Raw genomic sequence first — 72,089 nt, 5'->3', positions numbered from 1 at the left:
AAAGGCAGAATATCAAGGTCCAAAAATAGATCATGCCCAATGCATTTATGTGGTTGGAACTGCGAAAAAAACAGCAGAAGAACCGTAAAACCCATCAAGCATGTATCACAAGCATCTAATGTTCAAATACCTACGCTCTACTATATATATATATATAATGCTACAGTGCTACGGGAGTACCTATGAATCATGTTTTTTGATATTAAAATATGATTTTTTAAGTCATGATTTTTTTGTACATTATGAGTCCTTGATTTTTGAGGATCATAAAAAACCTGCAAGTATATCATCACCAAATGATTCAAAACCTATTTTCCACTAAATAATAATTGTAGATCATATCTGCAGGGTTTAATCAACAAAAAATACTCAGAATTGTTGTAAATTTCTATTTCTTATAAACCAAACATGTTGATCACAACTGTATGGTTAAATTCAAGAGAAAAGAATAAAAAACCTATGAAAGTCGCAGCTCACATGGTAGTTCTTATATATATAGATAGATAGAGTGAGAGAGAGAGAGATTGCTAAATGAGTTTCTCTACTAAACTTGCTAAATCAACCATAGCCATTGGTTGAACCCTTTAAGCCCTTTTTTCCCCGCGTTGCTACCCTAAACTGATCCCCCCTGTCGAGCCCCCTCTCTCTCGCTTGACCCCTCGATGATCTCCCTAGTGCTTGCTGAAACCTTTGGTGCTTGCCATCGTTGGATCTTGCAGTGCTCGCAGATCACCGTGTGAAGCAGCGAGGGAAGAGGGAGAGAGGAAGCAGAGAAGAGGGGAGGTTGGGTACGACATGTCTCTAGAAGGGAAAAATGGGATGCGTCACTCGAGGCCCAGTTTGTCGTCGTCAGAGGTTTGGGTGGCTATCATCAGAGAGGGAGAGAGTAGAAAGGGGAGGTATCTGACTAGGGATGGCAGTGGATCGGGGCAAAATAGGTCCCTGCCTCACCCCGTTTAGACAAGGAATGGAGGACATAAAATAGAAAATGGATCAGGGACGGAGGACATGAAACATAGAATGGATCAGGGATAGAGGTTAAAATCAAAACCCGTGCGGGGATGGACTTACTTTTGCCTTTACCCTGTCTCACCTCGCCCCACCCTGTCCCTGATCCCCATTAAGAAAATTACTATTATATCTTTATACATATTATAAAATCCTATATATATATATTCCTAACCCTAACATAAAACCCTTTCTCAAATCTCTTATCTCCCTTTCCTTTAATGAGCCGCACGAACTTCCATTTCTCTCCTCCTCTTCCTCTAACGATGAAAGATGGCAGTGGCAGATGGATCGGGAAAACAGGACCTTGCCCTACCTCACTCTGTTTGGACCTAGGATGGAGACATAAAACTGAGGATGGATCAAAGATGAAGGTCAAAATCAAAACCCATGCAGGGATGGAGGGCAAAATTTTAAGACAGAGCGAGGGTGGAGATCTTGCCCTTCGCCCTCGCCTTAATTGACTGCCATCCCCATATCGGACTAGGGGAAGGCGGCAATGTGAGGGAGAGAAAAGAGGGAGAAAGGGGTGTGGGAGGGGGAGAGGGTTTATAGTCATTTAGCAGGTTTCAATCTCTCTCTCCCTATATATATATATATATATATATATATATATATATATTTATATATATTTGAGAATGAACATATTCGGCCCTCTTTTCTTGTTTTGCCCCATTAGGCCCCATAGTTTGAATTATTTTTATGATATATTTGAACCGTTAGATATTTTTAACATGCTCAATTTAGTGGGAGTCAGACTATTGGATCATGTTATTTTGATGAAAAAAATGTATTTTTATGAGCCGAAAAAAAATGATGCCTTCATAGACATTGATTTTGGATCACCGAAAAAAACTGTATATAGGCCAGATTTTGGTGATCCAAAAGTCTGTTCTCACTAAGAAAAACCTATAGATCTCATATATGGTGTTAGATGTGAGAAAAAATACAAAAAACTATTATTTTTAAGGGGTCTAATGGGGCAAAACTAGAAAATAAGGCAGAATGAGCGCATTATTCTCTCTCTCTCTATATATATATATATATATCAACCTGCTTTGTTTTTCTTCTAATTCACGTGCAAGCTTGGGAAATTACTAATAGAACGAAAAAAAGTAGAGGAATGAAACCAGGATTGAAAAAAACTAGAGAGGTAGAACCTACTGGTTCCTAAAATTCATGTGCAAAAGCTTCAAAAAATATTAAGAGTATAGCAACAAAGAAGATGGCTATGGAAACTCCCTTCATTGCCATATCAAATGGTAGAGGAAGGATGGACCAATGTAGAATAGAACCCAATGTTTATCTATTTATAAGAGTGGTTAGGATACGAGTGAGAGCTAGTTGCATTATTGATAGTAGTTAAGAAGGGAAGCAGATCAGGTCATGCTGAACATGAGCATTTTTGCTCATGCCAACATCGTGGTCGTCCGATTTGTATTTTGAAAAGCTAAAAAGTCAACAAACTATGTGGCATTCATCCAAAATTCAAATAGACGACCACAATGTTAGCATGAGCAAAAACACTCATGTTCAACATGACCTAATCTGCTTCCGTTAAGAAGATGTTTGTTGAAGTTAATAAGATGTTGGGTGTTAGCCCCAAGGGGTTTGGTGTAGTGGGAGGGGCCTTGGATGCTTGACGGGTGGTCAGGGTTCTATTTCTATGGGTGCTAGCCCCTTGTATATAAGAAAGTGCAAGGGCATTAAGACTTTTGCTCTTGCTGAAACAATGTGCCTCTTTGGGGGCAAGGGGTGGGACACAAGTTTACACCATTGGGAAAATGACCATAAGTACAACAGACGTAACCAGCATGACTATGTCTCTGTTCCTTAGGGATTGCTTCCTCGTTCCTCATGGAAAAGAAAAGAAAATGTTGGGCATTCAATCTTATCACATTTTAGACCAGTACTTAGCAACCATTAAGAGCCTGAGGTAAGTCTTATGTGGTTGGCCCTTTGGATGTTGCTAAAATTTCTTACTTGTTTTTTCTTATGCTTCACATATTTATCAAACATTGACTTGATGTTTCATATTTTTACACATCACTTTCTGATACCCACTTCACTTCTCGTGTCTTGGTTTTTTTTTCTTGGATAATCCAAGGGAAAATCCCTATCACTGACAGAACATTGGCTGGCCTCCGGTTGGCTGTTGGTAAAACCCTTGAGGTCCCCCTACCTACTGGGGAATACACCAGCTTCGACCCTGCGACAAGGGACGCCACCCATGGGTTTCAAACTTGTGACATCCCACCAACTTGGTGATGTTCACAAGTCACCCTTACCCTATGAGCGGAGCCCTCGCAGGCTTCTCATGTCTTGGTTCTTATATGGTTCTCACAACCACTTCTAAATCTCGTAACTATTGTGCAGCAAGACAATGGAAAGAAAACAAATTAAACAAAGTGGGGGATCAAGCAAGTCCTCTTGAATGAGCTCATGATCTATCGAGAGAAAGAGTTTTTGAATCAAATGTCATCAAGCCTGTGGACTTGCACATGATAGAGACTAGTGATCCAATTGTCGATCGACGTCAAAGGGTTGCTTGTCATGCGAAGTTGAATCAAAGCAAGAGGAAGACAAAGGAATAATTAATGAGAGATTGAATGTACTGTTGTGCATTGACCTAGATGCATGGAGTCATACTTACTTTATCATAATTCAATACCATAATTAATTCAAAAGATAAGCATATTTGATATGAATACGAAAAATAATGTAGTCAACTACTATAATAATCACAATTAGTTTATTCAGATCTGTTGTGTTTAAATAAAGCACCATGAACCACTTGAAAGTGTTCGTTGTGTTCTTTTTGTTCTCTTGGTTCTGTTGCCTTATTAAGATCCAACCATATTTGTTACCAGATTTTGACCCAGATCCCGAGCCCAGCCATATTTGTGGTTAAACATGGATTCAGATACATGGTATCTGGATCTAATGATATGGACCAGATCTGGTTAAGCCTACGCCAGACTCCTATACACACTTGGCATCCCTGATTCCCAAATGCAAACCTGAACATGTTTGATATCAATTCAAGTTTGGCTATAATTTTAGACATCATGACATGAAAAAATTGTCTATAAACCTTAATCCATTTAATCTGATGATCTGATATATGATATTTTAAATCAAAATCATATCATATTGGAGACATAATCAATTGATACTGGTCAAAGTAGAGTCTAGTTTTTAGGCTTGATGTTAGATCCAGGTCTGATGAGACCCTACTGAACCTAACCAAGTTAACTTTGATGGCAGATCAGGTGCAATCACGCACACGTTAGTGTGCCACTAAAGTTGATATGCCCTTCATCTTCTGCTGTCCCCACAGCTGTACCACAGAGATTGAGGGCAGTCAGCCTGTGTCAAAGATGGGCCATGGTAAAAATGTTTAATAGAAAAATGGTGGTGGCAGAAAAAGAAAGGAAGATAGTGATTAATAGAAGATCACGATAGAGGATAGGAAAATGAAATAAACATGAAATGCGGTAGAAAAACAATAGGCGATGGTGGCAGCAGTAGCAAAAAGAAGTAATGGTGGTTACAAGCAGTAATGAAAGTATAGGAGTAAATAGCGGTAATAATTGGAACGAAGGGAAATGAGAGAGAGAGAGATTATTTTCTTGGTTTTTCTGTTTCAAGGGTAAAATTATCAACATCACATAAATTTGATAGTTAGTCGAACGGTTTTAGGGGTGGGCATTGGGCCGGGCCGGCCATTTTACTAACGGGTTGGGTTTTGACCCAGTTCTTAACGGTCTTAGGTTTGAAGAGAAGCGCATGGCCCGGCCCATTGGCCCACTAGCCAATGTGAAGCGGGCTGGGTCCGGCTTGGCCTATCCCAAACCTAAAATGCATAAATGTTTGTCTGAGATTATGGGTTAATGAGAGAATAACAAGTTTCCATGCAACTAATTCTTAATTAGTGCAACTAATTAGGTAAATAATAATAATTAACAAATATCATGTTCTCGTGTAACATATTTGGTAAATAATAATAGTTATTCAAGTTACTATGTAATAGTTAAATTTTAAAATTTTATATTATTAAAAAATTAATAAATAACTTAGGCCCATCGGACTGCAGGCTGGCCCATGTATATAAGAGACTAGATTTTCCCCCGGTACCTAATGGGCCCAGGCCTAAAATCATGGCCAAAACCCTACACAAAGAGGGCTGGGTCGGCTTGGCCCATCGTGCCACCAGGCCGACTCCCTGTTAGATCTAGGATCGGGGTGTGCACAGGGAAGGCTAGGGAAGAAGAGAAGAATGGTTGATATTAATGAATATCGAGTTCTCTGTCTATTCTGCAGAGGTAGGGGCTGTGATATTTAACTTTCCTTGGGTAGCTGTTATCCAGCTCTAATTGACTCAGTGGATTCCCAAACATGATAGGAATCCAATGTTTAAGGGTTCCACCAGTATTCTAGTGGTGCATATATCAATGACCCACTACTCAAGTGGGTCATTGGATTTCATGTGAGACCCATTTGGCCATACTGGATCAGTACCAGGATCCAACATCTCCCACTTGGGCATATAGGGCGAACATCCACATTTTATGATAATCAGTGCATTATGTATTGCACTCACGACATTATAAGGTTTTACATACTGTAATTGGATTTCTCCTTCGTGATATATCCCTATCATGAGGTTATTAACAATTTAGGTTATTTTTCTGTCATGTCATAGATTTCAAGTATTCACCATTCACTGCATACTAAGTCATGTAGTCCATGAATAGATCGTAATGTGGGTCTTACATAGTCATGGGGTTCTTATGGCTCCTCCATGACCATACCACGGGCATGCACACTAGTGGAGTATTATGAAATTTATTAATTCATAAATCCATGATTTGCCAACATAGCAAATACTCTTACTTTTCAAAATTTCTTCAGAGTTTATACTCTCACTTTCCATGTGCATTATTATATGTTAATCACCACCTAATCATTTCATATCAGTATATCTAGATCCAATAGTCATAAATGTGTCTGGCTAACACCATTTAGCATTTTAAATGAAAGTTGCAACTGCAGTCATTTGCATTTTGGGGAAATGTGAGGAGAGTGGGTGGGTAGAAGTTTTCACTGATTGTAGGGGTAACTTTGTCATTTTCCTTTCACTAACCCAGTTTGAACCAGAGTTAACCTCACAGTGGTAATGTGGAGCGATTGTTTGTGAATTACTAGAAACATTGAGCATGTTAAATGTAATTTCTAAAACATCAGGTATTAGTTTATAAATACATCAGAAGTTAGGTACCTTTGTGTAAATTGTTCTTTATTGTAACATGGGGTAAACAGTCCTGGGCTGGGCGTCAATTTATCATGGTTATCAAATGCCTTACTTAAAGAAAAACCGCATTTTGGTCGAGACGAATATTTAAAGAGAAACCATTTATTTGAAAGTAAAAGTTGACAATCTTTGCTTGAAAGGCAAGCTAGGGTTAGGCAGACCACTACTAGTTATACAACTATACCATTGGGTTTTAAACCTGCAACGTCCCAACACAAGGTGACGTGCACTAACTGTACCTACCACACAACACCCCCATACATGCATATATGGGCTATGAGGAAGCAAAGAAGCTTCAGTTCTGAGATCGGTTTTGCTTTCAATACTTGGATAGTGACTATACACTTGTTTTCATTGTTTGTTTTTTATGACAAGGAACCTTCGCTGAAGCGAGAAAAGCCCCGGATAGGACCCCATGACCACTCTGCCTTATGTGGCCCACCTCAAAAAGCTATGAACACACCCGTGTACCAACAAAGTTTGATATGGTGACTTCATCTCAGCACCCTCGTAACCACCCTACTAGCCAAGTGGGCACCCTTGTTTTCATTGTAAAACTACAAAATAGGGTTGATCACATGACATATCCTATCCATCGTACTAAATGCATCTCGACCCCAACCTCTATCTCTCTCTTGTCAACGGGTCAGGTTTGGTTCAGACCTAGGTGGAACCAGACCTGATCTTGATTTTCAGGTATGGTATCAGGTTTGGACCCGGCTCTAATCAGAACAACCATAAGAGAAATCATACTTAGACTTGATAAAAACTACACGAACTAGACCCGGGCCATACCTAGACCCAGGACATACCCTGTAAAATAATATTTTTTACAATTTATATATTGAAAAATTATGGATCTTAATTGAAACTCGGGTCCGGCACGGGTCTGGTATAACATTTCACAAACTATACCCAGTTCCATGTATTAATTGGACCTTTGAATCTGGACCCGGGTCTTAGTCAGATCTTCTTATTTATTACCATACCCGGACCCTATAAGGGCTGGTATGGGTTGGGTCTGGCTAAACCCTACCCGTCTCTGTCTCTCTCTCTCTCTCTCTCTCCGAAACGCCAGGATCACTACTTGGTTCTTCAAATGAATGTTTTATTTCTGTGTTTTTTCTTCAATCAATATTATGTGTTATTCTACATGCTTAATTTTAATTAGAAACTTATAATTTTAGGGTTTTTTTCAATTAACATATATAAATTTATGAATGAAGTTTGTTAGGACTTAGGTTTTTGATTTATTTTATTTTTAATTAGCATGAATGATTAATTAGGTTTTAGGGTATTATGTATTTTTTTCAATTAGCATTAAACATGAAATTATGAATAATGAATACTTGATTTTGGTTAGAACTTAAAATATTAGGGGTTTTATTTGTATTTTATCAATTAGCATAGATAAGACATCTATGCTTTTTTTGGAGGATTCAAGTTTCTTATTTGCATCATTTTAAATGACATTAAATTTTAATTAAGCCTGAGAGGGTTTTCCATGATTTTCTTTTTTCTTTCTAATTAGCATTTCAATTATTAACAATGTTTTTGGTTAATTGAGAAAGGGTTACACTACAAGAAAAATGCTAATTAGCGATGAAAATTTGTGACGAATTTTTTTTCGTCACAAATTTGCGACGGATTAGCGAGAGAAAACTATTCGTCGCTAAAATTTCAATTATTTGCAAAATTAGAGATGGAAAATATTCTGTTGGAAATCTGTCACTAATTAGCGACGGATTCATGATAGATTAACGATATCTCAAACTCCGTCGCAAGTTAGCAACAAAAAAAATCTGTCTCTAATTCTGTCGCTACTTTTCAATTTAAACCACGCAATTTTTTTTCACCCCCTTCACACTTTTCCCCCTTTCACTATGCGCAGCCCCCCCCCCCCCCTCTGAGCCTTCTCTTCTTCTCCTTTCTTTTTCTCATCCGCAGACTGGTTGGAGCCACATCGTCGTCGACCAACTCTTGTCTTCCCCTCCTTCCTCTCTCCTTTCCTTTCCCTTCTTCTTTTCCCCACTTCCTTTCTTTCTCCTGTGTTTCCCCTTTTGTCTGAAAGATCCTCTACTGTACCGTCAATGGAAAAAACCCTAGGGGAGGAGGAATCCCTTCCCGATCTCTTCCTTGATGCCTCTGATGATCCCCTCCCCTCCAATCCGAGCGAAGGAGCCGGCGATCATGATAGTGCAGCTCAGCTAAATAGAAAATGTAATTATTGGATATTTTTTTTGTTGTTCAGTACATGAGAGTCGAGAAGCTGTGACCAGCAAGCTCTCTGAGTATTTCAGATGGTTTTTTTTTATTGACATTGATTTTATGTTATTACCTTTTAACAATTTCTTCTTGATCATCTGATATCTATACATAAGTTATTTCATCTGACAAGGCTTTAAGGTTTTGTTATTTGTTTTAAGTTGTTAATTGTTCCTCTTCTGGTGAAAGTTTCCTTTTCATAAAAAGGGTCTATAGAGTCATTTTTTGTCTTTGAGTGTGGTTCAATTAGTAATGTGACTCCCATTATGAGCCCTTACTGAATCTTCTTCGTTGTTTATAACATTCTAGTTTTGTTCCTTCAAGTTTTTGGTAAGATCTTACATGCTTGCAACAGAAGAGGGGCAAAGAGGGATTTTAGCACTGCAATTCTAGACCGTAAAAAGGCTCCCAATCAGCTTGTTGTTGATGAAGTTGTGAATGATGACAATTCTGTTGTTTCAATGAACTCTGTGACAACGGATAAACTTCAATTTTTCAGGGGAGATACCATCTTGATTAAGGTATTAAGTTTGAGCTTTCTATTGCTGTAAAATTGGTCACTTTGCTCTTTACATATAATCGCTTTTGCAGGGTAAAAAGAGGAGAGACACAGTGCACATTGTTCTTGTTGATGACACTTTGTTCTTTCATCTGTTTTTCAGAAAATACCAAAAAAATCTAGAGTTTCAGTTCGATCAGGACTCCGTCCAAGAGTCCTAATCCAGTCAGGAGTCTGTTTTTACTTCCATTTTTACTCTTTTTCATTTTTTTTTCAAAAATTAGGTCATTTTGTAGAGTCTCAGTTGATTCAAAACTCTATTTCAGAGTTTCGGTTGAGTTAGGACTCTAACCCTGACTGCATTTTCTGCCTTATTTTACCATTTTTGATAAAATCTTTCAAAAAACTCCTTCATTTGGTTTTTAAAATCCAAAATCTTAGAGTCCTAATTGGTTCAGGACTCTGGTCGAGAGTTTCAGTTAGCTTAGAACTCTATTTTCAAAACTTTGAATTTCCACTGTGATTTTAACCCCTTTTCAAAATCATTTTCAGTATTTGTTTCAAGTTTTTCAAAACTTCAATGTGGGGCCCACTCAGTTGGCACCATATCCAGAGGAGTTCTGACTCAGTCAAGACTGTGTACCATTTCAAAACTTTCAATCTCAAAGTCTACTTTTGAATATCTTTTGAAAAAACTCTCAATTTCAAGTTTTAAAATCATTTTTTGAAAATTCAAGTGGGGCCCACTCTAGGTGGCACCACATTTGTAAAAGTCAGAGTTAGACTAGGATTAGTCATGTCCTACCTAAGTTAGATGTCTAGGTGAGTCAAAATTTAATTTTAAAAACCCGTATTTTCACTCTAGTTTTTAACTTTGATTTTAAAGTTTTAAAAATTAAGTTTTTCTGAAAAACCCAAATGGAGTCACATTTGGGATCTTTAGGTCAACTAGAGGTCTAATTAGGAGTCTTAGGTTAGTTAGGGACTTAATTAGGAAGGTCAAGAGTCAAATCCAATTAGGAAAAATCGCCCTCCACTAATTGTTTGAGATAGACTTTTAAAAAGGACAAAATTAGAATTAATTAGCCATCTTTTTTTAACCTAATTTTTTCTATTTAAAGAGGCTAGAGGGGAGGTCGACCCCTATTCCTTTTTTTGATGTTTCTTGAAGCTTCTCTCTCCTCCCATCTGCCTCCTCCGTTGCTGCACCATCCAAGGTAGGATTCCTTAGTGATTTTTGATAGTTTTTATTTTTTTTTATGATTTTTCATGAGATTTCACCATGGAAACCATTGCGTTCATGGATTCAACCATGATTTTTGATCAAGAACCCTCAAGCTCAATCCAAGAAGATGATCTAACCTTATTCCATGTTGTTTTTCATGATTTTAATCCATTAGAATCATTTACGATATTGTTTTTCATGTTCTTAACCAAGAAAACATAAGATTTATCTCTTAAATGGATTAAATCCATGATTTCAAAGGTAAAAATTAATTCCAGCGATAAATTCCCTGTTTTATTTTTATTTTTTAGCATATTAATGTTTATTACACATGTTTCAGCATTGAAATCAATTTCGTTTTACTGTTTAGATATTTTTATGGTCTTTTATTGATTAAATCATATTTTTTTTAGGGTTTCTTAGATTTCTGTATATTTTCATCTTGGATCCATAGAAAGCATGTTAGTTCTTATTGAAATATTTGTTAGAAATTGCTGATTTTTTTATATGTGAAGCATAGATATGTTATTGAGACTCTGTAAAAAAATCAGACGTTTTGAGATTCGAGAACCCTGTCAAAAAAATAAAAGATCGAACCATGATTTTCAATCGTTAAAATCGCTATTGAAGTTCATAGGTAACTTGCAGTTGCGTTATTTCTTTCATCTCATATACGATTCAAGATCCATAAAGTGCAGTGGATTTGTGTTGATGTAGGCTATTTACTATATAATTTTCATAATTTTTTGTCTCTGTTTGATATTTTTCCTCTGTCAGAAAGTTGGATCCATGTTTTGAAACTCGTTATGATTTACTAAAACCCTAATTCAACTTGTGTTGATCATAAATCCTTAACCGCAGATCTGATTCATAATCTATAAAAAAGGAAGTTGATTATTTTTTGTATACTATTCATTTCTGAAATCTCAATTTTTTTTTATAAAGTCTGCTATTTTTCTCTGTATTTGCAACCAGAAGGTCCAATTTTGATCAATTTTGTATTCATTAAATTTAAGTTCAGATTGTCGGAATGATATCTCCCTAACCGAAGATGATTTTTCTGATTTGTAAAAAGGCGTTTCTGTACTTTTTTGTCTAGTTTGTCTCTGTAAAACTTCAAAAATTTCCATGGTGAATTGACCCCTGATTCGGGTCTGGCACTGAAACGGGTATGTGATCGTGGGTAAAAATAGCATATTTTAGGGGTTTAATGCAATTTTTGAATTGGAATAATGTCAAAAATATATTTTTATTATTCCAATCTGATTTTAGAGTGATAACAAGTGCAGGTGCCAATTTTTATGAATTTTAGAATCCATTTAATGCTTGAATGGATTAAATTGCAAAACAGGGTGCCCGTAGGATCCTGAAACACTGCCAAAATCATGATTTTTGTGATATTTTTAGTTTTTTATGCATAAGTTCATGTTTTTAGGGTTTTTTCATGTTTAGAATCATGTTAGGATACTTCATGATCGATTTGCTTGTTATTTGATTTTATTTAAATCCTAAACCCAAACTTTTTACCAAAATATTTTCTGAAAACCCTCATTTCAAGGCCATAGTCTTGCTATCAGGGGCATTTTTTTTGTATACTATTCACTTCTGAAATCCCTAACCTAGATTTTCTTATTTTTGATCATATGACATCACTTTATGTTTGATTTATCTTCATTTAAATCCCAAAACCTCATTTTTACAAAATATCTTTATGAAAACCCTGATTTCAAGGCCATAGCCTTCCTATCAGGGGTATTTTGGTCATTTTGACTCCAATTTTGAAAATTTTAAATCCCATTTTCATATTTCTTCAATTTTATTTCTTATTTCATTATGTTTATCTCTGAAAATCATGAAAAGGGCTTATATCTAACAAAATCCAGTAATTTCTTGATATTACTAGATAAATCTAGAAAAGCTAACATATCTTCACTAACAAATTTTTTAGTTTTCCAGGGATATTGAAAACCTTACTTTCCTTTAATTTTCTTTATTTAAATTCAATTAGTGATGTAAATTAAATGTAAACTTTGGAATGAGAATTTCAATTTCTGCTTAGATTAGGATTTGCATTGCATATAGTTTGAACTTTGATATATAATTGTTATGCTTGTCATTCATGTGCATATTTTTACAAATTCACCATGGTCTACACGAATGGCATGTTCACTAGCTCTTAGGGAGTTGACAAACTCGGTGGAATTCGTATTTATGGCCATAGTCATATACAAATGAGACTCAGATTTGTGATATTCGTATTAGCCACATTCAACCTACACTCTTAGGCTAACTTCAAAATGCACTGTATTTCTCAAAAATACAAAAGGATTTTCTCAATTCCTCAAAATCATGTCTTTCAAATCCATATTCATTCATTTCATTCAATTTGCAAATTCCAATTCCAATCCAAAGAAATCGATTTTCTTAAAATTTTTTAAGTCTTACTCAGAAATTGATTTTCTCAAAACTCTGAACTTTCAAATGATATTTCAACTATTTTTCAAAGTTCAAAATTCGATTTTCCAAGTTATATCTTCAATTTCAAAGTTTGAATTCAGGGAAATCAAATTTTCCAAAGTTACTTAAAATTCCTCAGAAATCGATTTTCCTAAAACACTTGAATTCTTCATAAATCGATTTTCATTTTTTTCAAAAATATTCTCTCACCATGATTCACGATTTTCCAAATGACATCTTTTCTAAGAATTTTCCAATATTTCAGTTATTTTAAGCAAACATCATGTTTTCAAATCTGCATTTTCAGAAAATCATAGCACATGCCTAATTCTTTGTGCATTTAAGAAATGGAACACGATTTAGATAAGTTGAGCAAAGCTAAGCACACTCTTGATCCTTGGTTCAATTACCCCTGGTAAAGGCGCCAGGAACGGTTGAACCTCGCACCGACAGGCGAGTCCCATTCTTTGGAATTATTCCGCATTTTGAAACAGAGGCAAGTTATTTTCAAAAAACTTTTTCAAATGTCAGTTTGACTTGCAAAAGTAAAATTTTGAGATGATAACAGTATCCCTGCAGGATTTGGTTAACTCATCATCATTTTCTATAGAAAAATGGTTTGAATTGTCAAGTGATGCTGTAGTTGCAGGATGTGAGCCAATTTACTTGCACATCGCCGTCTCTGTCACTGTTCTAGTTATTGCACCACATGTATTTCACATGTCCCAGTCTGGTCAATATGCATTAAACTCATGTTTCAATCCGCTTCTGGAGAAGATTCAGCGGCTCAAGTCCTGGACTCGTTTTGTAGATAATAAGGGAAATGAGATTATTAGCATCCAGATGAGAAAGAAAGCATTTTTTGTCTTTGTTTGAAAAAAAAAATGGATAATAAACAAGAACTGGAGTGGCTTGAAGCTCAAAGGATCGTAATTATTCAAGATCTAGTTGCAGTTGCCAAACAACAATTGTTGTTCCTTGAGGCAGTTGATAGAAATCCATGTCTGTATGATGGTCCTGTTTTAAGACAGAGCTATCCACAGGTACAAGAATTACTGGCTTCCCTTGCTTGCTAAGCACCATGAGTCCAAGGTCACGAAAGGGCCATTGGTTGTGCCTCTTGATTGTGAATGGGTTTGGCATTGTCATAGGCTTAATCTGGTACAGTATAAATTGGACTGTGAAGAGTTCTATGGAAGGACCCTTGACAATCATGATGTGCAGTTTATCGTGAAAGGGTCTTCCAAACAAGAAACTTCTAAACTTTGGGGTAGTTTATATTCAGAAGAACCGTATGAGCTTGATTTATGCTGCTATTCCCAAGAAAATATTGTTGAAAAGGTTTCTGATACTATTGCATCCATTAGATATGACCTTGTTGCAGTTGTTAAGTGGCAGAACTCTTTTCCATACCAGGTAGCTAGACCTTGTATGGAGGATGTTCTATTTCTTGAAGAAGCTGTAGTGAGGTATAAAGGCTTCCTGCATTTGATCAAGAGAAACAAGCAAAAGTCTGTGCGGCGATTCTATGTGCCAACTTATGATATTGATTTGATATGGCACTCACACCATACTGCTTTGCACCCTACCCTTCATCACCATCACTATGCAGCATACTTGCTGCTAACATTTTCCCTACAACCTGCCATAATCATCTCTACTGCATTCTTCAGCCACTACTGGTTGCCTTCACCATATCATTACTCACCTCTTTATAACACAACCCTCCCATGAGTAGCTGAAATGTTTTATGCAAATTAGCTGTAGCTTCAGCCATTTCCAGCACATACACTTACTACTTTTTAACATCAAGTAGCCATCTGTAAATAGCCCTATTACAAGCTCCAACCACCCCCCCTACATTTTTCACTTATTTTTATGTATTTACTTCAGCATCCATATGCATTTGGCCCTTCCACTTCATAGCCATCATACAACATCCAGTCATTTTATCTTTTCCCTACACTTTCATCTCCTGCTATAGTTCCCAACCCCAGTTACCTGCACTATTCACTCCCACTGCATCTTTTTGCATCCCTCCATTGCTACCCCATCGCCACTCATTGGTGCATCATACAATACATTGCATGTTCTTAGTGGTATATGCATTTAGCTCCCCTATTACAATATCCATGATAATAAGGATGTCAATCTAGTTCATACAGTCTATATTCATATAGATCTCTATCTTACTGCATCTCCATCTTGTGTGCATGTTTTTTATAACATTAAAAGGCTATTTCATACATCATCTAGGCATGGTTAGGTGCATTCTTCATTTAGACCATAAATGGTTATTGCATCATCTGTATTCCAAGTCCACATTGATATCCCTTTCCATATGCATTTTTTATTTTATGCCAACTCTGTTCTTGCAGGAAGAGTGTCATCTTCCTTGACTTAGAAATTGTAATTTTAATTCTCAAATTATAATAGCTAGACATTAATGAGAATGTTTACTTTCCAGCATAGATTAGAAGGTATAAGCATGTATATATTCTAAAAATTGCTCGTTTCATGTCATTTCTCTTTTACTTCAAAATTTCACGAATGGGAACACGAATGGAATGTGCATCATTCTAATAAAAGGTGATTAAATCCTAAGTTGATGATTTTCATCAATGGCCATAGTCAGAGTGTGAACAAAACTTAGGATTTTCATCTTTTATGGAATAACATTGGATTCACACTGGATCCCTTTTAAAAAATCATTATATTTTCAAATATTTTCTTTCTTTATCAGGGTTTAATTTAAAATTAACTCAAAATATATATCAATGGCCATAGTTAGGATATATTGAGAGTTAATTTTATTTTAAACTCTATAAAGGCACCAAAAATGTATTTTATTATTTACTTGAATTTAAATATGATTATTATATAATACATTTTATGACCATAGTCAGAGATGTATTATATTCTCAAATTTTATTTTAATTCACTTAAATAATGAAATATACTTTTCAAAATTCGATTTCAAATTCTTTTAAATTCATTCATCATTTAGGATAGATTTACATCATATTTTCAAAATTCTTTCTCAAAATCCAAGTGATTTTGAGATATATTTTCAAATATCTTCTTCATTTCTCAAACCAATCTTTATTTTTTATTCCAATTCATCTTTCTATCTCATTTCAAAAATTCAAAATCCGAATTCAAAGTCCAATTTGACTTTGAAATTCCCAATTCCCTTCTATATTCCACATTCAATTTTTAGTTGAAAATCCAATTTCAAAGTCCAAATTCAAACTTTGAAATTCCAAATTCATTTCCAGTATTCAATTTCAAATTCAATTTAGCATTTCAGATCAAATTTTAAAGTTCAATTTAACTTTGAAATTCCCAATTCAACATCTGATTTCAAAAATTTTAGTTTTAAAAATCAAGTTTTATTCTTTATTCTTCATTTCAGATTCTCAAATCTTCCAGATCCATCCTCAAAAATCCCATTTGGATTTTCAAAACCCAGTTCCATCCTGGATTCAGATTTCCAAATCCAAATTCCATCTAGGATTCCAGACTTCGGATCTAATTCCATTTAGGATTCTGGATTTCAAACTCTACTTCATCTTGGATTCCAGACTTCGGATCCAATTCCATTTAGGATTCCAGATTTCAGATTCAACTCCGTCTTGGATTCCAGACTTCGGATCCAATTCCATTTAGGATTTCAGATTTCGGATTCAACTCCGTCTTGGATTCCAAACTTCAGATCCAATTCCATTTAGGATTCCAGATCCTAGATTCAACACCGTCTTGGATTCCAGACTTCGGATCCAATTCCATCTAAAATTTCAGATTTCAGATCAAAAATCCATTTAGGATTCCAGATCTCGGATTCAATTTTATCTTGGATTCCAGATTTTCAGATCCAACTCCATCTTGGATTCCAGACTTCGGATCCAATTCCACTTAGGATCTCATATTTCAGATTCTTAATCCAATTCTATTTTCAAGTTCCACCTAGATCCAAGATTCATTCTAATTCTGGACTTTAAAATCCAGAATTCAATTCCCTTTCAAGATTCTATCTCAAAATTGAATCCTAGATTCAAAATCAAAATTCAAAGTTCATTCTAAACTTTGAAAATTCATTTTCACTTCAAAAGGGTCTATCTCAGTTTCAAAATCTCCTTCTCTTTTTATTTTTTTTCAAATCAAAGTCCATTTTTCAAGTTCTGGTTATTCCAAGACTTGGAATTTCAAGTCTCTTCTTCGAGATCTATTTTCAATTCTAAGTTAGATTCAAAATCTAACTTTTGCAAATCAATTTCAAACCTTTGAATCATTTCTTCACTCCATTATCAAATTTATTTTAGAATCACTTGGAAAATTCTAAATTTCTACATTGTTTTCTCAAAAGCATATATTTCTGCATTTGCATTGCACAAGCATGATTTTTGTGCATTTTAGACTTAGAATAAATTCTTAAATAATATTTAGGCAAAGCAAAAGGCATAAATTCGATCCTTGGTTCGATTACCCCTGGTAAAGGCGTTAGGAATGGTCAAACCTCGTACTGACGAGCGAATCCTGTCTCTTAATTTTTCCTGCAAATTTTCAAAACGGAGGCGAGCGATTTTTCAAAACATTTCTTTGGTCAAATGAGACCTTGCAAAAGAGTTCCTCTCTCTTCTTTCTTTTCTTTTCTCTCTTCTTTTCTAAGGGAATAGAGGTTAGAAAGGCAAAGAGAAGGAAAAGGGGAACGAGAGGAAAATTTTTGCATGATCACACTCAGTAATTTCTCCTTTAGCATTGGTTTTGTGAGCACTCATGTTACACTTTTTTGTTTGTTTTCCACAATGATAATCTCACAGTTTTTATTCTCATCTATGTGGATAATATTGTTATCACTTGTAGTTCTATATGTTTTGTTGTAAACATTATTGCCAAGTTGAGAAATGAATATGCTATTAATGATTTGGGAGACATACATTTTTTCTTGGGCATTGAAGCTTATGTTACTCCCTTCCGGTATTTACTTATCTCAATAGAAGTATGTTACAGTCCACACCATCATAATTGGAGCCAAACTTGTTATCACTCATTTGGCCACCTCAACCAAGTTATCCATTCATGAAGGTGACCCCTTACTTGATCCGACCCAATACCACCAAGTGTTTGGTGCCTTGTAGTACTTGACTTTGACCAGGCCAAATCTTGCTTTTGTAGTTACCATGGTATGTCAATATATGCATGATCCTACTAAGATTCATTGGAAAACAATCAAGTTGATCTTTCACTACGTTAAACATACTCTTAATGATGGCCTTTTTAATTCCTAAGTTCAACCACCTACATATTTTTTGCATTTTCAGATGCAGACTAGGTTAGTAGTATTGATGATAAAAAATCAACTGGTGGCTTTGCTGTCATTCTGGGATAATCTCTTATTTTGTGGTCTATTCACAAATAGTACATTATGTCCCACTCTAGTATTGAAGTTGAATATCAGTCCTTGTCGAACACGGCTACTGAAGTTCTTTGGCTTACATATCTATTGAATGATCTTCATGTTTTAAGCAACTCTATCCCTACATTATGGTGTGACAATATTGGTGCATCCTATCTTGCTGTCAACCCTATGTTTTATAATCACACTAAGCAAATTGACATTGATGTACACTTTATTCAGGATCACGAGGGCTAATGACATCTTCACGTGAAGTATATCTCTTCTGTGAACCAACTTGTTGATGTCATGATAAAGCCCTTATCATTGTACTAATTCAATCTTCTTCGGACCAAGCTCAACACCCTTTCTAGGCTGTTGAGCTTGCGAGGAGCTATTAAGAAAGGATCAGATCTGGTTTAGATCCAATCAAATGCCCCAATGTAGATCACATCCCAAATGAAGATAACTTTCCAAATGATGAAGATAAAGTTCCCAATAAAGATCCAAATGAAGGTGACATTCCAAATAAAGATCCAGATAAGATAATGCCCCAAGTATAGATAAGGCAGCTGTCATGAGAACTCCTAGTACCCAATACAAAGAAGGAGGAGAAGTCAACTTGAAGAGGACTCCTACGATTAGAAAAATCCTAACAAATATAAATCCAAGGAAGATGTTGGTTAAAGATAAAGTTGTATCATTTGTAGATTGTGATAAGAAATAAGAAAGCCAAAATGTGTAACCCAATCCTATTTAAAAGAAACCTCTCATCTTTGAAAAGTGTAGAGAGAGATAGAGAGAAAACAGTTAGCCGTAGACGTAGACGGTCATGTTATCATGTGTGTGACTTAGATAGCACCTCTAACATGATCACTTGATGCTTAGGAGAAAAAAAGACCAATCCAACCAAAACATATTTGGTGTGAAGCTGGAAATAAAGATACAACATTTACTTTTTTCTGAGGTTCTGCCGATAGAGTGGTCAAGTTTTGGGGATGAAACTTTTGAACTTATTGGATCAGCCGACGCCGTGGTACATAAGATATCATTTCTACAATTAGTCCATATATGCCCTTTTTTGTGGTTTTTTTTTAGTGTTATTGGCACTAGGTTTTTTCCTTATTACGTTGGTAGTATTATTAGCTGAAGCATATAATCTGAGATGTCTCTTTTGCAAGCATTATTGGGATCTGATCTGTTTGCAACCTTATCCACGATTATGTGATTGAATCCATGGAAGGTCATCTGCTCTTTCAAAACTTCCGAAGAAAGGATCTAAAGGTGAATGAAGTGAATGCGATCCTTCATTTGCTAAGGATGGAGGTTACAAAGTTATTCAATGGAATTAACTAAAGAAAAACAAAGAAAAAGAAGAAATCGGCATTTCTATAAAAACATCTCAATATGCTATTGTATTACAATTGTTTTTCTATATTTCCCATATTTAGATATTTTGTACAGCTACAGTTACGTATCTGTTAAATAGTTTTTGTTGAGGAATCATTTGACGATGGTTGAACACTCCTAGGGGCTCGCATCGACCGCAATTAAAAATGGATCTCTTCTCGTGAGGTTGCTGGAGTATACAAATACAAGAATGCCACAATTGATGTCAAAGTTGACACATAATCCAATGTATGAATCTCGCTTGCTATTTTTTTATGTATCCTTGATTTTGGTTATTCATTAGTTTCATTAATTTTTTTTGTTTGCTAGATTTTTACAACAATCACCGTTTCAGAAATTCTGCCTTCGACAAAGACCATAGCTAGCATCAAGCTGCCTGATTACAATTCTGGCAAGGTGAACTTGATTCCGTTGTTGTTCTTTTTCTTCTTCTCTCTCTCTCTCAAATCTGTGATCGGATGGAAGAAGAAGATTATAAGCAGCCCAATTTTCATCTTAATTTTTTTGCTGTTTCAGATAGCTGGAAGTGCAGTACTTCCATGACCATGCGGCTTTGAGTACAACTGTTGGTTTTAACACGTCTCCTGCTATTGATCTTTCAGCAACAATTGGCACAAAAACTTTTGCTTTTGGTGCTGAGTTGCTCTGAAATTTTTTTTGGGACCCATCTGATAAGTAAACTATCCAACTATATCATAGGCGCCTCTGACCTGCATTTGTCTCATTTCCTTGGATGCCATTCACCGTGGGAGGCATCTTGACAGTAAGCCATACACCACTGCAGCTGCAGTCGTAGCCACCATAATTCATAAGCGGTAGAGGATGTCTCACTGTGTGCTGACGCCAGTTTTAAAAGAAATAAAGGAAATATATTGATTGAAAAAATTAGCACAGCGCGTGACAAGAAGTTACCAAGCAAGAGAGAAAGAGGGGACAAGCAGAAAACAAAGAGCAAAAAAAAAAAAGAGTTACTCTGAAGAAACAGGAAAATATGACCCCAAAACACCAACGCCGCGCTCCGCTTGTCTGGTAGGAGCAGTTAGTTTTTGTCACCTTGTGTTGGGAGGTTGCAAGTTCAAATCCCAATGGTATGGTTGTATGGCTGGTGGGTGTCTGCCTAATCCCAGCTTCCCTATAAAAAGAAGTATATGACCCCAAAACTGGGTCTTTGAATCTGTTGGCACTGTGATCTGTGTATATAAGTCTGAAGAATCCTAGCAGGAAGAAGCAGGATGAAGTTCATAGTAGGTACAGTAAAGAACCCCGAAATGAAAAGAGCCAAATATAGAACGAGCATTGTTAACAACATCACCACCATTGCACACTCCTATTGACTGCACTCCAACGGGAGGAATTGAGATCAGGTGTAATGTGATTAAACACTTTAATTAAGTGTGCTGTTGCACCTCATCACCCACCATCTGCTGTTGGGCATATGGTTGGGAAATGAGATGAACGAGCAGCTTGCCATTCGACTTGGCTCAGCTCGTGAGAAGCTCAGCTTGGCTTCCATATTCAGCTCGGCGAGGGCGAGCAACTAACCAGCTCATTTAGGTAAATGAGCTGAACACGAGCATGGCAAGTATATTTTATATATTATCAAGCTTAGCAATCATTTAAAAATAATTTTTTAAAGAAAAATGAGCAAGCTCAACTCGTAACGAGCTCGGGCTCGGCTTGTCTCGAGCTGGTGTGTAGCCCTAACGAGTCAAGCTCGAACAGCCAAAGCTCACTTCATTTGGATCATTTACCAGACTTAATTGGGCCCCACAGCTGACAGACTGTATCCCATAGATGGTGGGTGAACAGGTGCTGCAGCACACTGAAAGTATGCAATCACATTGCAACTGATCAGCCCTCAACACGAGGGGAGATCCAGTGATCAGTCATTGGGGCCCAGTAGCTTTGCAAGGTACCGGGCTAAGTACCGCATCTGCTCCGCCCCAACTCACACTACCACATTTGACTTGATCCAATACACAGACTGAATGCTTAGTAAAGTACTCGGCCCACAAGTGCAAATTTTTTTTTTAAAATAGGACATGTAGAGTTTTTTTTGTAATCAATCAAAGCTATTTTTGATATTTTAATATTAAAAAATGATCTTTAATCAGAATATTATTAAAAATAATAAAAAATTTCCCACACGAATGTGTGTCTCGGCTCGTGTCACCAGGGATGCGCAGCCAAAATGGCTTGATTCAAAATACCTCGTTTCCGGTACTTTAAACTGAAAACATATTCACACATTCCTAATTACAGGAAGAGTTTTGGTAATTGAATTTCACATTAAGCGAGCACCAGAATCTTATAATTATAATAGCTTTTATTACAATAATAAAGTACAACATTTCATGACAACACAGTACCGGGAGAAAGAAACTTTATTCCTAGCACAAGCTACATGCCACACTGCACTTGGTGCACACAGTTGAAGTACTTTTATTTAAGCATCTACTGCTTATTGATTCACAACATATATGGACTATGTGGAAGCAAAGGAGCTTCAGCCTCAGCGAACTCAGCAGCACGGAGGAGGATAATAAATTGGAGTGACCCCATAATATTCTGGAGGTGGAGAAGGTTCATAATCTTCAGAAAGTCCTCCATAAGAATGTTCTGAAGCAAAAATACACAAACGTTAGTAGGAAAATAACCAAACCACTAACATTGTTAACTTTATAAGGATGTGCATGGGGTGCTCAAGTTTTTTCCATCCAAATTGTAAACCAAGCAATCACTTCCACTCACTAATCTTGGAATGGTCCTTGTCCAGAGTACACCTGACCCTACTCTGTACTCTCTATTAGAAACTACACATTTTCATCATTTTAGTGTTTTTTTTTTTATGAATCATGCCTTATGGGAATGATGTACAAGGCTTTCATAGTCAAAAACAGGTTTTCGATCATCCAATCATTTTGCTTAATCTGGCCTGTCAAGATCTCAAAAAATCAACGGTTTACAAGGAAAAATTCTTTTACGATTAGAAAATTATGTATTCATGCAGAAACTAATAAATCCAGCGTGCAATTCTTGATAGATAAACAATGGAAAACACATCTGTGGGGTCAAATAATGCATGCACGCATGAGTTTCAGTGTGGAATATGGTGTAATCAATTGGAGGTATTGCAGCCCATAAAGAAGGTGGTAGCTGCTAACCACTTTTCTGGCAAACCCCCCAGCTAACCGGGCTTTTGACCGGGTTTTATCATGTTTTACCTAAATCTGACCTTACAGATGTGTTCAGCATGATCAACTAAAACGAAAATGTCACTTGGATCATGTTTTCTCAATAAAAATATGATATTTTAAGCATTGAATATTCATGAAAATCTTAAGACTGTCGATTTTTTAAACCTTGTAAATGCCTACCGACATATTGGAATCGAATGATCCAAGAGCCGATTGCTATAAAATCAAGCATGCACAACATATCTGTAGGGTAAGATTTAAAGAAAACATGAAATAACCCTTTGAAAGCTTGTTTTCTATCATGCTTGAGCATCAATGATCAGACCTCATATATTTGTTCTTTATAATTGACTTAGAAAATAGTGCTTTTTTTTATTTTTTTATTTTTTTCTCACATGTAACACCATAGATGTGATTTACATAGGAATATGCTTTTCTATCACCAAAATCTGACTTGTATGCTGGTTCTTCCAGCAATCTAAAAATCAACGGCTAATCAAACAATGTTTTCCTTACTCATAAAAACATATTTTTCCATTGAAAAGACATGATCCAAGGGTTGATTCCTGTTAAATCGAGCTTGCTAAATACATCTATGAGATTAGATTAACTCAAAAAACTTGCATCATGAGATTCTAACTTAATTATAGGCAGAATCAAACAATTATAGCAACTATATATATATATATATATATATATATATATATATATATATATATATATATATAACAAAGACCATATAGCCGGAGGGATAAAAATTAAGTAACCAAGTAGGATTGAAAAGGACTAGAGGATAGAACCTACTTTGCTTTTCATCCAATTCACGTGCGAAGGCATGAGAAAATACTAAGAGCAGAGCAAGAAAGAGGATGGCTATAGAAGCTCTCTTCATTGCCATATCAAATGGTAGAAGAAACGTGGATGAGTGCAGAATGGAAGCCCCATACTGATCTATTTATAATGGTGGTTAGGATGAGAGAGAGAGAGAGAGCTGCATTATCACGGTGGGTGAAAAGATGCTTTGCATTCAATCTTATCACATTTATCGGCAGGTTAATTAACCAGCTGGTGGCTCAGCTCGGTTCAGCTTGTTATGAACTCTTTTGTACTCAGTTCATGCGGCTGGCAAGGGAAGCCGCAGGCAGCTCATTCACCTAAAATGACTCATGCGTGAATAGATAGTGTGCACCTCGGCTCGGCTAGAGTGAGCTTGTGTAGATAAAATATATAGGTTTTAAGTGTAATGTGTGTTATAGCTGGTTAGAGTAGTTGACTCTCAGCCTTACCTTCGACCTAAATGTTTAAAGTTTAAATCTCATTAGTTTCACTCTTTAAAATACATATTGTCTTTTTGCACGAGCCAGCTCATGGTATAGGCTCACCGGGCTCAGGACAGCCCAGCTCACCCAGACACAAGCCCGAACTTAAATACCTTCCACTGGTAAACAAGCTGAACCCAAACACCTAGTGTTCAGTTCATTCGGCTCTTTTACCAGTTTTACTATCAAACATTATGTTATGTTAAGGGATTGTTTGATAAAGCGTTCCGCGTCCCCCCTGTTACCCTGAGAACAGGGACGGGGCTACACTAATATATATATATATATATATATATATATATATATATATATATATATATATATATATATATATATATATATATATATATATATATATATATATATATATATATATATATATATATATATATATATATATGGCAGGGGTAATACCACCCTATCGACACTCTTCATTTTGTCTCCCTCTCCACTCTCTGTAAACCTCCCCTCGACGCCAACTGCCCCTCTCCTCTACAAGCCTCCCCCTATGACGCAGACCTTTCGGTCCTTCCGGCAAGAATCTAAGCTTGAAATATGCTTATCTTTTGAATTAATTATGATATTGAATTATTGTAAAGCAAGGGGTATTTTAAGTTTTAACTCTCAGAATTTGACCTCAATTATAACTAAATCAAGTCAAATCTTTGTCAAAAACTTTGTTTAGCTAATTCAGAGCCTGGTTAAACCCTAACTTAGTTTCATTAGAACCACCTCTATGACACCGTGACCGACTTTAGTCCATGAACTGGTATAACAAAACTGAAGAAAATTTGCAAATTTCTTTTTTCAATGGAGTTTTGTGGTATGGACCTTAGTTTCAAAAAACCCAGTCAAACCTAGCACAAACTAGGTCCAACCAAACCAAATTAGATCCAATTAGGTTTAAACGAGTCAAATTGGGTCGAATCAGCCAAAAGCAGTAAAAAACCAAACTGCTTGACCTTCAGTCATTGGTAAAATTGCCAGAAAAGAGCTCCATCAACACCAAGGGAATGGTCGAGGGTCAATTTTTACCCTAGATTAGCTGTGCCAACTGAGCTGGTGCAGTTAAGCTAACCACACCAGCTTAGTGCCAGCCAAGGTAGCGCATTGGCTTGGCCTAGTCTATTTAATTGCACCAGCTAAGTTGTTGCATCTACTACTGCTGCACCAGCTTATCTGATACGGCCAGCCCTCCAACACTAGCTAAACTGGCATGGCTAGACTTGTTGCACCGGCAGGGCTAGCGTGGCAAACATGCTACAGAACAGCACAGCTACAGCCTACATATGAACTGACCCCTCTCGTTTTGAGGGATCCATTTTGGTGATTTCGGACCCATTTTGAATCATATTGGACCCAAATTCCTTGTCCAAGAGAAACAAACTGACTAGGAACCCTACAACTAGCGGTGTCAACGGGCCTGGTTTACCCGGACCTGACCCTATAGGGTCCAGGTATGGTGACAAATAAGAAAACCCGATTAAGACCTGGGTTCGGACCTGAAGGTTCGATTAATACATAGACCCGAGTATAGTTCGTGAAATTTTATAGCAGACTCGGGCCCAACCTGAGATCCGATTAAGACCCGCAATTTTTCAATGTAAAAATGATAAAAACTACTGTCTTACCGGGAATGATCCAGGTCTGGTTCATGTAGTTTTTATTGGGTCTGGGTATGGTTTTTCTCATAGTAGACCCAATTAGACCCGGAAGTGTCCGGACCCGATATCATACCAGAAAATCTGGTACGAGTGTGGTTCCACCTGGGTCCTAACCAAACCCGACCCGTTGACACCCCTACCGGCAACCGTTGCCCCTCTTGCAGCCGAGGGACAGGAGTTCAAGAGTCGAGGACTACTTGTTCATGTGAAAATCAAAAGATTATTGCACTTGAACTGAGTCAATGAAACGCATAATTATTGCACTTGGACTGAGTCAATGAAAATAAAAAAATTATTGCACTTGGACTGAGTCAATGACACCTAAATGCATAATTATTGCACTTGGACTGAGTCGCACTATCTTCATTGTGACGTGTACTTATCTTTTGAATTAAATATGATATTGATTTATTGTAAAGCAAGCATTAGTGCAGGACTCTAACCAATGCACAAGCAGGGCTGTCAACGGGTCAGGGTTGACCCAGACTCACTTGGGTTTGGATTCAGATTTTTTTTGGGTCACTAAAATAGAATCCCAAACCCAAACCTACATAATTATATATATTATAGAAAATATCAAAAACAGGTAGGATACATGCCCAATGGACCAGTACTCATCCCATTGCCCAGTTTTCCCTCCTGGATTTTGTGAGCCTCTTTTAGAGCACTCAACTCAAGCACGTGGTTAAAGTTCATGACAGAGATGCTACCTGTAATCTCACTTCACGACTAACAAGAGTTGCTTTCCGTTCTTCATTTAGAAAAAAACGAAAAAGAAAAAACACTAACCCATCAGCCAAGATGGGCAAATTTCACTTGTTTCTATACTCTAGTAGTGACATCATATTATCTCTCCATCCTCAACAAAGAAACTCCCTGAATTACTTCCTCAATCACTTCTCCGTTTATGAAAAAGCCATTCAAAAAAATAGATAAAATAATTACAAATGGCAAGGAGCAATTTATAAAGTGATCCAATTTAGCTCATCCCAACTACTTGTGAAATTTTGTTGCTCCTCTAAAAGAAACTAATTTTTGTTACATTGTGAAAGAGTATCCAACTCATTTTTGTTACTTTAAGGACTATTGTTATTAAGGCTTTCAAAAATTAATTAGATGGAACTTGTAACAAATTAATAATAGTTAATTAAACATTTTTCTTATCGCTTTTATTTTATTTTAGATTGGCAAGATGGGGTTAGGCTGACCCCGACCAGTACGTACAACCATGAATCAAAAGGAAACCAATCTGGAGGCTTGTCCTTCCAGATTGTCCCTTCCGCAAAACTCAATTCTAGCCAAAGATTGAGGTATTTAGTTTCGTTCTTTAGTTACTACGTTGCACTTGAAACACTTGATCTGCCAAATAATTTCACTGCAGGCCCAAAATCGCCCAAGTCCTCTAATATTCTCTACCATACTCACACTCAGCATGCTCTAGGAAGAATTTACACGAGATAAGTGACCGTAATGAATGGGGGTGATGAGAAATCACTCCACAAGCCCATATTAAATTTATCGAGAATGCACTAATGAATTTTAAGTGCAAAAATATACCAGAAAAATTTTCAGCCTCACATACCAAAACCATTATTTGCTCCAAGTGTTCACAGCAATTGGATGAAAGCTCCACTTGTGGATAAGTGTGACAAAATTGCATTGACTCCATCTTCTCAACTACCATAATAATGCATCTCTCTCTCTCTCTCTCTCTCTCTCTCTCTCTCTCTCTCTCTCTCTCTCTCTCTCTCTCTCTCTCTCTATATATATATATATATATATATATATATATATATATATGTATATATATATATATGTGGAATTCTTTTAAGGTAACTTTTTTTTCCAGAACTGAGTAAAGAAATATTACTTGTGTGGGATATTGGAAGATTAGATCCATTACTCACCATACCATAATTGACTCTGAACCCTAAAAGTTAGCTAATGATCTAGCAAGTAGATCAGTGTTGTCAAAGCCGAAAGGTCAATTAAAACTAAAAGTCTGAAAATGCATTCTCCTTCTTACCAATCTGCCTCGTAAATAGCCAAAGAAAAGTTAGTATTTTTTGTTTGTCTCATCACTCATAACTCGGGCAAAACCAAAACACAATCATACCTGCACACAAAGAACAACATGTTCACAAAAATACACTTAGGGGAGAGGCAGATAAAAACAGTCTAACCTTTGGCCTTTTGCACAAGTAAACTCATTTTCTCCACTGACAGCCCAAAAACCTTACAACTGTTGGTTTGGAGACTCACATCAAAGGTAAGATGAAATGTTTATTCTGAGAGTGTAACGGAAATGTTGCTAGAAGCTGCAATTTATAGTAAAATGAAATGTCGATTCCCATGGATTCCTACTCAATCGACCGAAACATATTTATGAGGTTATATTGAGTAAAAAAAACTTTTTGTTTTCCATGTGGAGTCTAAACAACTTGCATTGTGAGATTCCAACTAGATTGTAGGTACGATCAATTGCAGCAAATATAAATCTCATATGGAAAGATAAAAAACCGTCATCACATCCATTAAACATATCATAAACAAAACATAAATGAACAAAAAGCACATAATACCAAGATTAACACTCAAATTAGCCAAACATATGAGTTTAATCAAGCTTAGTGCATACCACTTAATGATCCACCCAAAGATGAAATGCTGCATGATGGGCAACTTCTCCAGAACCTCCGCCTTACATCTTGAGAATCCCACTCTTCACCTTGCTCCATGTCGGCACTTCGCTGATGTCGTCCAACATCGGCCCCTTCTTCTCCTTTCTCACGAACGCCATGCACGAGAGGTACATGGACTCGTTGAAAAAGTTATCCAGGATATCCTGATTGTGGATGATTTCGGCTTCATGTACTTGTGATCGATCAACTACGCCGAGCCAAAGGCGAAGGGGACGGAATGATAGTTGTCGATCCCCCACACCCCGTGCGAGCTCGCAGGCTCCAGGCAGTAAACCGTCTGCAGCTTCCTCATCAATTGTGCCTTGGATGCCGTTCATTCGTGAAGTTGTTTTTTCGTTTGTTTTTCAGCCGTTCAGTTTTTGTGTTTTAGATGGCATTCATCTACAAAGATAAATAACTCAGAAAATTTTTGTGGGACCCATCTGAAAAGTAAACCATCCAACCATGGTGTTTGGGTACCGTCATGAGCGCCTCTGACATGATCATGCCTATTTCCCTTGGATGCCATTCACCGTGAGATGGATAGCATTAAAGGCATCTTGACAGTAAGCCATACGTCAGTACAGACATAATTCATAAGTGGTAGAGGATGTCTCATTGTATGCTGACACCCGTTTTAAAAGAAATACAGGAAATATATTGATTGAAAGAATTATCACAGTACGTAAGCAGGTGACGATAAGTTACCAAGCAAAGCAAGAGAAAGGGGTACAGAAAAGCAGAAAACAAAGAGACAAAAAAGTTACAATGAAGAAACAGAAAATATATGACCCCAAAACACCAAGAGGGGGGGCTCCCCTTGTCTGGTAAGAGCAGTTAGTGCATGTCATTGGGACGTTGCAAGTTCAAATCCTAATGGTATGGTTATATAACTCCAGCTTGCCTATAAAAAAAACAAGTATATGACCCCAAAACTGGGTTTCTGAGTCTTTTCGCACTATGATCTATTTGTTTTGTGTATATAAGTGTGAAGAATTCCAATAGGTATTACCATGCATGTAGGCACAGACTCAGCAGAACCACGCTGTCTCCTTCCTTCTTGAGTTTAGTGTTTTTTTAACTAGATCTAATTCAACGTCAGATCTGATTTGTTTTCATGGTACCCGAGCTATGATCTACTAGTCGTATAGAGAGTCGTCCAACCCAGTCGTGTTTTGATTCAACGTGAAGAATCACTGGGTGCATTAATCAGGAACCGTGGGGTAAGCTTCGTTGTTGATCTTCCTACATGTTTTGTTCATATTTTATGCATACAAGTTTAGTAATTGGGGCCTTAAAATCAGTTTGGTCCCTGATTCAACATCTGCATCAAAGTGGTGTTGGTGCATGCATTTGCTTGCTGTGAAGTAGGGGTCACTTAAGTGTTTTTCGATCCTTCTTGTGCTCACTTTAATGCTGGTGTGTGATCAGTCATAATGAGTTCATCATCTGCATCTCTAGTTCCTAATGCAGCGATCCAATGGAACACCTTCTTGAGTTTGGTCTCAATAAAACTTGATTGTAACAATTACTTATTATGGTGATAAAAAAATCCAATCAGTTATGTTCAACCCGGATTTAATTAAGTTTGCTGATGGCACATGTCCAGCTCCCAATCAATGTTTAAGTGTGACTAAGGAAGGTGAAACTTGTTCTATAAACCTTGAATATCATGTATAAAAAAAGATCTGACCAATTGAGCCAAGTTGAGGTAAGACTACAATGATTGAGGTTGGAATTAGTCAAATCTCTAGGATCCTCATTGCTAGGGAAGCATGAATTGCTCATGAGAAAGCATATGCCTCTCAATCAAGCCTTAGAATCATGCAAATGAAGAAAAATCTTCGAGATGTTAGCAAATGAGACGTAATCATGACAAAATATTTGAATCATATTAAATATCTTGTTGATTCTCTAAGTATTGTTAATGAAGAAGTTTTTTATCTTGATTTAGTGCATTATACGTTGAATGGTCTCACCCATGAATATAAAAGTTTTGCTGCCACTGTGACTACTCTTGAGAAGATCCATTCATTTTATAGGTTGTATGATATGCTTCTAAATAAAAAAATAACGCAGTTGTTAAATTTGTGATCCTCTCAAGGTACCTCTATTGTTGCTTTCTTTGCTCAGCAAGAAAGTGGCCATGATCAAAGGTTCGCAGGGCAATTCAGATGATGGAGAAGTGGTGGTCTTCAAAAATTTTTGTGGTTGTGATCGTGGATTTCCTGCAAGAAATAACAAAGGTAGAGGCAGTGGTGGACAGGATAAAGGAAACCCCAGTCAACACGGGGTCCTTTGTGAGTTTTGTGATTGGAGGAACCATATTGCTAGGGAATGCTACGATATTTCCAAGGCTTTTGTTGTTGTCATAAATATGTAATCAATAGGAAATTCCAACTAGTTCCTAGATACAAAAGCAATCCATCATATGATAGCAGAAAAAGACATGACAAAAAAGGCAGAATATCAAGGTCCAAAAATAGATCATGCCCAATGCATTTATGTGGTTGGAACTGCGAAAAAAACAGCAGAAGAACAGTAAAACCCATCAAGCATGTATCACAAGCATCTAATGTTCAAATACCTACGCTCTACTATATATATATATATATATATATATATATATATATATATATATATATATATATATATATATATATATATATATATATATAATGCTACAGTGCTACGGGAGTACCTATGAATCATGTTTTTTGATATTAAAATATGATTTTTTAAGTCATGATTTTTTTGTACATTATGAGTCCTTGATTTTTGAAGATCATAAAAAACCTGCAAGTATATCATCACCAAATGATTCAAAACCAATTTTCCACTAAATAATAATTGTAGATCATATCTGCAGGGTTTAATCAACAAAAAATACTCAAAATTGTTGTAAATTTCTATTTCTTATAAAACCAAACATGTTGATCACAACTGTATGGTTAAATTCAAGAGAAAAGAATAAAAAACCTATGAAAGTCGCAACTCACATGGTAGTTCTTATATATATAGATAGATAGAGAGAGAGAGAGAGAGAGAGATTGCTAAATGAGTTTCTCTACTAAACTTGCTAAATCAACCATAGCCATTGGTTGAACCCTTTAAGCCCTTTTTTCCCCGCGTTGCTGCCCTAAACTGATCCCCCCTGTCGAGCCCCCTCTCTCTCGCTTGACCCCTCGATGATCTCCCTAGTGCCTGCTGAAACCTTTGGTGCTTGCCATCGTTGGATCCTGCAGTGCTCGTAGATCACCGTGTGAAGCAGCGAGGGAAGAGGGAGAGAGGAAGCAGGGAAGAGGGGAGGTTGGGTACGACATGTCTCTAGAAGGGAAAAATGGGATGCGTCACTCGAGGCCCAGTTTGTCGTCGTCAGAGGTTTGGGTGGTTATCATCAGAGAGGGAGAGAGTAGAAAGGGGAGGTATCTGACTAGGGATGGCAGTGGATCGGGGCAAAATAGGTCCCTGCCTCACCCCGTTTAGACAAGGAATGGAGGACATAAAATAGAAAATGGATCAGGGACGGAGGACATGAAACATAGAATGGATCAGGGATAGAGGTTAAAATCAAAACCCGTGCGGGGATGGACTTACTTTTGCCTTTACCCTGTCTCACCTCGCCCCACCCTGTCCCTGATCCCCATTAAGAAAATTACTATTATATCTTTATACATATTATAAAATCGTATATATATATATATTTATTCCTAACCCTAACATAAAACCCTTTCTCAAATCTCTTATCTCCCTTTCCTTTAATGAGCCGCACGAGCTTCCATTTCTCTCCTCCTCTTCCTCTAACGATGAAAGATGGCAGTGGCAGATGGATCGGGAAAACAGGACCTCGCCCTACCTCACTCTGTTTGGACCTAGGATGGAGACATAAAACTGAGGATGGATCAAAGATGAAGGTCAAAATCAAAACCCATGCAGGGATGGATGGCAAAATTTTAATGCTGGTGTGTGATCAGTCATAATGAGTTCATCATCTGCATCTCTAGTTCCTAATGCAGCGATCCAATGGAACACCTTCTTGAGTTTGGTCTCAATAAAACTTGATTGTAACAATTACTTATTATGGTGATAAAAAAATCCAATCAGTTATGTTCAACCCGGATTTAATTAAGTTTGTTGATGGCACATGTCCAGCTCCCAATCAATGTTTAAGTGTGACTAAGGAAGGTGAAACTTGTTCTATAAACCTTGAATATCATGTATAAAAAAAGATCTGACCAATTGAGCCAAGTTGAGTTAAGACTACAATGATTGAGGTTGGAATCAGTCAAATCTCTAGGATCCTCATTGCTAGGGAAGCATGACTTGCTCATGAGAAAGCATATGCCTCTCAATCAAGCCTTAGAATCATGCAAATGAAGAAAGATCTTCGAGATGTTAGCAAATGAGACGTAATCATGACAAAATATTTGAATCATATTAAATATCTTGTTGATTCTCTAAGTATTGTTAATGAAGAAGTTTTTTATCTTGATTTAGTGCATTATACGTTGAATGGTCTCACCCATGAATATAAAAGTTTTGCTGCCACTGTGACTACTCTTGAGAAGATCCATTCATTTTATAGGTTGTATGATATGCTTCTAAATAAAAAAATAACGCAGTTGCTAAATTTGTGATCCTCTCAAGGTACCTCTATTGTTGCTTTCTTTGCTCAGCAAGGAAGAGGCCATGATCAAAGGTTCGCAGGGCAATTCAGATGATGAAGAAGTGATGGTCTTCAAAAATTTTTGTGGTTGTGATCGTGGATTTCCTGCAAGAAATAACCAAGGTAGAGGCAGTGGTGGACAGGATAAAGGAAACCCCAGTCAACACGGGGTCCTTTGTGAGTTTTGTGATTGGAGGAACCATATTGCTAGGGAATGCTATGATATTTTCAAGGCTTTTGTTGTTGTCATAAATATGTAATCAGTAGGAAATTCCAACTAGTTCCTAGATACAAAAGCAATCCATCATATGATAGCAGAAAAAGACATGACAAAAAAGTCAGAATATCAAGGTCCAAAAATAGATCATGCCCAATGCATTTATGTGGTTGGAACTGCGAAAAAAAACAGCAGAAGAACAGTAAAACCCATCAAGCATGTATCACAAGCATCTAATGTTCAAATACCTACGCTCTACTATATATATATATATATATAATGCTACAGTGCTACGGGAGTACCTATGAATCATGTTTTTTGATATTAAAAAATGATTTTTTAAGTCATAATTTTTTTGTACATTATGAGTCATTGATTTTTGAGGTTCATAAAAAACCTGCAAGTATATCATCACCAAATGATTCAAAACCTATTTTCCACTAAATAATAATTGTAGATCCTATCTGCAGGGTTTAATCAACAAAAAATACTCAAAATTGTTGTAAATTTCTGTTTCTTATAAAACCAAACATGTTGATCACAACTGTATGGTTAAATTCAAGAGAAAAGAATAAAAAATCTATGAAAGTCGCAACTCACATGGTAGTTCTTATATATATATATATATATATATATATATATATATATATATATATATATATATATATATATATATATATATATATATAGAGAGAGAGAGAGAGAGAGAGAGAGATAGAGAGATTGCTAAATGAGTTTCTCTACTAAACTTGCTAAATCAACCATAGCCATTGGTTGAACCCTTTAAGCCCTTTTTTCCCCGCGTTGCTGCCCTAAACTGATCCCCCCTGTCGAGCCCCCTCTCTCTCGCTTGACCCCTCGATGATCTCCCTAGTGCTTGCTGAAACCTTTGGTGCTTGCCATCGTTGGATCCTGCAGTGCTCGCAGATCACCGTGTGAAGCAGCGAGGGAAGAGGGAGAGAGGAAGCAGGGAAGAGGGGAGGTTGGGTACATGTCTCTAGAAGGGAACAATGGGATGCGTCACTCGAGGCCCAGTTTGTCATCGTCAGAGGTTTGGGTGGCTATCATCAGAGAGGGAGAGAGTAGAAAGGGGAGGTATCTGACTAGGGATGGCAGTGGACCAGGGCAAAATAGGGCCCTGCCTCACCCCGTTTGGACAAGGAATGGAGGACATAAAATAGAAAATGGATCAGGGACGGAGGACATGAAACATAGAATGGATCAGGGATAGAGGTTAAAATCAAAACCCGTGCGGGGATGAACTTACTTTTGCCCTTACCCTGTCTCACCTCGCCCCACCCTGTCCCTGATCCCCATTAAGAAAATTACTATTATATCTTTATACATATTATAAAATCCTATATATATATATATATATATATATATATATATATATATTCCTAACCCTAACATAAAACCCTTTCTCGAATCTCTTATCTCTCTTTCCTTTAATGAGTCGCACGAGCTTCCATTTCTCTCCTCCTCTTCCTCTAACGATGAAAGATGGCAGTGGCAGATGGATCGGGAAAACAGGGCCTCGCCCTACCTCACTCTGTTTGGACCTAGGATGGAGACATAAAACTGAGGATGGATCAAAGATGAAGGTTAAAATCAAAGCCCATGCAGGGATGGAGGGCAAAATTTTAAGACAGAGCGAGGGTGGAGATCTTGCCCTTCGCCCTCGCCTTAATTGACTACCATCCCCATATCGGACTGGGGGAAGGCTGCAATGTGATGGAGAGAAAAGAGGGAGAAAGGGGTGTGGGAGGGGGAGAGGGTTTATATTCATTTAGCAGGTTTCAATCTCTCTCTCTCCCTATATATATGAGAATGAACATATTCGGCCCTTTTTTCTTGTTCTGCCCCATTAGGCCCCATAGTTTGAATTATTTTTATGATATATTTGAACCCTTAGATGTTTTTAACATGCTCAATTTAGTGGGAGTCAGACTATTGGATCATGTTATTTTGATGAAAAAAATGTATTTTTATGAGCCGAAAACAAATGATGCCTTCATAGACATTGATTTTGGATCACCGAAAAAACTGTATATAGACCAGATTTTGGTGATTCAAAAGCCTGTTCTCACTAAGAAAAACCTATAGATCTCATATATGGTGTTAGATGTGAGAAAAAAATACAAAAACCATTATTTTTAAGGGGTCTAATGGGGCAAAACTAGAAAATAAGGCAGAATGAGCGCATTATTCTCTCTCTCTCTCTCTCTCTCTCTCTCTCTCTATATATATATATATATATATATATATATATATATATATATATATCAACCTGCTTTGTTTTTCTTCCAATTCACGTGCAAGCTTGGGAAATTACTATGAGAAGAACGAAAAAAAGTAGAGGAATGAAACCAGGATTGAAAAAAACTAGAGAGGTAGAACCTACTTGTTCCTAAAATTCACGTGCAAAAGCTTCAAAAAATATTAAGAGTATAGCAACAAAGAGGATGGCTATGGAAACTCCCTTCATTGCCATATCAAATGGTAGAGGAAGGATGGACCAATGTAGAATAGAACCCAATGTTTATCTATTTATAAGAGGGGTTAGGATACGTGTGAGAGCTAGTTGCATTATTGATAGTAGTTAAGAAGGGAAGCAGATCAGGTCATGCTGAACATGAGCATTTTTGCTCATGCCAACATCGTGGTCGTCCGATTTGTATTTTAAAAAGCTAAAAAGTCAATAAACTATGTGGAATTCTTCCAAAATGCAAACAGACGACCACGATGTTAGCATGAGCAAAAACGCTCATGTTCAACATGACCTAATCTGCTTCCGTTAAGAAGATGTTGGTTGAAGTTAATAAGATGTTGGGTGTTAGCCCCAAGGGGTTTGGTGTAGTGGGAGGGGCCTTGGATGCTTGACGAGTGGTCAGGGTTCTATTTCTATGGGTGCTAGCCCCTTGTATATAAGAAAGTGCAAGGGCATTAAGACTTTTGCTCTTGCTGAAACAATGTGCCTCTTTGGGGGCAAGGGGCGGGACACAAGTTTACACCATTGGGAAAATGACCATAAGTACAACAGACGTAACCAGCGTGACTATGTCTCTGTTCCTTAGGGATAGCTTCCTCGTTCCTCATGGAAAAGAAAAGAAAATGTTGGGCATTCAATCTTATCACATTTTAGACCAGTACTTAGCAACCATTAAGAGCCTGAGGTAAGTCTTATGTGGTTGGCCCTTTGGATGTTGCTAAAACTTCTTACTTGTTTTTTCTTATGCTTCACATATTTATCAAACATTGACTTGATGTTTCATATTTTTACACATGACTTTTTGATACCCACTTCACTTCTCGTGTCTTGTTTTTTTTTTTCTTGGATAATCCAAGGGAAAATCCCTATCACTGACAGAACATTGGCTGGCGTCCGGTTGGCTTTTGGTAAAACCCTTGAGGTCCCCCTGCCTAGTGGGGAATACACCAGCTTCAACCCTGCGACAAGGGACACCACCCATGGGTTTCAAACTTGTGACATCCCACCAACTTGGTGATGTTCACAAGTCACCCTTACCCTATGAGCGGAGCCCTCGCAGGCTTCTCATGTCTTGGTTCTTATATGGTTCTCACAACCACTTCTAAATCTCGTAACTATTGTGCAGCAAGACAATGGAAAGAAAACAAATTAAACAAAGTGGGGGATCAAGCAAGTCCTCTTGAATGAGCTCATGCTCTATCGAGAGAAAGAGTTTTTGAATCAAATGTCATCAAGCTTGTGGACTTGCACATGATAGAGACTAGTGATCCAATTGTCGATCGACGTCAAAGGGTTGCTTGTCATGCGAAGTTGAATCAAAGCAAGAGGAAGACAAAGGAATAATTAATGAGAGATTGAATGTACTGTTGTGCATTGACCTAGATACTTGGAGTCATACTTGCTTTACCATAATTCAATACCATAATTAATTCAAAAGATAAGCATATTTGATATGAATATGAAAGATAATGTAGTCAAATACTATAATAATCACAATTATTTTATTCAGATCTGTTGTGTTTAAATAATGCACCATGAACCACTTGAAAGTGTTCGTTGTGTTTGTTTTGTTCTCTTGGTTCTGTTGCCTTATTAAGATCCAACCATATTTGTTACCAGATTTTGACCCAGATCCCGCGCCCAGCCATATTTGTGGTTCAACATGGATTCAGATACATGGTATCTGGATCTAATGATATGGACCAGATCTGGTTAAGCCTACGCCGAACTCCTATACACACTTGGCATCCCTGATTCCCAAATGCAAACCTGAACATGTTTGATATCAATTCAAGTTTGGCTATAATTTTAGACATCATGACATGAAAAATTGTCTATAAACCTTAATCCATTTAATCTGATGATCTGATATATGATATTTTAAATCAAAATCATATCATATTGGAGACATAATCAATTGATATTGGTCAAAGTAGAGTCTAGTTTTTAGGCTTGATGTTAGATCCAGGTCTGATGAGACCCTACCGAACCTAACCCAGTTAACTTTGATGGCAGATCAGGTGCAATCACACACACGTTAGTGTGCCACTAAAGTTGATCTGCCTTTCATCTTCTGTTGGCCCCACAGCTGTACCACAGAGATTGAGGGCAGTCAGCCTGTGTCAAAGATGGGCCATGGTAAAAATGTTCAATAGAAAAATGGTGGTGGCGGAAAAAGAAAGGAAGATGGTGATTAATAGAAGATCACGACTGAGGATAGAAAAATGAAATAAACATGAAATGCGGTAGAAAAACAATAGGCGATGGTGGTGGCAGTAGAAAAAAAATGTAATCGTGGTTATAAGCGGTAATGAAAGTATAGGAGTAAATGGCGGTAATAATTGGAACGAAGGGAAATGAGAGAGAGAGACTATTTTCTTGGTTTTTATGTTTCAAGGGTAAAATTGTCAACATCACATAAATTTGATAGTTAGTCGAACGGTTTTAGGGGTGGGCATCGGGCCGGCCTGGCCATTTTACTAACGGGTTGGGTTTTGACCCAGTTCTTAACGGTCTTAGGTTTGAAGAGAAGCCCATGGCCCGGCTTATTGGCCCACTGGCCAATGTGAAGCGGGTTGGGTCCGGCTTGGCCTATCCCAAACCTAAAATGCATAAAGGTTTGTTTGAGATTATGGGTTAATGAGAGAATAGCAAGTTTCCATGCAACTAATTCTTAATTAGTGCAACTAATTAGGTAAATAATAATAATTAACAAATATCAAGTTCTCGTGTAACATATTTGGTAAATAATAATAGTTATTCAAGTTACTATGTAATAGTTAAAATTTTAAATTTTATATTATTAAAAAATTAATAAATAACTTAGGCCCATCGGACTGCAGGCTGGCCCATGTATATAAGAGACTAGATTTTGGCCCGGTACCTAATGGGCCCGGGCCTAAAATCATGGCCAAAACCCTACACAAAGCGGGCCGGGTCGGCTTGGCCCATCGTGCCACCAGGCTGACTCCCTGTTAGAACTAGGATCGGGGTGTGCACAGGGAAGGCTAGGGAAGAAGAGAAGAATGGTTGATATTAATGGTCTGCTTCAGTGGGGATCCTAGATATGAATATCTAGTTCTCTGTCTATTCCGCAGAGGCAGAGGCTGTGATATTTAACCTTCCTTGGGTAGCTGTTATCCAGCTCTAACTGACTTAGTAGATTCCCAAACATGATAGGAATCCAATGTTTAAGGGTTCCACCAGTATTCTAGTGGTGCATATCTCAATGACCCACTACTCAAGTGGGTCATTGGATTTCATGTGAGACCCATTTGGCCATACTGGATCTGTACCAGGATCCAACATCTCCCACTTGAGCATATAGGGCGAACATCCACATTTTATGACAACCAGTGCATTATGTATTGCACTCAGGACATTATAAGGTTTTACATACTCTAATTGGATTTCTCCTTCATGATATATCTCTATCATGAGGTTATTAACAATTTAGGTTATTTTTCCGTCATGTCATAGATTTCAAGTATTCACCATTCACTGCATACTAAGTCATGTAGTTCATGAATAGATCGTAATGTGGGTCTTACATAGTCATGGGGTTCTTATGGCTCCTCCATGACCATACCACGGACATGCACACTAGTGGAGTATTATGAAATTTATTAATTCATAAATCCATGATTTGCCAACATAGCAAATACTCTTACTTTTCAAAATTTCTTCAGAGTTTATACTCTCACTTTCCATGTGCATTATTATATGTTAATCACCACCTAATCATTTCATATCAGTATATCCAGATCCAATAGTCATAAATGTGACTGGCTAACACCATTTAGCATTTTAAATGAAAGTTGCAGCTGTAGTCATTTGCATTTTGGGGAAATGTGAGGAGAGTGGGTGGGTAGAAGTTTTCACTGATTGTAGGGGTAACTTTATCCTTTTCCTTTCACTGACCCGGTTTGAACCAGAGTTAGCCTCATAGTGGTAATGTGGAGCGATTGTTTATGAATTACTAGAAACATTGAGCATGTTAAATGTAATTTCTAAAACATCAGGTATTAGTTTATAAATACATCAGAAGTTAGGTACCTTTGTGTAAATTGTTCTTTATTGTAACATGTGGTAAACAGTCCTAGGTTGGGCGTCAATTTATCATGCTTATCAAATGCCTTACTTAAAGAAAAACCGCATTTTGGTCGAGACCAATATTTAAAGAGAAACCATTTATTTGAAAGTAAAAGTTGACAATCTTTGCTTGAAAGGCAAGCTAGGGTTAGGCAGACCACTACCAGTTATACAACTATACCATTGAGTTTTGAACCTGCAACGTACCAACACAAGGTGACGTGCACTAACTGTACCTACCACACAACACCCCCATACATGCATATATGGGCTGAGGAAGCAAAGAAGCTTCAGTTCTGAGGTCGGTTTTGCTTTCAATACTTGGATAGTGACTATACACTTGTTTTCATTGTTTTTTTTTTATGACAAGGAACCTTCGCTAAAGCGAGAAAAGCCCTGGATAGGACCCCACGACCACTCTGCCTTATGTGGCCCACCTCAAAAAGCTATGAACACACCCGTGTACCAACAAAGTTTGATATGGTGACTTCATCTCAGCACCCTCGTAACCACCCTACTAGCCAAGTGGGCACCCTTGTTTTTATTGTAAAACTACAAAATAGGCTTGATCCCATGACATATCCTAGCCATCGTACTAAATGCATCTCGACCCCAACCTCTCTCTCTCTCTTGTCAACGGGTCAGGTTTGGTTCAGACCTAGGTGGAACCAGACCTGATCTTGATTTTCAGGTATGGTATTAGGTTTGGACCCGGCTCTAATCAGAACAACCATAAGAGAAATCATACTTAGACTTGATAAAAACTACACGAACTAGACCCGGGCCATACCTAGACCCAGGACATACCCTGTAAAATAATATTTTTTATAATTTATACATTGAAAAATTATGGATCTTAATTGAAACTCGGGTCCGGCACGGGTCTGGTATAAAATTTCACAAACTATCAGACCTTTGAATCTGGACCCGGGTCTTAGTCAGGTCTTCTTATTTATTACCATACCCGGACCCTATAAGGGCTGGTATGGGTTGGGTCTGGCTAAACCCTACCCGTCTCTTTCTCTCTCTCTTTCTGAAACGCCAGGATCACTACTTGGTTCTTCAAATGAATGTTTTATTTTTGTGTTTTTTCTTCAATCAATATTATGTGTTATTCTACATGCTTGATTTTAATTAGAAACTTATAATTTTAGGGTTTTTTTTAATTAACATATATATAAATTTATGAATGAAGTTTGTTAGGACTTAGGTTTTTGATTTATTTTATTTTTAATTAGCATGAATGATTAATTAGGTTTTAGGGTATTATGTATTTTTTTCAATTAGCATTAAACATGAAATTATGAATAATGAATACTTGATTTTGGTTAGAACTTAGAATATTAGGGGTTTTATTTGTATTTTATCAATTAGCATAGATAAGACATCTATGTTTTTTTTGGAGGATTCAAGTTTCTTATTTGCATCATTTTAAATGACATTAAATTTTAATTAGGCCTAAGAGGGTTTTCCATGATTTTCTTTTTTCTTTCTAATTAGCATTTCAATTATTAACAATGTTTTTGGTTAATTGAGAAAGGGTTACACTACAAGAAAAATGCTAATTAGCAATGGAAATTTGTGACAGATTTTTTTTCGTCACAAATTTGCGACAGATTAGCGAGAGAAAACTATTCGTCGCTAAAATTTCAATTATTTGCGAAATTAGCGATGGAAAACATTCTGTCGGGAATCTGTCACTAATTAGCAACGGATTCATGATAGATTAACGATATCTCAAACTCCATCGCAAGTTAGCTACAGAAAAAATCTGTCTCTAATTCCATCGCTACTTTTCAATTTAAACCACGCAATTTTTTTCACCCCCTTCACACTTTTCCCCCTTTCACTATACGCACCCCCCCTCCTCTGAGCCTTCTCTTCTTCTCCTTTCTCTTCCTCATCCGCAGACTAGTTGGTGCCACATCGTCGTTGGCCAACTCTTGTCTTCCCCTCCTTCCTCTCTCCTTTCCTTTCCCTTCCCTTCTTCTTTTACCCACTTCCTTTCTTTCTCCTGTGTTTCCCCTTTTGTCTGAAAGATCCTCCACCGTACCGTCAATGGCAGAAACCCTAGGGGAGGAGGAATCCCTTCCCAATCTCTTCCTCGATGCCCCTGATGATCCCCCCCCCTCCAATCTGAGCGAAGGAGTCAGCGATCATGATAGTGCAGCTCAGCTAAATGGAAAATGTAATTATTGGATACTTTTTTTGTTGTTTAGTATATGAGAGTTGAGGAGCTGTGACCAGCAAGCTCTCTGAGTATTTCAGATGGTTTTTTTTATTGACATTGATTTTATGTTATTACCTTTTAACAATTTCTTCCTGATCATCTGATATCTATACATAAGTTATTTCATATGACAAGGCTTTAAGGTTTTGTTATTTGTTTTAAGTTGTTAATTGTTCCTCTTCTGGTGAAAGTTTCCTTTTCATAAAAAGGGTCTATAGAGTCATTTTTTGTCTTTGAGTGTGGTTCAATTAGTAATGTGACTCTCATTATGAGCCCTTACTGAATCTTCTTCGTTGTTTATAACATTCTAGTTTTGTTCCTTCAAGTTTTTGGTAAGATCTTACATGCTTGCAATAGGAGAGGGGCAAAGAGGGATTTTAGCACTGCAATTCTAGACCGTAAAAAGGCTCCCAATCGGCTTGTTGTTGATGAAGCTGTGAATGATGACAATTCTGTTGTTTCAATGAACTCTGTGACAATGGATAAACTTTAGTTTTTCAGGGGAGATACCATCTTGATTAAGGTATTAAGTTTGAGCTTTCTATTGCTGTAAAATTGGTCACTTTGCTCTTTACATATAATCGCTTTTGCAAGGTAAAAAGAGGAGAGACACAGTGCGCGATGTTCTTGTTGATGACACTTGTGAGGAACCCAAGATTAGAATGAACAAAGTTGTTCGTGCCAACCTAAGGGTACGCCTCGGTGATGTAGTTTATGTGCATCAATGTTCTGATGTGAAGTATGGAAAACATGTTCACATACTGCCAATAGATGACACAATTGAGGGTGTTACGGGAAATCTTTTTTATGCTTATCTGAAATGTGAGCATAATCTCCAACCATATTTTCTTCATATTAGTTTTATATTGTAAGTTAATCCTTTTCCTAATTTTGTTTCTTATTTTTTTCAGCGTACTTTCTAGAATCCTATCGACCAGTGAGAAAGGGTGACCTTTTCCTTGTGAGAGGCAAGATACAGAGTATGGAATTTAAAGTCATTGAAACTGATCCTGGTGAATATTGCATTGTTGCTCTAGATACAGAGATCTTTTGTGAAGGGGACCCTATCAGACGGGAAGATGAAGAGTGATTGAATGAAGTTGGTTATGATGATGTTGGTGGTGTTAGGAAACAGATGGCTCAGATTTGGGAGCTGGTTGAACTTCCACTGAGGCATCCACAACTATTTAAATCCATCTGTGTGAAGCCTCCAAAGGGTAGTTTGCTTTATGGTCCTTCTGCTTCAGGGAAAACATTGATTGCCAGAGCTGTTGCAAATGAAACTGGTGCATTTTTCTTCTTAATCAATGGACCTAAGATTATGTCCAAGTTAGCTGGAGAAAGTGAAAGCAACTTGAGAAAAGCATTTGAGGAGGCTGAAAAGAATGCTCCTTCCATCATCTTTATTGATGAGATAGATTCAATAGCCCCCAAAAGAGAGAAAACACATGGTGAGGTGGAGAGGCGTATCGTTTCCCAACTTTTGACTCTAATGGATGGTGTTAAGACTCGAGCCCATGTTATTGTTATTGGTGCTACTAATAGACCAAACAACATTGATCCAGCTCTCAGAAGATTTGGAAGATTTGATAGGGAGATCGACATTGGTATTCTGAGAACACCCCAAATTTTCCAAAAAAATCCAAAAATTTCCTTTTTTCCCCTGGCCCCGTCCTCTGAATGAATTGGGTCAATTTTTAATCAAAATTCCATTTATTTCTTGGATTCACTGGAATCCAGACTCAATTTTCATATCTGACCCAATCTTGGACCCAGATCTGATATCTGAATCCGATTCTGAGTCCGGATCTCTTATTTTTCAAAAATAAAAAAAAATCAATTCTTTGAATTTTCTTAGATGTTTTATCCGAATCCAATCTCAAATCGAGATCCAGAATCAATATTTTCTCAAAATCTTGGATCCAAATCCATTTTGGGGTTTCATTTTCTGAAATAAATCATGTATTTTATAAAAAACCTTATTTCAAAAGAAAAACTTACAATTTCAAAACAAATATTTTATAAAAATCTTTTAAAAACCTTGTTTCCAAAAGAACCCTTGGATTTCAAAAATATCTCGCAAAAACTTTGTAAAAATTTCTTATCTATCTTATATTCCTAGGGTTTTCTTTCAAAAATTTTGCAGATAACCAACCTTCTCCTTCATTTTGAAATTTCTTTCTTCTAAACCCTGTTTTTGAAAAACTTCAAATCTTGAAGGGACCCTTGTTGCAAAATTTGCAACGGTTTTCCCTTATAAAACTGTTGCAAAGGGTCGATCATCCTCACCGCTTCTTCACCCTTCTATCTCAAGACTTCTTCTTGCTTCCCCCTTCCTCTTCTCCTCTTCTTCTTCTTCTTCTTATTTCCTCTCCTGGTTTTTCTCATCGATCGAGGGAGCTTTGATCTCAGTAACAACAGCCAAAGGTAAGTAGTCTGCTCTCCCCTTTCTCTTCCGTATTCTTTTACGTTTTCTTACTACATTTTCTTTAATCTTTCATGATCTTCTTCCCCTTTATCTCATTTCTTCGATTTTTCTTTTCTTTCTTCCCTTTATTTTAGTTATTTCCACTAAAGCATCCCTGTAACATCGGTTTGTTCGTAGCAAAACCGATCTACAGACATGTGATATCAACGAAATACATGTATTCCAACATTTTTTATTTCTTTTCCTTCTCTCTTTCGTTTTTCTCCTGAGTTTTGTTGTTTTCATTATGTTTCATCTAATGCTCTGTTCCACTTTAATGATCATGTAACATTTTTTTTTAGACTTTCCAAATTTTTGTTTCAATCTTGATCATTGATTGACGCATTGGTTTCTTAATTCACATCGGATTTTCCTGTTTTGTAGCCAGTTATATCATGTGAATATTTTCTGTCCTTTGTTCTTATTCCGCCCAATTCTGCATCTCTTTTATTTCTAATTTATCGTTCTAGATTTTAGTCCATTTAAAACTCCATTTTCTACAGCTATAATCATGATCCACGTTTTCTTGTTTTTTTTTATTATTATTTTGCGCTTGCAATCTGTCGGGACTGACCCTCCCTTTATCTCTTTGGGCTCAGTCCTCTATTTCCTTTAGTTGATTCCTTCATCTGTTTCATTCTGGTAAACCCACTTGTTCAGATTATTTCATTTTGAATCATTTATTTTGATATGTATATTGCTAGGACCGATTAGTATAACCCATCTTTTGTTTTCTTTCACTGATCTTGTCTAGTAATTTCTCTTGCTCAGTATCATATTGTTCATTGGTAGCATTCCATTACATCTAATTGTTCATGTTTGTTTTGCGTAACATCACCGGCATTTGCATCTTCCTATTTTCTTTTTAAATCTATCTTGTATTCATTGTCCATCCATGCTTTTTGTATTTTTTTAGTTACTTTATTTTTGTTTTCATTCTCAGCATTTTGTTCTGCTGTTTCTGGAGTTTTGTTTCAGTGTTAGTAGGGGTGGCAATTTCTGACACGACCCGCCAACCCGACCCGCCAACCCGCCTCTTAGGCGGGTTCGGGTTGGGCTTAAGCCAACCCGTTTAATAAACGGGTCGACCCGTGTAACCCGTTTATTAAACAGGTCGGGTTCGGGTTGTGGGTATGCTAACCCGCCAACCCGCCAACCCGACCCGTCAACCCGCCAACCCGACCCGCCAACCTGCCTACCTGCCAACCCGATCCATCAACCCGCCAACCCGACCCGCGAACCTGAAAACCTGTTTACCCGACCCAACCCATTTATTAAATGGGTTGGCGGGTCGTGTCGGGTTACCCGTTTATTAAACGGGTCGGGCGCCAACCCGCCAACCCGACCTGATTGCCACCCCTAAGTGTTAGTATGTCATTATTGGGCCCTATTTCATTTAATATCCTCTGCATACTTTGGAGTCTATGTGATCAAATTCTTTACCTATAAGCAACATTGGAAACAAAGAAAAATTTCTATGAATTAGTAACCATCTTAGTGATTCATATTTCATACACGTCCATGATATTATTGAGTTTTAACTACTCTATGTGCCTCACCAACCTGTAGTTTGAGCCCCAGTTTGCAGTAATTTTCATTATGGATTTAGTTTGTGTAGGTCTCTAGAATCCTGGAAATTCCCTTTCTTTTTTTTTACTGCAGTGTGTGTATGTATGCTCAGGGCCACCAAGAGGCAGTGCAAATGGTAGGGTGGTTGATAAATGATGCATTATGATTGTTTTACAACATTGAATCATCTAAACTCTGGGTTATTAAGATCAATAGTCCATAAATGCATGTTCAATAATTATGGCCCCTTTTATCATTGTTTTGACTCACTGCATTTTGGTGAACTCATGGTGACAACATAAATATAGACTTGCGCCAGAGGGGATATGATTCCGCTGGCACTGTGTGTCAAGAATCTTTGTCCTGATCAGAATTATGTTGAACCTGTTCAGATCCTTTGTCTGTATTGTGGGTGACGAATTCTACAATCAGCTCCAGCAGATGCCCTCTTATGGGCATACATATCCCATCCAGTAAATTGATAATTGGCATACCATTACCAACATTACATCCACTCATGTGTTCTATCCTCATTGTGTATATCATTTAGTTCATCATCATTATGCAGTACTTGTTGTTCACCAGTGCATCCTCACACACGACACTACACAAAACTCTTCACTGCCACTGGTATACATATCCTCCGGTACCCCTACAGTACCTATGCTCACCACTTACATCAATATTTGCACTCACCTTGAAAACTCTGTATGCTGCCACCATTTCCAGCTACAATCCCCTGTATACCCACTCAACATTTTCATAATGCACACCCTTGCAACCTACCTATTGTGCATTACTGTAGGTCATCTCTCCAGCCCGATCCTCATTGACAAAACCTTTCATCACTTGCACAACCAGTCGTGTTTGTCATACAACCATCCAACCCTTGCCTTACACCTCCTTTCACCTTCTATAACTACAACAGTAGCTACCATACACCATATTCATGTTCTCCACCTTATCACTCCCTTCACAGACACACTTACCACATACCTGTTACACTGCTGCAGCACACCCCTACTAGTTGTGTCTTACTGTTACCATTTTCACCCATGCACCTTCTTCATTAGTGCTAAAAAGCCCTCCACTTACCATCACATTTCTAACACCATACCTACTTCCCACACCTCATTTATACCTTCCATTCTTAACACTCCAGCACCCACTATGTTCACCATGTGCACTCGTTACAAAACCCATTCATACCATTAGTAACACCTTGCTGTATCATTTATAGCATGCCAATCCACACACCCACTGCTACAGTCCCATTTGCAGCAGCAAGTATATGTCTTATAAATGCATTACTGCACCTACCGCCACCTACTTGCTGTCACCCTACTCCAACCTCTCCTTCACCATATGTCATTACAGTAACATCAAAGTACCATACAATAACACTGTTTGTTGTAGCTTACACTTCACTCACCCAGCTCATCTCCATTTCCCATATACATCCTTTCCCTACACTGTTACAACACCTACATTGTCATCACCACCCACTTGCCAACACCTACTTCAATTCCACCTTCTCACAACACCATCCTCTGTGACACCCACTGCATACCATCTCACAACACTCTTTCACATTTGTTGCTTAGCAACCCTTTCACTGCCACTTTGTTGTTATCATTTCCACAACATACACTCACCTCCTATACCATATCCCTCCTGTATCACAGCACAATCACATCAATACATCCCCTTCATCCCAAGCATCCCTGGCATAGCAGCCCTGTGGGTTGTTGAGGCTTATCATTCTCTCCATGACACAACAGCCTTGTGGGTTACTGTGGTGTATAGATTCTTACAGCACAACAGCCCTGTGGGCTGCTATGGTTGGTTGCATCTTCGTACTCTAGCACTATAGTCTACACTTGCATCTCCACTTCCTCACCTTCATACCCCTTTGTGCACAACACTGTCTCCTCCCCTTGCTGCACATTTCCCCTACTATCTTCTCCTCTAATATACGTTCACCATCACCCATTACACTGCACCTTCGCAACACAGCATATCTGCTGTCAGCACTTTCTTTTAGCACTTATACTTTATTCACATAATACCCACAGCCATAGTATCCATTGTTGTCACCTTTCCCAACAATATTACAGCACTATTTGCTGTAATTTACACAACATTCACTATATTAAATGCCCACTTTACACTTATCACCCCTGCTGCCCATCTCTCCAGTACATGTAGCCACCATATAACCACCCTTCACTTATTCAGCACTACCTTCATCCTACCCCTGTTCAACAACCCACTTGCTGTTTCACATCTATGCATATTTACCATATCATTGTCATACTTCTAGCATATCATTCACTATATATATCTTCATTAAACCCAAAGGCACCAAGTGTGCCTTCTCATATGTAGATTTCTTGTAGCCTAAGATGCCATATACATGGTTATGTATATGAATTGTCTCATTAACATAAGACATATATATGTGCATATCATTGTCAATATAAACATAACATTTTTTTCCACAGGTGTTCTTTATTAGAATAGAAATTATCACATCCCTTTTCATTTTTTTTAGGATAGTATTTCCATCTTCTATATGCATCTGTTATCTTTTGCTAACTCTCTTTTGCAGAAAACATGTAAATTGTTAAGATCCTTCTCTAGATTAGGATTTTGTAGTTTTACATTTCAAATTCAAGGTTGTAATAGCTAGATGATAATGAGAATTCTTTACTTTTTAGTATTAGAATAGAATGTATGAGCATGTAAATATCATGAATTATTTGTTTTACATCATTTTCTTTTATTTTAAAAAATCCACAATGGTGAAACACGAATGGCACGTGCATCATTCTAATAAAAGGTAATTAATCCTAAGTAAATGATTTGCATTTATGGCCATAGTCAAAATGTGAACAATACTTAAGATTTTTATCTTTTATGGAATAACATTGGATCCACACTTGGGTCTCTTTTGAAAATCATCATATTTCTCTGAAATTTTCTTCATTTATCAGAATTTGATATGCAAATTAACTTGAAATGTATTCATGGCCATAGTCAAGATATATTGAGGGTTAATTTCATGTCAAATCCTATAAAGGCACCAAAAATTTATTTTATTCTTTATCTGAATTTAAATACAGATTATTTCATAATACATCTGTGACTATAGTCATGAATGTATTATAACTTTAGTCTTATTTTAATTCTCTTAAAGAATGAAATATGCTTTTCAAATCCAATTTTCAAAATTCTCTCAAATCATTCATCATTTAGGATAGAATTGCATTTCTTTTTATTATAAATTATTTTAAAAAATCCAAGTGATTTTGAGATAAATTTTCAAGTATACTTTTCAAATTATTTTCAACTTTTATTTATCAATCCAAATTCATATTTTAATTTTAAATTCTATCTTAAATCCAATTTCCAATTCTCATTCCTAAATTTCATTTTTAAAGTCCAAATTCTTTATTTCCATTTTTCACATTCTATTTCAAATTTTGAATTCTAAATCAATTTTAAATCAAGGTTTTGAAATTCATTTCGAGATCCCAAATCAAATTTGAAGATTTACTTTGAAATTCAATCTCAATTTCAAAATTCATTTCCAGATTCAAAAGCAATTCAATGTTTCAATTTCAGAGTTCAATTTAACTTTGAAATTCCATCTTGATTTCCAAATTCCAGATTCAATTCTATTTCTAAATTCTATCTGAATTTCTCGAATCCAATTCTATTTTCAATTTCCATCTGGATTTCTCAAATCCAATTCCATTTTCAAATTCCATTTGGATTTCTTAAATCCAATTCCATTTTCAAATTCTAACTGGATTTCTCAAATCCAATTCCAGTTTCAAGCTCCATCTTGATTTCCAGTTCCATTTTCAAATCCCATCTTGATTTTCAATTCTAAATTTAAATTCCAATTCTATTTCCAAAGTCTATTTTTTAGATATTTCAATTCCTTCTTTGAGATTCAAACTCAAATTCAGATTTTAAATTCAATCTCAAATTCAAGATTCATTTCCAATTTCAAATTCTATTTTTCAAGCCCAGTTTTCAAATCTATTTCAAAATCTAAACTCAATTTCCAATTCAATTCCTGTTCCAGGTTCTGAATTCAAATTTCAAAATCAAAATCCCATTCCAAAATCGATTTTCAATTCAACTTCGAAATGTCATTTTGATTTTCAAATTCATCTTAATTTATATCTCAGATCCAATTCTCATTTTTCAATCTTTTTCCTTCAATTCAAATTCTATTTTCCAATCTCTGATCATTTCAAAAACTCAGAGTTTCAAATCTCTTCTTTCATATCTATTTCAAGTTTTAAATATAGATTCAACGTCTAACTTTTCCAAATCGATTTCAACTTTGTAAATCATTTTTTTCTTCAAAATACTTTTCAAACTTATTTCAAAATCACTTGAAAAATCCCAAAGTTTCTAAATTATTCTTCTAAAAAAGCATATATCTTTGCATTCGCATTGCACAAGCATGATGTAATGTGCATTTTAGACTTAGAATAATTTCTTAGATGATATTTAGGTAAAGCAAAAGGCATAAGTTTGATCCTTGGTTCAATTACCCCTAGTAAAGGCACCAGGAACGGTTGAACCTCGTACCAACGAGCGAATCCCATCTCTCCATTTTTCTCACAAATTTTAAAAAACGGAGGTGAGTAATTTCAAAATATTTTCAAATTTATGGTCAAGTGAGACCTTGCAAAAGATTTACTCTCTTCTTTCTTTTCTTTTCTCTTCTCTCTTCTTTTCTATCTTTGATTCTCCTTCAAAAAGGAAAAAAGGCTAGAAAAGGAAAGAGAAGGAAGAGGAAAAGGGAACTGAGGGAAAATTTTACAATTATCATAGGAGTGGCAACCGTGATGGGACTCGTCTTCGTCCGGTCGGATCTATACCTTTGCTTTGCTTTGATATTATCTAAGTCTTTATTCTTCCAATGTCAGCTTCATTTTCATGCAAACCTTAGGAGCCTAGACTCTGTCCCAGCTGGCATAATGCATATAGGATTTAAGTATGGTTTGGTAGGACCATATTAAAGAGATTATTGCATGCTCACTTAGACTTAGGTCTAAAATACAACTCTCATCAATTCTAGGGATTGAATAAAAGCAATGTATGCAAGTGTATGCTTCTTTTGATCTTCAAAATTCTATTTCTTTAGGACTCTGCATTAGAGCCATCTGATTTTCTGCATGTTAAACATGTTTTCAAAAACATCCCTACCTATATTGTCTAGGTCTTCACGTTGCTGGGCTCTCACTGAACCATAGTTTGGGAGAGAGCCTCACAACTGGACCACTTATTTCGGTTAACACCCCCCTACCACGTACTAAGGGCCATAGTCTAAAGTATATCGGTAGGCGCTCAAGGATGTTGGGAAGCCATTACCTTAGAACCGGAGAAATATTTCTATGCCACGTACTTCGAGCTTCAGGTTGAGTATATCGATGTATCTTGATTGAAATCAGATGATCTAAACCCTAGAGTTAGGATTAAGGTCCTACAAGCCATTTCAAATATTGCATTTAGAGTCAGCTTCTAGGGAGTATTGTTTTGTGCATCATTGCTTGTGTAGTTTGGCTTCTTTTATGAATATTATCTTGTAAATCCTTATTTACTTCACCTTTTCAAAAACTTGGATATTTATTTCAGAATTTCCTCTATTTTTCAAAATCCAGATTGTGTATTTCTCATTCTTTATTCTTTCATAATTTTCTTAAACCCTGGATATTTTTTTTCAAGATTTTCCTATATTTCTCAAAATCTAGGTATATATTTCCTTTTCCTTATTTCTTCAGAATAATTTTTAAACCCTAGATATTCTTTTCAAATTTCCTTGTATTCTTTAAATTCTAGGTATATATTTCCCTTTTCTTATTTCTTCACAATAATTTTCGAACCCTAGATATTCTTTTAAAAATTTCCTTATATTCTTCAAATTCTACATATATAAATTCTTTTTCTTATTTCTTCAGAAAAATTTTTGAACACTAGATATTCTTTTAAGATTTCCTTGTATTCCTTAAAATCTAGGTATATATTGCTCTTCCTTTATTCGTTCAGAATAATTTTTAAAAAACCCTAGACATTCTTTTTAAAATTTTCTTGTGCTTCTCAAGATTGAGGTATATATTTCTCTTTCCATGTTTCTTCAGAATTATTTGTTAAAAACCTAGATATTCATTTTTGAAGTCTTCTTCTATTTTAAAAAATCCAGGCGTATATTTCCTCTTTTTCCTTATTTTTTCATAATTATTTTTTCCCAAACCCTGGAAATTCTTTGTAAAGACTCTCTTTAGATTTTTAAAACTCCAGGTGTATTTTTTTTCTTATTTCTTCAATTATTTTTTATCATACCTGCTATTTTTCAAAATTTAAATCTTTACCATCTATTTTCCAAACTTTTTCACATCTTCCAATGTATTTTCTAATTCTATTTCTAAAATTCTTGTTTACCTTTTTCAAAATAAAATCTCTTTTCAAAGAGATATCCTGTTTCAAAATAACATTTTCCTTATATTCTAATTGTTTATTCCTTCTCACAGAGAAAAAATGCGATTGTAGCAATTTCTGTGATGACCCAACCCCTAGTAAAGGGATATCACTTTTTGTCAACCTAGTTCCTTCTTTTGTCAAAATTTCTTCTAAAATTCTTTTTCTAAACATCCCATTTTTAAGTTCTCCTGTTTTGTCTCAAAAGAACCTTCTTCAAATATTATTCTTTCTTCCCAGCTATACTGGGGCTTTTTTTTATTTATTTACTGTTTGATAAAAAATCATTCTTTTCAGAAATCCTGTATGGAGGCAGGATCAAATAAAACCTTTTCGTCAACAAATTCTCATCAATTCTTCATCAATTTTCAATAAATTCTCATCAATTCGCATTCCCACTTAGGTTAAGGGATAAACCTGAACCCCATCCTGTGGGTCCTTCTTCCTTCAGGATAAGGGATAATCCTAAAGTATTTCATCGTCTTTCAAGTGTCATCAATTTTTCACCAATTTTACCAATTTTCATCAGACCTTCGTCAACCTTTATCAATTCTTTACCAAAATTTTATTCTTCATCAATTTTTATCAATTTTTTTTATTGATTCTTTATTGATTTTTATCAATTCTTTTTTTATTCTTCATCAACTTTTTTTTATCAATTTTGTCAATTTTTATTCATTTCCCTCTCAGGTTAAGGGATAAACCTGAATCTTCCCCTTCAGGTTAAGGGACAAACCTTAGCTTCCCGTTCAGGATAAGGGATAATCCTGAAACCATTTATAGAAGCAACGTAGTCTTCTATAATGGTCCTTCCAAATCCAGTTTTATCACTGGTCCTTCACCAAATCCAATTCTCATGTTGGTCCTTCCAAATCCAATTTAACATTGGTCCTTCAAATTCCAATTTCTCAAATTGGTCCTTCAAAATTCCAGTTTTTCAAATTGGTCCTTTCAAAAACCCAGTTTTACACTGGTCCTTCAAAATTCCAGTTTTTAAATTGGTCCTTCAAATTCCAATTTTTACATTGGTCTTCAAATTCCAATTTCTCAAATTGGTTCTTCAAAATTCCACTTTTTCAAATTGGCCCTTTCAAAAACCAAGTTTTACACTCGTCCTTCAAAATTCCAATTGCTCAAATTGGTCCTTTAAAATTCCAGTTTTTACACTGGTCCTTCAAATTTCAGTTTTTACATTGGTCCTTCAAATTTCAATTGCTCAAATTGGTCTTTTAAATTCCAGTTTTTACACTCGTCCTTCAAATTCTAGTTTTTACACTGGTCCTTCAAATTCCAATTTTACATTGGTCCTTCAAATTTCAGTTTTTACACTGGTCCTTTAAATTTCAGTTTTACATTGGTCCTTCAAATTCCAATTGCTCAAATTGGTCCTTCAAATTCTAGTTTTTGCACTAGTCCTTCAAATTCTAGTTTTTACATTGGTCCTTCAAATTTCAGTTTTTACATTGGTCCTTCAAATTCCAATTGCTAAAATTCGTCTTTTAAATTCAAGTTTTTACAATGGTCCTTCAAATTCTAGATTTTACATTGGTCCTTCAAATTCTAGATTTTACATTGGTCCTTCAAATTCCAGTTTTTACACTGGTCCTTCAAATTCCAATTTTTACATTGGTCCTTCAAATTTTAGTTTTTAACATTGGTCCTTCAAATTTCAGTTTTTAACACTAGTCCTTGAAATTCCAGTTTTTACATTGGTCCTTCAAATTCCAGTTTTTAAACTCGTCATTCAAATTCCAATTTTTACATTGGTCGTTCAAATTCCAGTTTTTACACTGGTCCTTCAAATTCCAATTTTTACACTAGTACTTCAAAATTCCAATTTTTACATTAGTCCTTCAAATTCCAGTTTTTACATTGGTCCTTCAAAATTCCAGTTTTTACACTAGTCCTTCAAATTCCAGTTTTTGCATTGGTCCTTCAAATTCCAGTTTTTACACCGGTCCTTCAAATTCCAATTTTTACACTGGTCTTTCAAAATTCCAGTTTTTACATTGGTCCTTCAAATTCCAATTTTTATATTGGTCCTTCAAATTCCAGTTTTTACATTTGTCCTTCAAAATTCTAGTTTTTACATTAGTTCTTCAAATTCCAGTTTTTACACTGGTCCTTCAAATTCCAATTTTTAAACTGGTCCTTCAAATTCCAATTTATACATTGGTTCTTCAAATTCCAGTTTTTACACTGGTCCTTCAAATTCCAATCTTTACAATGGTCCTTCAAATTCCAGTTTTTAAACTGGTCCTTTAAATTCCAGTTTTTACATTGGTCCTTCAAATTCCAGTTTTTACACTTGTCCTTCAAATTCTACTTTTTACACTGGTCCTTTAAATTCCAGTGGTCCTTCGAATTCCAATCTTAACATTGGTCCTTCAAATTCCAGTTTTTACACCGGTCCTTCAAATTCCAAATTTTACATTGGTTCTTCAAATTCCAGTTTTTACAATCGGTCCTTCAAATTCTAGTTTTTACACTGGTCCTTTAAATTCCAGTTTTTACACTGGTCCTTCAAAATTCTAATTTTTACATTGGTCCTTCAAATTCCAATTTTTACATTGGTCCTTCAAATTCCAATTTTTACACTGGTCCTTTAAAATTCTAGTTTTTATACTGGTCCTTCAAATTCCAGTTTTATATTGGTCCTTCAAATTCCAATTGCTCAAATTGGTCCTTCAAATTCTAGTTTTTATACTGGTCCTTCAAATTCCAGTTTTATATTGGTCCTTCAAATTCCAATTGCTCAAATTGGTCCTTTAAACTCCAGTTTAACGCTGATCCTTTACCAAAATCCTTCCCAAACTCCAGTTTAAGACTGGTCCTTTACCAAAGTCCTTTAGCAAAATTCTTTATCAAACCCAATTTTCGATTGGTCCTGCAAAATCCAGTTTTTACTGGTCGAGATTGCCAAAATCAAATTTTTAACCCAAGGTCCTATCAAAGTCTATATTGAGTGATTACTTCACAAAGGATAATCAGAAAACTTTGCCAATTTGCTAAAAATATTCATTGATTCCAATATTTTACTGTGCAAGAGAATCACCTCCGATTACCTCTAGTATTCCTTCCCAAGGAGGTGAAGCTTGCTGTGAAACAAAGCAAAATTTAAAACTTTTTCCTGTTGATAAACCAAAAGGATGAAAGAAGTGTCCTTGGTATGATTAGTGAAGAAATTTTGATGATGTTGAAGAGCCAGAAGCGAACTGATATTGATTGTAGTTATGATGCATTTTAAAAGACGATTCTTCTGGCAAGAAAGCAATGGAAATGTCCTGAGCAATAAAGAATTCACTCAAGTTCTTAACAAAGCAAATATAATTGACTATCTGCAAAAGGGATCTCTCAACTATCGTAAAGTTGAAGATGTGTATGCGAGTTAGATCCCCGGGGACAAAGAAGACTCGGATCATCTCCAAGTTGAAGGTTTTGTGACGTGTCCTTCCAAAGAAAGTTTAGATCATAGCCAAGTTGAAGGCTGATGCGATGAACCTCCCGCCAAACCCTAAAAGATATTTGATTCATACTATCAAAAGAATTCAATCAAAAGCGACATCTTTATCAATTTCTGGGGACAAGGAAGACCCTGATCACCTCCAAGTTGAAGGTTGTGTGAAGTGTTCTTCTAAGGAAAATCAGAACATCTCCAAGTTGAAGGTGATGTGATGAAATTCTCGACAAACCCCAACGAAAGAATTCATCCTATGTGTTATCATTGCAAAATTTTACTTTTGCAAGTCAAACTGACATTTGAAAAAGATTTTGAAAATAACTCACCTCTGTTTTAAAATGTGAGATAATTATGAATAATGGGACTCGCCTATCGGTACGAGGTTCAACCGTTTTTGGCACATTTACCAGGGGTAATTGAACCAATGATCAATCATATGATTTGCTTTGCTCAACTTGTCTAAATTGATGTTCTAGTCCTAAATGCACAAAGAATCAGGCAAGTGCTATGAATTTCATAAAAATGCAGAATTGAAAACATGATGTTTGCTTTGAATATTTGAAATATTTGGAAAAGGAGAACACTTTGAAAATCGTGAACCACATTGAGAGAGTGTTTTTGAAGAAAAGTAGATCTTTTGAGAAAGTTGAATTCTGGAAGAAGACTTAGAGATTTTGAGAAAAATGATTTCTGAGAAAGTTCAAATGGCTTGGAGAAAATTGATTTATCTGAATTTGGTTTTGAAATTGATGATATAACTTGGAAATTTGTGAATGAAGATGGGGAAATACTTTGAAAAACTAAGGGTTTTTGAGAAAAATCAATTTTGAGAGAAATCAGGGCAAATTTGAGAAAATCGATTTTATGAGATGGAATTTGGAAAATATATCATAAGGATGGGCGTGTGGCCTTGTGAAAACATGTTCATGATGCCATCTAAACCTAGATGATGCATGAATGCAATTTATCAAAGATATTTTCTGAAGAAATTTTGAGAAATCCTTGATAGAACAATTTTTGTGCCTTGTAGAACTTGGATGAAATGCATTCTTTACATATCCCTGACTATGACCACGAATACGTATTAAATACATCTCATTTGATTCTAAAAAGAGAAAATATTTAAAAAACTTTGAAATATGCAATGATTTTGAAGATAGCCTAAGAGTGTAGGCTTAAAAGAAGATGGCAAATCTGGATTTTGTTCGTATTCTGACTATGGCCATAAATATGAACTCAATTGAGTTTGTCAACTCCCTAAAAGCTAGTGTGCGTGCCATTCATGTAGACCATGGCGAGTTTGAATATGCATGAATCATCATTCATCACACATTGACATTATTGTAAAGTCAAACTATATGCACATGCAAACCCTAATCTAAGCAGGAATTTAAATTCTTATTCCAAATTTATTTACAATTTAAATCACTAATGGAATTTAAATAAAAGAAAATAAAGAAAATGCAGCCTTGGAATATCCCTACAAAACTAGAAAGCATGTTAGTGAAGATATGTTGGCTTTTTTGGATTTATCCAGTAATATTTGGAAATTACTGGATTTATCCAGATATAAGCCTTTTTCCATGTTTTTCCTGATATAAACATAATGAAATATGAAATAAAATTGAAGAAATAATGAAGATAAATAACTTTGAAATTCAGAATTTGGGGAAAAATGACAAAATTACCCCTGAAAACAAGACTATGGCCTTGAAATCAGGGTTTTTCAGAAAATATTTTGGTAAAACTTTGGATTTAGGGTTTAAAAAGACTCAAATCAGAGCCAAATCGAATATGCAATGTGCTAGCATGATTCTAAACATGAAGAAATACTTAAAACATGAATTTCTATGAAAAAATTTTAAAATATCACAAAAATTGTGATTTTGTCAGTGTTTCGGGATCCTACGGGCATCCTGTTTTGCAATATAACTCATTCAAGCTTCAAATGAATTCCAAAAGTAATGAAAATCGACACCTGCACTTATGATAACCCTAAAATTAAATTGAAATCATAAAAATTTATTTTTGACATTATTCCAACTTAAAATTTGCATAAAAACCCTAAAATATACTATTTTTACCCCTGGGCACGTACCTGTCTCAGTGTCAGATCCGAATCAGGGGTCAAATCACCATAAAATTCATAAAAATTTACAGAGGCATAATAGACATAAAAATAGAGATTCTCTTTTTCACAGATCAGAAAAATCATCTTTGGTTAGGGAGATATCGTTCCGGCAATCTGTACTTGAATTTAACAAATATGAAATATATCAAAACAGATACTTCTGGTTTCAAATACAGGGAAAAATAGAAAATCACATCAAAAAATTCTAAAATTTTAACAGTGAATAGTAGACAATCAGATAAAGAGTTTATTTTTTTTTACAGATCATCGATTGGATGTCCAGTTAGAGAGATACGATCAATACAAGTCAGATTAGGGTTTGAATAAAGCATAATGAGTTCTAAGAAGTTGGTCCTACCTTCTGACAGAGGAAAAATAGCAAACGGTGACAGAAACTTATTATAAAATTATAGTAAATAATAGACATAAACACAAAGCTACTGCAATTTACGGATCATGAATCAGATCCTATATGACAGAAATATCGCATCTGCAAGTTATACCTGAATATCAATAGCGATTTTAAGTAACAGAAATCATGGTTTAACTTTATATTTTTTTTGACAGAGTTTCCGAACCCAAAAACCTCTGATTTTTTTACAGGGGCTTACTGACAAATCTGTGGACTAAACATAAAAAATTTAGAATTTTCTACCAAATATTAAAACATGAAACAACATGATTTTTACAGAGCTAGAATCAAAACACAAGAAAGTCTAATAAAACACTAAAAACCATGATTTAAATATGGAAAAGAATGAAAAAAATACATAAACAGCATAACAAAATTTAATTTAATGCTGGAATATATGAAATAAATACTAATATAATAAGAAAATAAAAAAAATACAGGAAATTCATGGCTAAAATTGATTTACTCTTTGAAAATATGAATTTAGCCCATTTAACGAGTAAATCTCATATTTCATTGGTTAAGAATATAAAAAACAGCAATCTAAACGATTCTAATGGATTAAAATCCCAAAAAAATAGCATCAAACAGAGTTAGATCATCTTCTTGGGCCGAACTTGAGGTTCTTGGATGAGATCCATGGTTAAAAACCATGAACAAGTGGTTCCCATGGTGGAATCCATGGTGAAAACATAAAATAATTAATAGAAATTATGAAATAACATTAAAGAAGCTTACCTTGGATGATTGCAGATGCAAAGAGGAGGAAGAGGGTGCTGGGAGGAGAGAGAAGCTCCAAGAACTCAAAGAGAAGAGGAATAGGGGTTGACCCCCCTATGAGCCTCTATTTATAAAAAAAAATTAGGTTTAATCAAAGAGTAAAAAAAAATCAAACTCCTTCCTAATTGGGCTTTCTAGGGGGGGACGATTTTTGTGGGAGATTACTATCCTACCCTTAGCCCTAACTACCTAATATAAGTCGTAATGAAACCCTAAAAGATCCAAATATGGTGCCACCTAGTGTGGGCCCACATTGGTTTTAAAAACTTTTAATTTAAAACTTTAAAAACTACTAGTTAAAAACCAAAGTAAAAATGGATTTTTCAAAATTGATTTAAACTCTTCTAAACCTCTAATCTAACTAGGACACTGACTAACCCTAGTCTAACCCTGACTTCTTCAAATGTGGCGCCACCCCGAGTGGGCCCCACTTGAATTTTCAAAAATGATTTTATAACTTGAAAATGAGAGATTTTTCAAAAGAGGTTTAAAAGTAGACTTCAAATTGAAAGTCTTGAGATGACACAGGGTCTTGACTGGGTCAGAACTCCTCTGGATATGGCGTCAACTGGGCAGGCCCCACACCAGGGTTTTGAAAATTTTAAAATAAAGACTGAAAATGGCTTTGAAAAGGGGTTAAAATCATTAGATGAAATTCACAGGTTTTGAAGACAGAGTGCTAAGCGAACTAAAATTCTGGACCAGAGTCCTGAACCAATTAGGACTCTGAGATTTTAGAATTTTGAAAGCCAAATGAAGAAGTTTTTAATAAGATTTCATCAAGACTGGTAAAATAAGTCAGAAAATGCAGTCAAGGTTAGAGTCCTAACTCAACTGAAACTCTGAAATAGAGTTCTGAATCAACTGAAACTCTGAAATAGAGTTCTGAATCAACTGAAACTCTGCAAAATGGAGTAATTTTGGAAAAATAGGTGAGGAAAATGAAAGTAAAAACAAGATTCAGAATAGAGTCCTAAGAGAATTAGGACTCCGAGACAAAGTCCTAATCGGACTGAAACTCTAGATTTTTTGGCATTTTTTGAAAAACAGATGAAAGAATTTGCAAAACCAATTAAAATGTCAATAAACAGTGAAATCAAAATAGAGTTCTGGTCTAACTGGGACTCTAGGGACAGAGTCCTAATTTGATCAAAACTCTTAAAATTTTTGGATTTTCTTGAGAAAACAAATAAGAGGATCTTTGAAAAACAGGTGAAAACAAGATAGAATTGAAGTCTGGTTCAAAGTCCCGATCTGACTAGGACTCTGAGGCAAAGTTCTAATTCGACTAGAACTCTGAAAATTTTTGTTTTTCTAGAAAGCAAATGATGAGATTTTAAAAGGACTTTTGAAAACAAGTGAAAATGAAGTGAGAAAATGAACTCAGGATAGAGTCCTGATTTGATCAGGACTCAGAGATAAAATCTCATAATTTTAAAACTCAGTGATAAAAGTGTAACAATTTTGAAATTTAGAAAGATAAATGAAGAGATTTTTGAAAGATTCTCTCAAAATTGAAATCAGGGCCAGAGTCCTGATCCAACTGAGACTCCTTGAATAGAGTCCTGGTTTAACTAAAACTCTGAGTTTTTGACTCATTTCGAAAGATTTTGAAAGATTTAATTGAAAACGCGTAAAATAGTCACAAAAGATAGAGTCTTAATCCAACTGAAACTCTAAGGAAGAGTCCTAATCCGACTAAGACTCTAAGAAAGAGTCCTAATCCAACTAGGACTCTGGGATTTTAGCTCTTTTAAAGATCAAATAAGAATGTTTTTGAAAACAAGTGAAGAACAAGAGTAAACGGCAAAATCGGAATAGAGTCCTAATTCGATTAGGACTCTAGAAAAGAGTCCTAATTCGATTGGGACTCTAGAATTTTGGCACAAAATAAAAGATTTTGAAGGATTTTCTCAAAAATAGGTAGAAATAGCAGTAAAACATAGAGTCCTGATCCGACTGGGACTCTGGAAAAAGAGTCCTGATCCAACTAGGATTCTGATATTTTGGCCAAAATGGAAAGAATGGGTAAGGGATGTGACTATATTTGGTTTAAAATCAGAATAGAGTTTTGAAAAGATTCAAAAAGATGAAAATACAGAGTCTTGATTCAAGTAGGACTCTAAAATTTTTGAAAAATTTGATAAATAAAGGAATCTAGGAACGACACCACCTAAATGGGTCTTATCTGAGAATTGAAATCAATTGAAATTGAGTTTAAAATGAATCCAAATCATTTTGTAAGGTTTTAAAATAAGAAAATATAAGATCCTGGGGGTTAACAAATGGCAAAATATTGATTTAAAACCTAGGTATTTGAAATTGATTTCGAAAGAAAAGTTTTAAAACTCGAATTTGGATTCAATATTTTAAAAATAAGAGTGTTGGATCTCAATAATGATATGAAATGACATGCAATGCTATGCAATGCAATGAGGTGATATACCGAATGCATACAGTGATATGCAATGACACAAGAAATGTAACCTTGGATGAGGGACTTGGAATCCCGGACCCCTGGCAGAGACAAAGAATTTGGAGATTCTCATCTGAGGATGAGAACTGATAATTGAAATTGAGCCAAAATAAGGATTGAATCTTGATTATAAGATGGAGTATTGAAATTTATTGTAAAATTTGTGCTGTGAGCAGTCCTAGCTCAGATATCGATCAGTTGGTTCCCTGAAAACTGCAGAGAGTGGGTTCCAGTGGTAGGAGGCAGGTGTTTGTGAATGAGGGTGAAAATTTGGGGTGTTTATAGATGCCCCTTTTTGCTACTAAGCCGGTTGAAAGTAGAGCTTAGTGGCAAAGAAAAACACACCAAATTCGGACTATAAAAATGTCTCAGTTAGGAGAATCTGACTGGGTATGAAAGAATTAGCTCTGATGATCATGATAGGTATGAGATGGAGAATAAAGAAGAAGATTCACCTCATCGAAATGAGGCTCAGGCTTAGCCCTTAACCTAGATGGGACGAAAAAGACCTCATGGAAGAACAAGGCTCAGGCTTGACCCTTAACTTGAAAGGGATGATACCTCATGAAAACACGAGGCTTAGTCTTAACCCTTAACCTAAAATGGATGATACTTCATGAAAAAATGAGGCTTAGGCTTAACCCTTAACCTGAAAGGGGATGATACATCATGGAAAAATGAGGTTCAAGCTTAACCCTTAACCTGAAAGGGGACAATACCTCGTAGAAAAACGAGGTTCAGGCTTAACCCTTAACCTAAAAGGGGTGATACCTCATAAAAAAATGAGGCTCAGACTTAACCCTTAACCTGAAAGGGGACGGTACCTCATGAAAAAATAAGGTTTAGGCTTAACCCTTAACCTGTAGGGGGATGATAAACTAATTCTTCAAATGAAGAAACCATGATGGGACCTTCGAATTTTGCACAATAAATCTGAGAGGGGTTTGCAAAAGGAAGAAAGGGGGTTCCCTAAAGCTTGAAAAGGGATTGATCTTGGACGCCTCATTGCTGAGACTGAATGGCTTTTAAAATAGATGACCTTTTGCAGAAACAATTCGGGTTTAACCCTTACCCTGAATGGGAACTGTCTATGGTGGGATAGTGGGGGTACATAGGAAAGTGTGCGAATCTGTGAGCCCAGGCGCTCAGATCAAAACAAGAAGGGAAGGATCTTGAAAACTCTCGTTATCAAGTTCTAAACAAGGATAACAACAATGCTAGAATATATCAAAATAGACATCGAGCTCTCACTTCATGTCGGGATAACTTAAAACAGATTGCCAATAAGATAAAAATTATGATTGATTCAAAAATGACTAAAATGTAAGCACATTTATATGAAAATATATTCCTTCTTCTACCTAAAGTATTACCTCCAACTGAGCTAACTCCGTAGAATCCGGAATCAAAATCAAATTATTTCAATTGAGTTTCTTTAAGGAAGCTATCCATTTCCTTGATATGAAAAGAAAAGAAAGGCATTCCTGATATCGTTAAAGCAATTATTGAAAGGATATTGATAAGAGAATTTCACAAAATTTAAAGAAAATTCTTAGCAGATTTTGACAGTTTGATATCCTGGACTTTTTCCATGATGATCTTTTTTCACTCTTTTTGAGACAAAATTTGAGCTCTCTTGGGGTTTTGCGAGAATTTCATCGCATCCACCTTCAACTTGTAGATGTTCTGATTTTCTCTAGAAGAACACGTCATAAAACGTTCAACTTGGAGTTGATCTGAATCTTCATTGGTCCCAAGAATTATATTAATAAAATTATCTCTTTGATTGAAGTCTCTTTTGATGATAGCGTTGATCAAATATATTTTAGGGATTGACGGGAGGTTCATCGCATCAGCCTTCAACTTGACGATGATTTGAACTTTCTCTAGAAGGACACGTCACAAAACCTTCAACTTGGAGATGATCTGAGTCTTCTTTGCCCCTGGGAACCTGACTCGTCCATCGTCTTCAACTTGACGATAGCTGAGAGATCCCTTTTGCAGATATATAATTGCAGCTTGATATTTATTAAAGAGATGTTGAAATTGAGTGAATTTTTCTTTATCACCCAGGATATTTCCACTGCCTTACTTCCACAAGAATGGTCTTTAAAAATGTGCCATTGACTGCGATCAATATCAATCGCTTATGGCTTCTCAACATTATTGATTTTTTTTGCCGGTCATATCGAGGATTTTTCTTAATTCTTTAGGTTGACCAACAGAAAAGCTTGAATTTTATTCTTTCTTCGCAAAAGCTTTGTTCTTTTGGAGGGAATATTGAAGGTAACTTGAGGTAATTCTTTGTGCAATAAAGATTTGAGATTAACAATTGTTTTTCTTGATAAATTGACAAAATATTCTTGAAATCCTTGGTGAAAGAAATCGCTTGAGGTCCAAATGATATATCCGTGACTAGATTCTCCTCTCCTTTCCCCAAAGGAGAGACTCAGACTCGACCCTTACCTGAACAAGTAATAAAAAGATACTCCTCTCTTCCCTGAAGAGAAGGTGTTTGCAAGATGAACTTTCGAAGAGAAATAAAGTTTTCGTCAAAACTCCCTATTTCTAGGCTTCTCTTATGGAAAGGGGGCCGATAACAAAGGTTGGAAAGGATATCATAGACGAGAGAGTCCATCACACTCTCCCTGAAAAAAGGGTCATCGATGACGGGATGGCCTAACAAAATACATTTAGGGTTACAAGGCGAACGAGCTTCCATCGAAACTCTCCTTGAAAAAAGGGTTCCTTGTGTGACAATAAAGATTCTTTTGCAAACTATTCATAAAGCACGAGTCCCTTCAAACTCTTTCCCTAAAAGGGGTTCAACGAACGGACAATAAAGAAATATGAAAAGAGCGAGCTCCCTCGAACTCTTCCTGAAAAAACGGTCCCTCGCAAGAGAAAATAATTGATAATTGATTCTGAACTAATTGGCAGACGAATTCGACACAAAGGTCGAATCTTGAAAGACCATGATTGCCGAATGCGACCCAAAGGTCGAAAAATAAAATAAAGATTGTCTTTGATAGGATTTGATAACCCAAAAGTTTGCTTGGTAAAAAATGATGACCGGAGGCATGTCTGATCAAATGGGTGACCCCCAGGCCTGATGAAAATCGTTTGTTTCGTAGATCTGAAGATTGACATTGAACCTAAATCCTAATGTGAGACTAGTGTTTGGATTGCGACCGGTATGACAATCGAATTTTTGACAAAGTAACAGCACCAACACTGGATTTTGAAAAATTGTCAGTACAAACACTGGATTTTGAAAAATTACCAGTACGAACACTAAATTTTGTAAAATTACCAGCACGAACACTGGATTTTAAAAAATTACCAGTACAAACACTGGATTTTGTAAAATTACCAGCACGAACACTAGATTTTGAAAAATTACCAGCACAAACACTGGATTTTGAAAAATTACCAGTATGAACACTAGATTTTGTAAAATTACCAGTACGAACTCTGGATTTTGTAAAATTACCAGCACGAACACTGAATTTTGAAAAATTACCAGTACGAACACTGGATTTTGAAAAATTACTAGCACGAATACTGGACTTTGAAAAATTACCAGCATGAACACTGGATTTTGAAAAATTACGAGTATGAACACTGGATTTTGTAAAATTACCAGCACGAACACTGGATTTTGAAAAATTACCACCACGAACACTGGATTTTGAAAAATTACCAGCACGAACACTAGACTTTGAAAAATTACCAGCACGAACACTGGATTTTAAAAAATTACCAGTACGAACACTAGATTTTGTAAAATTACCAGCATGAACACTAGATTTTGAAAAATTACCAGTATGAACACTGGATTTTATAAAATTACCAGCACGAACACTGGATTTTGAAAAATTACCAGCACGAACACTGGATTTTGAAAAATTACCAGCACGAATACTAGATTTTGAAAAATTACCAGCACGAACACTGGATTTTGAAAAATTACCAGTACGAACACTAGATTTTGAAAAATTACCAGCACGAACACTGGATTTTGAAAAATTACCAGTACAAACACTAGATTTTGAAAAATTACCAATTGATTGTTGTGGAAGATTTTCAGTCTTCAGCCTCGCATTGACTTAGACAACTGTCGGGAGTCTCAGGATTTATCCCTTATCCTGAATGGGTAATAATGTAAATGGATGCAAATAAATGCAAAATGTAGATGAATGTAAAATGTAAAATGCAGATGAATGCATATAAATGCCAATGAATGCGAATGAATGTAAATGAATGATGAAAGATTTTGTTTGATCCTGCCTGCATACAGGGTATTTTGAATAAAAGATGAGTTTTATAACAAAAATGCCCTGGTGTATTCTGGGAAAAAGACATTCATATATAAGAATAATCCATCATTATTTAAGAAAATTCATTGAGGAATACAAAAGATAGAATGAAAGTTTTCTAAGTGTAGAATTTCTTCAAGTGGCGGGCATTGATAGGATCGGGTAATTCTATCCCGTTTGCATTAATCGGACGATATGAATTACGTGGTAACACTTTTTTGACCACATAGGGACCTTCCTAGTTTGGTGACCATTTGCCACGCAGGCGGTGCTTGAGATGAGTTGTAGATCTAAGGACCAGATCATTAACTTGGAATCCTCTTTAGATGACCGACTTGACGTATTGCCTAGCTATCCTCTGACAATAAGACTGAGCATGTTCTGCTGCTTTGAGTCTTCTCTCATCGAGTAGATCAAGATGTACCAACCTCTGCTACTGATACTGATCGAGCGGTAACTCTAGTAAAGTTGCAAATTTAAGAGCAGGCTTCTGAACATGAAGAGGTAGTACCACCTCGGTCTCATAAATAAGCTTCAAAGGAGTTGCATTGGTCGGGATCCGAATGGTGGTTCGATACACTCAAAGTGCATCATGGATTTTCTCGTGCCAATCACATCCCGTCTCAATGGTTCTTTCCAAGTTGCGAATCAAAATCTTATTTGTAGCTTCTGCCTAACCGTTCCCATGGGGATAGTAAGGAGCTGAAAAATGATGATGAATTCTGAATTTCGAACAGAAGGTCGTCATTCTATCATTCTTGAAATGAGTACCATTATCTGAAACAATATCATGCGGTATGCCAAAATGACAAAGAATATTCTTGCGAATGCACGAGACAATATATCGACCTTCCACTGTACACAAAGTGACAACCTCAACCCACTTGGTGAAGTACTCTATTGCGGCAAGAAAATACTTATGACCATTAGAAGCAGAAGGGGTGATGAGACCTACGACATCTAAGTCCCACATAGAAAATGGCCATGAAGATACGACAGATTGCAAATACGTCACCGGTGCATGAATGGAAGGTGCGTGTATCTGACATTGAACATATTTCTTCATGAAATGATAGCAGTCTTGCTGCATGGTTTTCCAATAGTATTCTGCCCGAATGATATGCTTAACAAGAGTTTGGTAGCCGACATGGCAACCGTAATTGCCTTTGTGCGCCTCTCGGATGACTTCTTTGGCTTCTTCTTTATCCAAACATCTGAAATACTCAACACTGAATCCATGACGATAAAGCACATTGGCAAGAATAAAATAACGAGCAGACATGCGTTGAATTGCTTTTTGTTCCCTTTTTGACAATTCTGGCGAAAGTTCACCAGTTTCAATGAAATTCTTGATATTCTGGTACCAAGGCTTCTTCTTCTGCTCTTCCTGGTTGACTCGCATAATTGGAATGAAGGCAGGTTGATCGAGTCTACCAATTTTGAAAGAGCGACAAGATTCACCATTTCTTAAAGACATAATGGAGCCTAGGTTGGCTAAGCCGTTAGCTATTTGATTAAACTCTCTTTTGATATGAAAAAGCTGGAATTCGTCGAAGCTATTGATGAGAGCTAAAGCGATCTTTTGATAAGGAAGTAACTTCTGATCTTTTACCTGCCATTCAACTTTGATTTGGCTGACGATGACCAACGAGTCACCAAAAGCATGCACTCTCTTAACATTGAAGTCTTGCAGAATTCTCAGACCTTGTATTAAAGCTTCATACTCGGCCATGTTATGAGTGCATTGAAAATCAAGTTTGAGGGAAGAAGGGATCATCTTCTTCTCGGGCGTGATCAATACGATCCTGATCCCTATGCCAGCCATGTTCTTAGAACCATCGAAGAATAAACTTTAAACTAGGGACTGTTGAATGTTATGGATGCGCTCATCAGGGAAATCATCCTCTGCCTTCATATCTTCTGACAAAAGAAAATTGGCTAGCTGGTCAGCGATGGCTTGGCCTTTAATTGACTTCTGAGAAATATATTCTAAGTCATATTGCATCAATAGAACCTGCCACTTGGCGATCCGTCCACTGAGAAATGGTTGTTCCAGAATATACTTAAGTGGATTAAGTTTTGATAGAACTTGGACTTCTGATGCTAACAAGTAATGTCTCAATTTCTGACACATCTAGACCAGTGCTAGGCATGTCTTCTCTATCTGAGAATACTTCTTCTCGTAATCAATGAAGGTCTTACTCATATAGTAGATGACATGCTCTACCCTACTACCTTCTTCATATTACACCAAGAATCTACCACAAGCAGTTTGATTGACTGAGACAAATAATAAAAGGGCCGTTCCCAATTCTGGTGGCTTCAGAATGAGACGATTGAGGAGATATTTTTAATGTGCTTAAATGACTGTTGGCACTCTGATCCCCATTCGAACTTCACTTCTTTTCTGAGTAGATGATTGAAAGGTTCACACCTCATGGCTAAATTGGATATAAATCGTCGAATCGACTGCATACGTCCTTGAAGACTGCATAATTCTTTGAGATTGGTTGGAGGTGGCATATCGATGATGGCTTTTGCCTTGACGGGATCGACTTCTATTCACCTTTTGCTGACCATAAAACCAAGTAGCTTGGCTGACTCTACTCCGAAAACAAATTTCTGAGGATTGAGTCACAACTTGAATAAAATAAGTCGCTTGAAGACTTGACTCAGAGCATCAATATGGTCTTCTTCTTCCTTGGATTTGACCAGGATATCATCAACATATGCATCTATAATCTTATGCATCTGGTCATAGAAGATGACAACCATTGCGCGCTGATAGGTTGCCCCTGCATTCTTGAGCCCAAATAGCATAACCGTGTAATAGAAAGTGCCCCATGGTGTGGTGAAGGATGTTTTGGATTGATCACGGGCGACCAACTTGATCTGATTATATCTAGAATATCCATCCATAAAAAAGAACATGGCATGACCAGCCGTGCTGTCGATCAAGAGATCGATGTTTGGGAGCGGATAGTCATCCTTTGGAGTAACTTTGTTGAGATCATGAAAGTCAATACAAATTCAAACTTTGTCGTTCTTCTTGGGAACTGCTACAATATTTGCCAACCAATCCAGATAATATATTGCTCAAATGAATCTAGCTTTGAGTAAATCCTTAAGTCCTTCCTTGACCTGCTGCTTAATTCGAGGATCTATTTTTCTTAATTTCTATTTAACTAGCTCGATGTCTGGTTTTAACACGAGGCGATGTTCTACCAATTTGGGGTCTAAACCTGGCATATCCTCGTAAGTCCATGCGAACACCTCTTGGTATTGCTTGAGAAAATCGATGAACATTTCCTTCTCATTTGTGCTCAGACTAGTGCCGACCTTGAGAATCTTCGGACTATCCTCTGAACCAATATTGATGTCTTCAGTTGGATCCTGAACTAGGGATGATGACTCGTCTTGTTTTTGAATCGCTGCGAACTCGGGCAATTCTTGAAGAGATGAATCAAATTCTGCGAGTTCTTCTGACTGCTTTGTTGCCATACTACCCTCGGTTCTTGCCTTAATTTGATAGATCTTTGTAGGCTTCGATATGAGTGAAGGATTGATGATGAGCTTCTTTATTGAGTTGGAAGATATTCTGAAATTTTGGGAAAGGAGTAGCATTTTAGAAAAAGTTCACTCATCACAGAACAAATCACATAAAATGGAAAAGATAATAACAACGAATTTCAAATACAAATTATAGAGAAAGAAGAGAAGGATGGCATACAGATAGATGAGAAAAATTGATAACTTTATTGAAGACTTTAAATGAAATAATGACATTAAAATAAATTAAATGAAATGGGACATTGTCCCTACAAAATGATGGCAGATGCTTTTAATGGGTCCCCTTGATGAAGACAATATCCTTATGAGATCTCTTATCCATGAACCCCAATCCTGCCTTGCGCGGATGATGGTCAGGGATTATTGGCTCTAGCCAGTGTTATCATCGCAAAATTTTACTTTTGCAAGTCAAACTGACCTTTGAAAAAGTTTTTGAAAATAACTCACCTCCATTTTAAAATACGGGAAAATTCTATAGAATGGGACTCGCCTGTTGGTACGACGTTCAACCCTTCCTAGCACCTTTACCAGGGGTAATTGAACCAAGGATCAATCTAGTGCTTTACTTTGCTCAATTTATCTAAATCGTGTTCTATTTTCTAAATGCACAAAGAATCAGTCATGTGCTATGAATTTCTGAAAATGTAGGTTTGAAAACATGACGTTTGCCTTAAAGATTTGAAATACTTAGAAAGAATCTTGGAAAAGATGATACTTTGAAAATCATGAGCTTTGTGAGAGAACATTTCTGAGGAAAATGAAAATCGATTTCTAAAGAAATATAAGTGTTTTGTGACAATTGATTTCTGAAGAATTTCAAATAACTTTGGAAAACTGGGTTTCTCTTAATTCAAACTTTGAAATTGAAGATAGTATGACTTGGAAAATCGTGATTTGAACTTGAGAAATACTTGAAATACCATTGTAAACACCTCAAATTTTCCTTATCCATTTTCAGACACATCCCGCGTGTGAATGCCAACCCTGGTAGATCAGTGTAGGAGTCCAACCCCTAGTTTGTCTTAGAAAATTATCAATTTACCCCTTTCACTAAGAAAATTACCATTTTACCCCTAGGTCATCCTAAGCCCCCAGTCAGTCGGAGTCAACCAAGCTCATTCTCAAGCTCATAACTGTTAGAATGTTAGTCATTTCAAGCTCACTTGAGCTCACAGTAAACAGATCATATTCATTTATGACCATTCCTGCCAAAATGGGATCATTTCTTTAGAAATAAGCACATTTCTCACTCAAATCCAAGCCAATTGTCTCTGAGTCAGTCATTCCCAGTCAATCCTATTCCCCTGAGTCTAGCTTGAGCTCACTAGAAGTTCAAATCCACTTCTAAGTGTGTAGGAGCCCATTTTAGCCCATTTCAGCTTTTTCAGCTGAAATTGAACTGAGTCCAGTCAGTCGAGCTAGTGTTTAAGCTTCAATTTTAGTTCATCTCAGTATTACTGATATTTGTTCTAGCTCAAACTCAGCTCTTATCTATAATTCACTTCACTCTAGTGACCATTTATCGCCATTTCTCTAAAATGACAACTTTTCTTGACAATTTAGTCTAGGAGTTTAGTGGAGTCAGTGTCTTGTCAGTCCATTTGAGTTCAGAAACCTTAGAACCCAGCTCAATCCAGTTCATTTCAGTTCAATCCAGCTCAAACTCTAATTTTCAGTGTCACTCTGGCCCGATAGAGACCAAAAATCATTTCTTGAACCATTTTGCCCATTTTTGTTAAAATTGTCACTTTTTAAACTGGTACAAATATCAATCGGGGTCCAATATTCAAATTTCTCCATTCAAGGTTAGCATTTTGTATGACATTTCATATCATTTCTCAGCATTTCTCATCATTCTTCATCATTTCATAACATTTCATCACATTTCATTTTATTTTCGAGATCCAGAACTCCAGTTTTAAAATTTTCAATCCAGATTTGAGTGATAAAGTCTTCAAAAATCAATTTCAAACCTTGGGTTTTCAAAATTGACATTTTTACCCCCAAGATTCTAAATTTGGAAATATTTTCTTGAGAAAACAATCTGGATTCTTTTCAAACTTGGTTTTTCAGATTCTAAACTGGATTTGCTCCGTAACAGGGTACAAAGCTTTGAATTCCGAGCTCATTTCAAAAACTACCAAAAATAGCTCATTTCATCTAGAATTTTCTGAGAGACCATTCTACCCCTTAGTCTTTCAAAATGAATTTCAAAATTAAGCCCACTTCGAGATGGCTTCACCATTTGCATTTCTTTTTTATATAAATTTTTTT

At 36.3% G+C, this 72,089-nt stretch overlaps 1 pseudogene; it reads left to right on the top strand.

Moving 5' to 3' along the window:
* Positions 1–34,171: 34,171 nt before the first annotated feature.
* LOC149826638 (cell division cycle protein 48 homolog) lies at positions 34,172–48,039 on the top strand (annotated as a pseudogene).
* Positions 48,040–72,089: the final 24,050 nt, after the last annotated feature.

The sequence above is a fragment of the Nuphar pumila genome, chromosome 10 (genome assembly GCF_984573655.1).
Source record: "Nuphar pumila chromosome 10, dmNupPumi1.hap1.1, whole genome shotgun sequence".
Taxonomy (NCBI): Eukaryota; Viridiplantae; Streptophyta; class Magnoliopsida; order Nymphaeales; family Nymphaeaceae; genus Nuphar; species Nuphar pumila.
This window is presented reverse-complemented; position numbering and strand designations above follow the sequence as displayed.